The sequence below is a fragment of the Balearica regulorum genome, chromosome W, assembly GCF_011004875.1.
Source record: "Balearica regulorum gibbericeps isolate bBalReg1 chromosome W, bBalReg1.pri, whole genome shotgun sequence".
Taxonomy (NCBI): Eukaryota; Metazoa; Chordata; class Aves; order Gruiformes; family Gruidae; genus Balearica; species Balearica regulorum.
The window spans coordinates 8,020,630-8,092,718 of NC_046219.1; positions in this window are offsets into that span (position 1 = coordinate 8,020,630).

Sequence of the window (72,089 nt, forward strand, 5' to 3'; positions counted from 1 at the left end):
TAAGCCATTGTGTTCAGCCAGGTCAAGAGAGGATAGGGAATCCTCCATGTCATGCACCCTGCCTGCCTGTTGGGCCTGTCCCAGGGAAGGTAGGGTGTGATTCCAGTAGTCTCTCTCTCTCTCTCACTCCCTGATACTCCTCAACCTACTCACCTCCTCCTGGAGCTCTGTCACTAAGCTGAGGAGTTCCTCTACCTGGGCACGCATCCCACAGGTGTGCTCACTACTGCCATCCTGTACTGGCATAAGAGTAGGGCACACCCTGCAGCCTGTACCTGGGTGGCAGTGTGTTCCCACCAGTGCTGTGTCTGATAAGCTGCATCAGTTGTGGGTGCAGAGCTTAGAGAGGCCGTGGCTTTCTGCTGGGTGGATACCATTGTGCCCTGGTCAAGCTGGCAGAGCTTCAGTGAGCCCTTCTGTGCAAACTGCTGTGCCATGCCCTTTCTGATGTGCCGTGCTCTGGTTGCTGGCACTCCCTAAGGGCTTTTTTTTTTTTTTTTTATATGTGGGGTGGGGGCTTGGCTGCCGTTTCTCCTGGCCACCCAGGTCTCATCAGGCACTGTCTCACAAGCTGTGGGCTCCTGGTGGCTCTCGGCTCCTCCTGAGGATCCCCTGCTTTGGGAAACTCCCCTGTGCACTGTGCTAGAGCGCTCCGCTGCAGATCGTGCTGGCAGTGGAGCTGTTTGCCTTGGTGACTCTTAATCCTCAAATAAATGATAACATGGATTTATTGAAAACATACTACTCTTTCAGTATTTCCTATATAAAATTTAGCCCACACCTGGTTCTGACTTGATGTGTTTATACATATTTAGCTTTACAGCACCCATCTGACTTGTCTTTGCTTCCTTCTAGTAGACTGGTATCCGTTTTCAATTGTTCTAATTAAGATCTACCAAGCCAGCAGTCAAGGTGAATCAGTGGAATGCCCTTACAGGATATTATAATATAAAAATTTGTCATGCTGAAATAAATTATATGTCATTTAGTGACAATTAGTAAAACACCACATACCGGAATTGTCTACTGTGTTCAGTAAATTGCTGTGGATACAAAAGCTTGTGATATCTGGGTAGAGGTTAATTTTGGCTGTTTGTGCTTTGCAGTTGCTTGGGTTTTTGGAGGAGGTGTAGTTTAGGTGCTTCTATAGTGGGGGCTGAAGTGAAAATTCTGTCTTTTCCTTGTCTGTCGAAGGGTTCAGCTGCAGCATTGTGGAGCATTGTTCTTACAAAGTGTTTGCATCTGCTGTAATGGTTCTTGTCCTGAACGGGAACCATGGGCTTTTGAGACTGAGATAGTCTCCCACTGGGAGGGAACCAAATAGCAGTTTGCATAGCAGATATATTTAGAAAGATTTAGAATGAATTGGTTTTGCATATTGAGACTTAATGAATGCACTGTATCAGATGTGGTTCTGCACCTGTGCATCAAATTCCATTTGGTGATCACTGCCACAGTATGGCATCTAAGCAGTTAAGGAAAACCTTATCAAGGCTAGCAAGAATACTGTAGAGGAGATTAAAGAACAGTGTAGGGGGAGGCAAAACAAAGGGTTACTGAAGATACAGAGACTGTAAGTCTTGAAGGCAAAAACTTAAAGGTCTATTGGAAAAGCTGTAGTGATTACAGAAAATTGTAGTGTGGTAAGTTCTTGTCAGAAGTAGTTTGAGATAGTTGGACATTACAGTCCAGTTTAAGTTCTATAGCTGCTGTCAGTCATGATGATGTATTTCTTTACTTCTCAGCATGAGAAGTATTTGGTCTGGCTGGGATGGAGTTAACTTTCCCCATAGCAGCCCGCATAGTGCTGTGCTGTGTATTGGTAGCTAGGAAGGCATTGATAACACACCAGTGTTTTGGCTACTGCTGAGCAGTGCTGGCACAGCATCAAGCCTGTCTCTCCAACATCCCCCCCTTCACCCCCAAAGGCCAGTAGATTGGGGGTGGGCAAGATCTTAGGAGGGAACATAGCCAGGACAGCTGATCCAAACTGATCAAAGGGATATTGCATACCATATGACCGCATACTCAGCAATAAATGCTAAGGAGGATGAGAGGGGTCATTAGTTATTAAGGCATTTGTCTTCCAGAGCAACTGCTACATATATTGAGGCCCTACTTCCCAGGAAGTGGCTGGACATCGCCTGCTGATGGGATGTAGAGAATAAATCTTTTGTTTTCTTTCGCTTCCATGTGTGGCCTTTTGCTTTAATAAACTGCCTTTATCTTGACAAATGAGTTCTTTTTCATCTTATTTTCTCCCTCCTGTCCTGCTGAGGAAAGAAGTGATAGAGCAACTTAGTGGGCACCTGGCATCCAGCCAAAGTCAACCCATCACAGTCCTTTTTGGTGCCCACCGTGGGGCAAAAGACAACAGTAGTTTTGTATTAAGCGGACTATAGTTAGAGTAGTTATTAATTGGCAACCTTCTGTGCAGTTCACGGAGTTTGCTGGCTTCCCTGTTTATCTCTTTATTTTGCTGAGATTGGGAACATGTTAATACGAATAATGGCTATGTGCTTTGCCCTGGTGTCCTGGTTCTGGCAAGGACAGAGTTAATTTCACAAGGAGCCAGGACAGGTGAGCCAAGCTGGCCGGGGGCCATTCCATACCATGTGACATCATGCTCACCATAAAAGTGGTCTGGACTGTTGCATGCTACATCCGGAGCTTGCGGCTCGTGTATCTGGCATGGTCATGCGTATGGTCTGCAAGTTGAAGATGTCGATGTAGAGGAAGTTGCTAGGTGCTGGTTGCTGAAGTCATTTCTAGTTCCGTCATCGTGACACTTTGCTCAGTATCATCAAAGTCCATCCTTCATTAATTTGGGTGATTCTTATGGTAATATCATTGATACAGCATATAGCAATTGTAGCAGTGATAATGTACGATGACAGGGTTGTGTAGCAATTAACATCATACAAGTTAATGTACTGGCTTTTCTCACCCAAAATCAAATCCCCTTGAGGTACACATCGGACTTCCCCATTCTTCCCCATCACCCACCAAGTGCAACTAGGTCCTTGAGCAAAAGCAATCCTGCAGATGGGCTTGCCTTTGCTTGAAGCAGGGATAACCTAAACTGTCTTCCCCAACATATTCTTCATGTGCACTATGGGAACTTCATCCCCTTCTACAGTATGTGGAAGTTGTGACTGGGCAGGGCCAGCTTGATTGGTAGATCCCCGAGTGTTAACTAACCAGGTGGCCTTTGCTAAATGCGTGTCCCAATGTTTGAGGGTCCCACCACCCATTGCTCTCAGGGTAGTCTTTAGCAGTCCATTGTATCATTCAATTTTCCCGCAGGCTGGTGCATGGTAGGGGATGTGATACACCCACTCAATGCCATGCTCTTTGGCCCAGGTGTCTATGAGGTGGTTTTGGAAATGAGTCCCATTGTCTGACTCAATTCTCTCTGGGGTGCCATGTCGCCATAGGACTTGCTTTTCAAGGCCCAGGATAGTGTTCTGGGCAGTGGCATGGGGCACAGGATATGATTCGAAGATGACAAGATTCACACTAACTTACTATAAGGTTTTTTAAATCAAAGTCTATGGATAGATTGATATATATATTATATATACATAAAACATAAGACAAACAAATACAGACCAGTGATATATGCCACCCACAGACAAACAGAAATATTAGGGCCCAGTGATATATGCCACCCACACTCGTAAAGGCAAATGTGTGTATTTTATATAAGTAGAAAGGTGGATGAAGGAAGCTAGTGTATAGTTAGGATTTCCATCTTCGAGTTTAGAGTAAAAACTCACAATGCATCAGCATCCCTTAACAGGTGTGTGTTGGGTTTGCGTGGCAAGGTTTTGGTAGCGGGGGGGGGCTACAGGGGTGGCTCCTGTGAGGAGCTTCTAGAAGCTTCCACTGTGTCTGATAGAGCCAATGCCAGCCAGCTCCAAGATGGACCCGCTGCTGGCCAAGGCCAAGTCAATCAGCACCTCTCTGATAACATATTTAAGAAGGGGAAAAAAACAGCTAGAGAGAGACCTTTTGCAGCCGGAGAGAGAAGTGCGAAGATGTAAGAAATTTTGCAGACACCAAGGTCAGTGAAGAAGGAGTGGGAGGAGGTGCTCCAGGCGCCGGAGCAGAGATCCCCCTGCAGCCCGTGGTGAAGACCGTGGTGAGGCAGGCTGTCCCCCTGCAGCCCATGGAGGAAGGATGAGGGGGTGTAGAGATTCCACCTGCAGCCCGTGGAGGACCCCATGCTGGAGCAGGTGGAGGCACCTGAAGGAGGCTGTGGCCTGTGGGAAGCCCAAGATGGAGCAAGCTCCTGGCCGGACCGGTAGACCTGTGGAGAGGGAAGCGCACGCCAGAGCAGGTTTGCTGGCAGGACTTGTGACCCTGTGGGGGACCCATGCTGGAGCAGTCTGTTCCTGAAGGTCTGCACCCCATGGGAGAGACTCACGTTGGAGCAGTTCGTGAAGGACTGTAGCCCGTGGGAAGGACTCCATGTTGGAGCAGGGGAACGTTGAGAGGAGTCCTCCCCCTGAGGACAAAGAAGCGGCAGAAACAACATGCGCTGAACTGACTGCAACCCCCATTCCCTGTCCCCCTGTGCCGCTGAGCGGGGAGGAGGTTGAAGCCGGGAGTGAAGTTGAGCCCGGGAAGATGGGAGGGGTGGGGGGAGGTGTTTTAAGAGTTGATGTTATTTTCTCATTGCTCTACTCTGTTTTGTTTAGTAATAAATTAGATGAATCTCCTTTCTAAGTTCAGTCTGTTTTGCTCATGACGATAATTAGTGAGTGATCTCTCCCTGTCCTTATCTCGACCCAAGCCTTTTGTTATACTTCTCCTCCCCATCATGCTGGGGGAGGGGTGAGCGAGTGGCCGCATGGTACCCTGCTGCCGGCTGGGCCTAAACCATGGCAAGGTGACAGCTGAGACTCGAGAAGGCTGGAAGCTAGATTATAGTTAAAATTCCCCCCTTCGAATTTGGAGTAAATACAACACATTGGCATTCCTCAATGAGCGATAGTTGAGACTTGAGAAGGCTGGCTTCGCCCTGGCATATGATTCTCGCAAAGTTTGTGCCTGAGAGGTGTCTCAGCTTAGGTGGGATACTGGTCACAGCCCACTGTGATCCAGGAGAGCTATAAAGGGTCTCACTTAGAATTGCTATTTATAGGGTCTGATATAATTGACTTTGGTCAGGTACTTTTCCACTCCAGCCTAGCTTGGATGGTGAAATATTCTGGTACTTTCCACCAGTTGCGCAGACTCAGAACTTTTCTGGCATCTACCCATTTTGGGCCACTGTGGTATATGACAGGCATGGACTCCGTAGGGTGCAAGTACAGAATCAACTTTATTACAGAATTTCCTGATTATATAGTATTTCTTGTTAAAAGGGGAGGCTCTTTTATTCCCCAATCATCACCCGATTCGTGTTCCCTGCAAGATCTGCTATTCTGTTTTTCTCTTGCACCTGGCAGGCGCCTGGCTGTCTCTTCTCAGCTCCTTATCTCCTGGATTCGGCCAGTCACATGTTATTTACGAGCTACTGAAGAATGCAAGGCCTGTTCTGTGCATATCTTTTCTTTGAACCACTGTTTTTTTGCTGCTTTAGTGCACAGGTCGAAATCGCACGTTTCCCACGCTGTCTTTATTAGCTAAAGCGTTGTTCTCCACATCTCCCCCTTTTTTGTTTATGACAACCCTGTTGAGCAACAGTGTGTCCATAACACGTGCCTCTATCTTCTGCACTTGTCAGATAGCTGACCATAGAATCTGTAAAAAACACCAAGAACAAGAAAAACAACACAGTGCCTATGCCAGTAAAAACCCACATTCGAAGATTTAAACCACTAAACCAAGTTTTCGGATTTAGCCATGATAGGTCATTTTTTAATGTGTCGAATACACTTTGACTCGTTAGTTCCTGTAATTTTTTAATTTGGTCCCTCAATTGATCATGTAAAGACTGAATATTATGTTGAAGAGATAAATCAAATGTCCTTGTAAATATTGTTTCACAATTCCAATCATGCTGAGTGTCATTCCATAGAAGAGGCGTGACACACAAGGCCTTATATTTATGTTAGTCGAGATAAGACTTATTTTGTAAATCGCTAAAAGTTATACAACTCCTAAAGTTGGGTGAAGACAGGGTAATACAAAAAGATCCATTACATGATAGAATAGTAGCATTGGAGGTTAGAGCAAAAGATAAGGATGGGTTGTGCAGACCACGATTTCTGCTTCAGACAGAAGCGTTACCTTAGCCTTAGTTGCGTTCTCCGTCATCAGTACTTGATATAATTGTCGCTTAAAAAGGGAAAGGCCCATCCAGCAAATATTTGAATGAGCCAGGGAAAAAGATAAATCTGATGTGTTAAAACTATTATTATAATACATCTGCAATTCTATAAACCACCATATCTTAATTGTGAGGTTGATCAATCCCAGATGCAACATCATCTTGGTGTTTCTTATCGTCCTGTTCATCTTCAGTATGCGTTTTCACTTGGGCTGGCTTTACATACCTTGCAGGGATCCAATAGGGACCTGAGGGAAGAGAAACACAAGCATATCCCCGTCCCCAGGTAAGCAAGGGGACCGGTCCTTCCCATTGACCAGATTCCAAATTTTTATAAAACACCTGAGGCTTCACGGTAGTGGATTCCTCAGTTCTAAAATGTCTATCTACTGCGGAACTATATTGCTTAGATCCAGATAGATTAAGAAAATTTAAAACATAAGTAGCTTTGTCTAGTATTTCCTGTGGTGTTGTCCCTACTGGATTCCCCCTTTTTTGTTTATCAATAATAGATTTCAAAGAACGGTGTGCATGTTCTATTACTGCTTGACCAGTAGGGGAACGCGGAATTCCAGTAATATGTTCAACTCCCCAATCCTGTAAGAGTAACAGAAAACGTCGAGAAACATAAGCTGGGCCATTGTCTGTTTTAACTTTCCGTGGGACTCCCATGGTCGCAAAACATCTTAAAAAATGCTTCACAATGTCTCTGGCACGTTCTCCGGAATGGGCAGTGGCTACCAGAAAACCAGAGAAGGTGTCAATAGAAACATGAACATACTTAAGGCGTCCAAAAGAAGAAATATGTGTGACGTCTGATTGCCACAAATCATTAGCATTTAAACCTCTGGGATTAGTCCCTGGCAAAACTGGCAAAGGGGACAGGCGCTGACAATCCGAGCATGCTCGAATTATATCTTGAGCTTGTGCGGTAGTTAAAGAGAAGTGCTTTCGTAATGAGTGTGCGTTTTGGTGGAAAAATTCATGAGCTAATTTCGCCTGATCAAAACGTCGAGGAAAAACTGCAGCCATTGTAAATTGGTCTGCTATAGTATTACCTTCGGCAAGGGGTCCTGGTAAGTTAGTGTGAGAGCGAATATGGACAATGAAATAAGAATGCTGTCTGATTTTTAAAAGTTGGGCTAGCTTTAACAATAAATCAAACAACTGTTTGTTGTCTACCTCTCGTATAAAAGCGGATTCTAAGCGCTGAACAATACCTGTAACATATGCAGAATCTGCAACGATATTAAGAGATTCCTTAGAAAATAACTCAAAGGCACGGACCGCTGCAGCTAACTCTACAATCTGCATCGATCCAGATAAGTGAGAAACATCTGAGGCCCACTCCTCGCAGTTTGCGTGACGCCATACAACTGCAGCCTTACCTGTTTTGCCAGAACCATTGATAAACACAGTACGAGCATTTTGTAGAGGAACAGAACTCAACAAAGACTGTGGTTGAAGAGGTAAACAGTGCAGAGAACCTAATGAATGATGGTGTGGCAAAGAATACAAAACAACATTAGTATAATCAGCCAATGCAGCCTGAAAAGTCAAACTATTACACAATACAACATGAAATTCTTCTTTGGTTAATGGTAGATGAAGGAAGGTAGGATCTTGTCCTGTCAATTGTTGACATTTCAAACGACCCTGCAAAAGAAGTCTAGCAATCATTTCTAGGCAGTGGTCAACGTTTTCGCAAAAGAATGTGGCAAAAATAACCACTCCAAAATGCGTAAAGCATGCTCTTCCTTCCGCACCTTCTCGTCCCACTGACCTAGGAGAGCATACGGTTGAAAGGAATGATAAATGATAAACAATCGAACTGGCAATTGCAGAGAAATTCGATGAGCAAACATAAAATTAATTTTATCTATCACTGTCTGCAGCGCCGACTGGGCTGCTTCTGTCAATTGTCTAGGAGAAGTTAGTTCAGGATTCCCCTTCAATGACAAAAACAATGGCGACAGTTCGCGTGTCGTTATTCCCAACAGTGGTCGAAGCCAGTTAATTGTCCCCAACAACTTCTGTAAGTCATTTAGAGTACTCACTGTAGTAGCAAGTCGTACAGACTGTGGATATCCATGCGAATCAAGAAGTTTCCAGCCGAGATACTTCCATGGAGGGAGTGATTGTACCTTTTCTGTTGCAATTTGGAGACCGTATCACCAAAGCTCAGCTACTAAACTGTCGAAAACTCGGGAAAGAGATGATTCAGTTTCCACAGCCAACAAAATATCGTCCATGTAATGATATAACATGATTGCATCATATGTTTTGCGACTATTTGACAAGGCCTCACTAACAACAATTTGACATATAGTCAGGCTATTTTTCATTCCTTGCGGTAAAACCACCCAATGAAACCGTTGCATGGGTCTATCATTATTAATCACAGGAACCGAAAAGGCAAAATGAACACAATCTTCAGGATGTAAATGAATGGTAAAAAAGCAATCTTTTAAGTCAATAACCTTCAAATGCCAATTGTCTGGAATCATAGTGGGATTAGGAGTTCCTGGTTGCAAGGCCCCCATAGGTGCCATCACTGCATTAATAGCTCGGAGGTCCTGCAACAATCTCCATTTGCCAGATTTTTTAGGAATAACAAATATAGGAGTATTCCAAGGGCTCGTGGAGGGAACAATATGGCCTAATTGTAGCTGCTTTTGCACCAATTCATGAGCGCTTTCTAGCCGCTCACCTTTCAAAGGCCACTGATCTACCCATACTGGCTTATCTGATAACCAAGTCAGTTTGAGTCGCGGCTGAACATCAGTGGCCCATGTTAAAAATGTGTCGTTATTGTCATGTTCCATTGTTGCAAGAGATCACGACCCCATAAAGTACATGGCACAGTTAAAACATATGGTTTTAAAACTGCTTGTTTGTTGTCAGGACCTTCCACAATCAAGGAATGCATACTCTGCCAAGGTATTTGTGTCCCTCCAATTCCAGTAACAGCAGCAAACGCCTGTACTAATGGCCATTCCTGTGGCCAGTCCGATCATTGAATAATAGAAACGTCCACTCCAGTGTCCACTAGGCCAGTGAACACCCGACCGTTTATTCTACAAGTCAACATCGGTTGTCCCATGGTAATCTTCTGTGTCCAAAAAATGCGAGGCAGACCTGTACTACCAAACCCAGAGGACCCCCTTTCGCCAACATGGGCGGAACTTTCAGTTTGAATTTGTGTGTTGGGCAGCAAAAGCAATTGTGCAATTCGCTCTCCAATAGGTATAGTACAAGGTGGCATAGGGGTCCAAACCATAATTCTTATTTCCCCAGTATAATCGGAATCTATGACCCCAGGCAAAACAAATAAACCTGCTCTGGAAGTGGAGGAACGACCGAGCAATAAGGCACATAAACCCTTAGGCAAAGGACCATACACTCCTGTCAGCACTAGATGTACTGACTGATCTCGAATTACTGTGGATTGACTGGTAGCCAGGTCCAATCTGGCGCTGCCTGCTGTGGCTGGTCTGAGAGACTCGACTGTAGTGAGTTGCCAGCGTTCATCTCGCTTATTTGTGCCGGCCATGTCAAGGACTGTGCCGGCGGGGGCTGGGGCCTGTTGTGTAGTCTCGGGGCACCGGACCTCGCGCCCCTCCTCCCGTTTCCCAAGGTATTCTCAGGGAGCGGATTGCCTTGTTTGTCAAACTTAGAACGACGTTGATTACCCCAATGGTATCCCTTTTGACAACGAGGGCATAATCGAGCAAGTTGTTTTCCCTGCCCTCCTTGTCCTCGTCCTCCTCTTCTCGCTTTCAGACAATCTTTCTTCACATGCCCTTCCTGACCACAGGAGAAACATTTAGTAGCAGCTCGTGCAACTGCCAACTGTTGAGCTAAGGCAGCAGCTAGCATATCTGCCTTATGTTGCTCAGAGCCCACGTTTTGGCATGCTCTAATAAGATCATTCAAAGTTTTTGTGTGATTACGAATAGGATCAATGGCTCGCCTGCAGTCTGTGTTTGCATTCTCAATAGTGAGCTGAAACAATAACAGTTCTGCTGCTTCAGAAGAGTCTATCTGTCTCTGTATAGCAGTTTGCAAACAATCCAAAAATTGTATGTACGGCTCCTGAGGTCCCTGACGAATGGAAGCAAATGATGACTCTCGCTTGCCGAAATCCAGCACCCATCGGAGTGCCCTCAAGGCTAACCCTGTGGCTTGGGCAAGAACATTCCGCGATAGTCCAGCCTGTGCTATCCTGGTAGCATAATGCCCTTCTCCCATTAATTCGTCAAGACCAATAGCAGTTCCTGCCGTTAAATTGTCCATCACCTGAACTTGCACCAGGTCACGGTATTCCGAAAACCACACAGAGTACTGTGCTGCAGACAACACAAGACGTAGGATGGATTTCCAATCTAAGGGTGTCAGTACGTAAGATTCTCCTATAACCTGTAACAAGTTCATTGTGAATGATGCCTGCAAACCATACTCCTTTATCGATTTGCGGACCTCCTTTATTACATCATATGGTAAATGAGCGTATTCGGGGGGTCTATTCGGTTGATACAACACAGGCATGGCTTGAAGAAGCGATATGTCCCCTCTTTTTAGTGCCTCTCTCCGGCACTCGTCAAGTAGTCCACCCAAGATTTTAGACTGAACAGTTCCTTGTAATTGGTAACTCGGGGGGGGGGGACGCAGAAGGGGGTGGGCGCGCGCTGAGTGTGTGTGGGGGGGTGGGCATCAGGGATATCCGTGAGAGAGTCTTTTGTCTCTGTTGTTGCAAAATCTCTTCTGCTGTGGGGGCAGAAGCAGCCATCGCTTTTACAGGAGTAAGCAGAGGATATAAATCCGGCTCTCGTTCGGGGTCAACGGGACCTGGATCAAAAGGATCCCCAGGGTCTGCTCTGCCCTCCGACAGCGGAGGTTCAGTCACCACCTCAGCATAGTCTGACTCCAACTCAGGATCTATTAATTCAAACAAACGAGATTCTTTTCTTGTATTTGTCTCAGCGGGTGGTAATACGGAGTCATTCACTTTCTGCAATACCTGTTCAGCAGGTAGCAGAGTCCTGAGAGCAGTATAAACCACACGCCAAGTAATCAATATATCATCGGGGAGCTCCAACTGCAAAAGCTGCTTAGCTTGCAGCTCCTCACCAACCTTCTGCCATTGAGTGAGATCATATGAGCCTTTAACAGGGAACCACGGACAATAGTCCTGAATCCATACAAGCAACCTCACCAAATGCAGCAGAGCGACCTTAAAACCTTGTTCTCGTAAAATACGTTGTAAAATCTCTGTATGCAACTTCTGTTCTCGAGTCGCTGACTGTCCCATAATGAAAAAAAGACAGTCTAAAAAACTTCCCCGTGGCTGCTCACCTGAGTCATCCAGCAACTGGTGATGAATATGAGTGCTCGATGCAGTGCAGTTTCCTCCGTCCAGCTACGCAGGGGTACACCACCGGTAATTATCGGCACTGCTTTTCCTTCTTCTCTTTTTCAAGTCCTTCTTCTATTTTTCAAGACCCGATTCGGGCGCCATTTGTGGTGTATGATAGGCATGGACTCCGTAGGGTGCAAGTGCAGAATCAACTTTATTACAGAATTTCCTGATTATATAGTATTTCTTGTTAAAAGGGGAGGCTCTTTTATTCCCCAATCATCACCCGATTCGTGTTCCCTGCAAGATCTGCTATTCTGTTTTTCTCTTGCACCTGGCAGGTGCCTGGCTGTCTGTTCTCAGCTCCTTATCTCCTGGATTCGGCCAGTCACATGTTATTTACAAGCTACTGAAGAATGCAAGGCCTGTTCTGTGCATATCTTTTCTTTGAACCGCTGTTTTTTTGCTGCTTTAGTGCACAGGTCGAAATTGCACGTTTCCCACGCCATCTTTATTAGCTAAAGTGTTGTTCTCCACAGGCCATGACCCAGGTACAGGTGTACCAGGTTGTTAGGAGATGATCAATTATCACTATTGTTCCCAAGTAATGGAGCAACAAGAATGCTATGGTTCGAGCACAGATGTACCAGGTCGTTACAAAGGAAGCAAGAATCAGATGCATTAAGGGGGCACCTTGACTCTCTGGTCTGCTGCTCAGATACGTGGCCCAGAGAAGAGGTGAGGAGAGATTGCGTCAAGTACTGAGCAGCTCAAGAGAAGGAGGGGTTGCACCACCACATCTTGCCACTATGGGGCAGCCCAGATGGGTTTACATTTACAGTGCAAGTTGCTCTGCTTCCATTGCTGTAACCACCCCCACAGGGTATTTTCCACCATCCATGAGTCAGTATAGAGGTAGAGCATCAGCCACTTCTCTCGTTCAAAAAAGCTGGATGGCTTTCACTTCCACTGAAAACTAGCTTCATTCATGTTCTCCTTCGGCAGTCTTATAGGACTCCATACAGCAGCCTTCCACCTATGATGTTTTCCCACAATGTGATGGGACCCAGCAGTGAACAGGGCATATTGCTTCTCATTTTCAGGTAGTTTACTATACAGTGGGGGCTTTTTCAGCATGCGTCACCTCCTTGTCTGGCGATACCCCAAAATCTTTTCCTTCTAGCCAGTCCATGATCACTTCCAGAATTCCTGGATGATTGGGGTTTCCTATTTGAGCCCGCTGTGTGATCAGTACAACCCACTTACTCCACGTAGCATCAGTTACATGATGTGTAGAGGGGATCCTCTCTCTGAACGTCCAGCCCAGTGCCAGCAGTCAGGGTGCCAGGAGGAGCTGTGCTTCAGTACCAATCACTTCCAAAGCAGCTCGAATCCCTTCATATGCTGCCAATATCTCTCTTTCAGTTGGAGTGTAGCGGGCCTTGAATCCTCTGTATCCCTGACTCCAAAACCCCAGGGGTTGACCTCGGGTCTCCCCTGGTGCTTTCTGCCAGAGATTCCAGGTAGGGCCATTCTTCCTGGCTGCGGTGTAGAGCACATTCTTTACATATAGTCCTGCTCAGACTGGTCCAATGCTACTGCATGACCTATTTCCTGTTTAATTTGTTCAAAGGCTTGTCATTGCTCAGGGACCCATTTGAAATCATTCTTCCGGGTCACCTGATAGAGAGGGCTTACAATTGGACTGTAATGCATCCTCCAAAAGCCCAGAACACCTAAGAAAGCTTGTGTTTCCTTTTTGTTAGTTGGTGAAGACAGATGTTATATTATTGATCACATCCACTAGGATATGACAGCATCCATCTTGCCATTTTGTTCCTAAAACCTGGATCTCCTGTGCATGTCCCTTGACCTTACTTTGGTTTATGGCAAAACTGGCTTTCTGAAGGATTTGGACTATTATCTTCCCTTTCTCAGAGATTTCTTCTGATGAGTTGTCCCATACGATGATGTCATCAATGTATTGCAGGTGCTCTGGAGCTTCACCCTGTTCTAGTATAGTCTGGATCAGTCCATGGCAAATGATGGCACTGTGTTTCCACCCCTGGGGCAGTCAATTCCAGGTGTACTGGACACCCCTTCAAGTGAAAGCAAACTGTGGCCTGCACTCTGCCTCTGAAGGGATGGAGAAAAACGCATATTGAACTTCTAGCATGTCTGGGATGGCAGCACTCAGCTGCGGCGTGAGTACATTCAGGCCTCAATACTCTACTGTCAGTCTCCCCTCTCCATTAGACTTTCGCACTGGCCCTATGGGACTGTTAAATCATAGAATCATAGAATCTTTAAGGTTGGAAAAGACCTCTAAGATCATCAAGTCCAACCATCAAAAGGGTGAGCGAGTCTTGCTGATCACTCCTTGGCTCTCCAGTTGGCAAATCAGCTTATGTATGGGAATCAGGGAGTCTCAGTTGGTGCGATATTGCTGCCGGTGCACGGTTGTGGTAGCGATTGGCACCTGTTTTTTATTCTACCCTGAGCAACCCCACAGCAGAAGGGTCCTCCGAGAGACTGGGCAAAGTAGACAGCTTTTTTCCTCTGTCTCCAAGGCAGATATTCCAAAAGCCTATCTGTACCCTTTTGGGTCCTTGACATACCTTCTCCTGAGGTAGTCTATGCCAAGGATGCATGGAGCCTCTGGGCCAGTCACAATGGAGTGCTATTTCCACTCATTCCCAGTTAGACTCACTTCCACTTGCAGTACAGTCAGCTGTTGAGATTCCCCTGTTATTCCAGAAATACAGATGGGTTCTGCCCCTTCATGGCTCGATGTCATTAGGGTACACTGCACCGATGTCCACTAGAGCTTTATAATCTTGTGGATCTGACATGCCAGGCCATCAGATCCACACAGTCCAATAAACCTGGTTGTCCCTTTCCTCTGCTTGGCTGGAGGCAGGGCCCCTCTAATCCAGGTCATCATATTCACTACTCACTTGCAAAAATGACTTAGAAGTCCTTTCAAGAGGATCTTAAGTAGGATCAGGCCTTCCACTGGTCTGGTGGACTGCCTGCTGGAAACAGGAGTGGTATTTTTCCTGGAAGAATCCCCTTTTGTGATTGTTTTGCCTTGAACTCATGTACCTGTGCCTCTAGAGTCAAGGTAGGTTTTCCATCCCACTTCCTCATGTCCTCTCCGTGGTCACACAGGTAAAACCACAGGGTACCCTCTATATGCTCTCTATTGAGCAGAGGAAGACTTACTCCTAATAACCAAGATACTGGTCTGTACAGGTGGGGAGAAGGACATATTGTCTTCCAGTTGCTTGGTGTTCTGGAACAACTGACATCATCTACCTGGACTTGTGCAAGGCATTTGACACTGTCCCGCAAGACATCCTGATCTCTAAATTGGAGAGACATGGATTCAATGGATGGACCACTCGGTGGATAAGGAATTGGCTGGATGGTTGCACTCAAAGAGTTGCAGTCAACAGCTCAATGTCCAAGTGGAGACCAGTGACGAGTGGTGTTCCTCAGGGAAGTTTGCTGATGACACCAAGCTGTGCGGTGTGTGTCGCCTGAAAGGGTACAAGTCTGATATGTGGCTGAGGGAGGCCCTCCCGTTGAGTCACGAGGTTCAGAAAGGACCTCCTTGCTTTCTAAACTCCTTCTCAGAGAGGAGCCTAGGTGCGGCTAGGTCCAGTCTTAGTCCCAGACTTGGTCAACGGTTTATGTCTAAAGGGTTATGTGTGTAGCCACTTATCAGAGTCAACGTTTGCCTGTCAGAGCCCCACTAAGGACTTTCACTGAAACAGTTTCGCAAAGTTGAAAAGAAAAATAGGTAATTTATTGAGGTGACAGATATAAAAAGTTCGGAATTGCCATTGATAAATGCACTAACTGCAACAATTTTGAGCTCAAGTTAATAGTTCAACACTTTTGTTAATGATAGTTTTCCCGGGGTAACATCCGACATAATCGGAGGCGCGAGTCTTACCAAAGAGGCGTCCCTGCTTGGGGAGGAGAGAGGTCCAGGCCCGTCGACCCGTCCGGATAGTTGGAGTTCTCGTCCTCAGAAAAGAGGATTCTAAATGCCAGATTTATACTTTTGGCGAGGTGGGACTAAGTCAGGTATTGTGTGTCGATTGGCCCTTAACAAGGCTTGTTGTGCAGTTGATCGGGGCTGGTGAGGGGAAGTGGCAGAGAACAAAGGCATTCAGTACAGAGGAGCGGTGGTCTGTTTAGTTTTACCAAAGTAACATCAAGCTGTGAAGGCTCCCCCTCACCCCAGGCGTCACTTAGTTGATTAAGGAGCAGACCCGTCAGGCGCTGCATCTTGTTAAGATGAACAAATTGCTCATCTCCTGCCCCTGTTCAGGTCCAGTGCTTATCAGTGCAAGATAAGCAAGTTGCTCAATCCCTGCTCTCGCCCAAGCTGGACTCCCCCAGGGCCCCTTCTGCTGGGTCATAATGGCCCTGTATTCGGCACCAGCAAGCCTGGACAAGTCCGGCATCCCACATTATCCACCCCGTGACTTTAGTCACAACTCGCCAAGAGGAACATCATATAATTTGGATTTAGGCGGGTTGAGGGATCCATCTCTCTCTCCCGTGTTTTCATTCTCATAATTTTCAATAGGGGATGGTATTAAAGGGACATATTCAGGATCACAGACTTGAAGCATCCTGACTTGTGCAGTTACAGCTCTAGTTATTATAGTTTTCACACATGACAATCCAATTCCAACAATAACAATCATTATGATAAACATTAATGCATACTGGATTAGATTCTGAATCCATCCACTCACTTTTAATCCAAACCAACTGAAAACTTTTGAAATCCACCCAGTCCACTGCCAGTCTCCTGGTTTCATTTTCTCACGGAGTTCGCGGGTCTGGTCTGCAATTTTTCTCATCTCATCCATCGCTTTGTGCAAGGTAACAGACACATTTGGGATTGACACACAACAAGTTTCATTGGGATAGGTGTTATTTAGCCACCCACAAACGCCGTTCTCCTTCAGTAGTAGTATATCCAAGGCCAATCGATTTTGTAAGGTCATCTGTGAGGTTGCTTGTAGCTGGGTGTTGCTAGCCTCGATGGCAGTTCGTGTCCAATTAGCAAGAGTCTCTACTTGCCACGTTAGATTTTCTATATAAAGTCGATTGTTAACTATTACTGTCCAGTGACCCCAGAATGCTTTCATGGCTAAATTTATCCTCATTCCCGGTGTATAATAACTTGGCCATGACATGGGGGGCAATACGTTTCTCTTTGTTCTGTACCCTCTTACTTTCGTCAATGATTGAGTGTAATTAAAAGCTATTGTGGGACATAAACTTGGAAGTCCTAAAGTGCATTCCAACCCATCCCAATAGGGTTGAATGTAATCCGATATCAGTCCATCAGAACATACCCATATGGTCTCAGGTGGTGCAGGTAACATTAGAGTGGTACACGTACTGTTTTCTACTACGCTACGCGTGGAGTGTCCATTCCTATAATGCCTCGTAGGGATTCTACATTTACCAGAATTGTACACTGACCAGACGGTGATGTTTCCAGGCGTCACCTCCTTTTTACAGTCTGGTGCTGGCCCAGGGATTGGAGCACTATAATTATGGCACAGACATATACTTCTTAAAGCATGATAGAGGTCTGAGGCAAACCATACCCATAGATAATCATCAATATTGGAGCAATTTATTTTGTTGGTACAGTTCCATAACCTGTCTGGTCCCAATGGCGTGGTATATTGGGGTCTCCTCACCCATTGTTCAAAACATTTTTTGTGATCATTGGTGGTCCATATGCAAGATAAATTATTACATTGTGGGCCACAGTCAGATCCATACTTAGAGGGAAACTCAATACACCATTCGGCTTCTACTGGGACTTTATATTGGAATGTAATAGGCAAACCCCAGAACGGCCGAGGAGGCTGATTAAGCCAAGGTACCTCAGTGCAACTGATATTTGCAGGTACATTGTTGTTATCAGCTGCTCTGCGCGGGTTTATCCAAGGATTCTGTGGCCAATATTGCATAGTGCAATTGGTATCCCATATATTGCTAAGGTTAAGGCCCAAGGGGTATGTATAGTTTAAAGAAGTAGTATTTTCTACATTCATCCATGTTAAGTCTTGTGTTAAAGTGTCATTTCTGTTCCACAGATCAGACAGTGCTCCACTTAGGTCAAGAGGAATCACCATAAAAGGGAGTCCCTCAGCAGGGGTTGTTGGCATCATTAAGCAAGTAGTGCCCTGAGTCCACTCCATCATCCTAAAAAATCTTTGCATTAGCCTAAAAGCAGTGTTGACCTGTAGCATTTCTAAGGTTCTTTTACTTCTTCGATCATAGTCTCTATGGATCACACACACAATTACTATACCTAACACCTACATATATATTAAACTTATCCTAAAACTACTCACACATAATAGGCTCATAATCAAAACTTTGGTTGCCACTTAACAGTAAATAGTACAAACAGAACAGCAGTAATGATGAACACAGTTAAGCCTGGAATATATTCCAAACCAACATTTTACTAAACACACAAATTATTTCAACTATGGCCCCAAACAATATCACAGTTTTGTTAACCATGGCCATATTAAAACTTTGGTTTCCAGATAAGTATGAGAATTAGAAATAGAAATACGCAACAAATAAAAATCAGTAGCCCTTGGGGGCACTCTAGATTGGTGTAGGGGAGTCCGTGATCCCAGGTGCAATTTCCTGTCATTCAGAGTACCTGTGAACACAAAAGAAGTGCTCGGTCTTGATTTGACCGGCAGATATTAGGTTAGAAGGTGGGTACTATCCACCTAGTGCTGATTCGACGGAGTTTTCCAGAACTGTCTTTCGCTTCCCAAGCATAAAGATTCTTTGGAGTTGTTAGTACCATTGCCACTGGCCCAATGTGAGGCATTTTAACCAGCACAGGCTGGCCTGCATAAAAGCCAGTAGGCTATTTCCCCAGGTTTTACATCTGCCTTTGGCACTAAAGTTGTGGCAGAAGCACAAAAAGCTTTCATCTTTGGGCAACCGTCTCTGCTCCATCTATTGTTTAATTGATAGATGGCACTGGACAGTCGTAGATGCCATCCAGATTCATGAGTTTTAGCAAATCGCTTGACCAAGCCATTTGTTCGCTCCACAATACCATTGGCTTGGGGGTAGTAAGGAGTATGGAATACCCACCGGATGCCTTCTTCCTTTGCCCAGTCTTGTACTACTGTAGCTGAAAAATGTGACCCGTTATCACTTTGAATCTCTTCAGAAAGGGGAAGTGTACTAAACCATTCCTTCAGACTATGGACTGTGTTTTCACCAGTGGCAGCTGCGACAGCTGTAGCCATGGTAACTCCTGCAATGACTTCCACTCCCACCAGTATGTATTTTTTACCCCCTGAGGGTCGTAGTGGGCCAATGTAGTCAATCTGCCAGGTGTGCCACAGTGTTTTCTTGTCCCGGATATGCAGGGGAGGTGCTTTACTTGGATGATCTTTGTTAAGTCGCAGACGACATTGTGAACAGGCAGTTACTACTTGCTCACACAGCTTTACTGATATGGGCCATCCTCGGGCTATACCTTCTCGATACAAATCGGCTCGCCCAGTGTGGCCTCGTTTTATGTGCAACCATTCAAGCAAGCGTTCCCATTCACGCTCATTACTCACGACATCAATTTTCTGTAGTCGTGTGAGGCTATCGACTTGTTGATTGAACTGGGCAGCAATAGAAGCTGATCGATCATGTCCTTTCACCCATCCGATATGCAGCAGCCTTTGTTCTCCTATTTCTAGCAATTGTTTCCAGCTGTCAGTTTGCCAGACTGGGACTCTGTTTACCTGCCAGTCATTGACTGCCCAGTGGCCTACCCACTCTGTGGCTCCTTTAAAAACAGCATATGAGTCGGTACAGATATGGCTGGCACCATGTCGGGCGGCTAGTAGGACTGCCCTAAGCTCCCCTACTTGTGCACTTCCTTTACCTGTTTCGCTTAACTTTTCCCCCGTGGCCACTTCCAGTGCCACGGCCTTATAATTCCACTCATTGTTTTGCCTGTAAGATGATGCATCAGTGAACCATACCCCTTTAAGGTCACTGCCTTCCTTCAGAGGAGGTACCTCCTGAATTGGAGATGGTTTGCTTGGTGGAGTTTGGAATAACAATGTGCTGACTATATCTTTCTGCAATTTAGATACTTTAATGCTGCCTTCCGTAATAGGCATGATGTCATTGATACTTTCCAGGTAGGCGTACCATTTACGGACTGTAGGCTTCTGGGCAATGCCTGCAGGTGGTGCCGTACCCTTCCGAACTATATCCAGGAGACGGAAAGGTCCCCGAATGATCACACTCTGTTCTTTTCTTATCTGTTCCACTTTTTTCACTGCTCGCACTAAGGCTAGCAAGCCTTTTTCAAGGTCTGAATATCTCATTTCGGTGTCATTGAAAGAATGGGAGCTAAACTCTAGCGGTCTCTCTGGCCCTTCTGGTCCCTTTTGCCATAGGTTACAATGGGAACCATGTTCACTGAATCCCCACTCTACGTGGATAGGGTCAGTCGGGTGTAAGGGGCCTAGCTGTTGAAATAGCCGCAGTTCTCTTATTAACAATTCTAACGCAGTCTCGTGCTGTTTAGTCCATTCCCATGATTTACCTTTCCTGAGCAGATTGTATAAGGGATGGGCGATAATAGAAAAACCAGGGATATGTTTGCGCCAATAGCCTAAGGTTCCCAGAACTTGCTGTAACTCCTTGATGCTAGATGGATTCCGCCCATGCTCTATTTTTTCCAGAGTGTCGGGGGGAACAGAGGCGGCTCCTTTAATCCACCAAACTCCCAGGAACTTGACCTCCTGGGCAGGTCCCTGACACTTGGATGGGGGAATGTCTAGTCCCAAAGTCATCAATTTTTCTTGTATACCTTCCATGGTATGCCCGACTTCCTCTGAGTTTTCTCCTCCTATCAGTATGTCATCAATATATTGATATATCGTGATACCCTGTGGGCTGGGAATTTCTGATAAAACCTTCGCCAAAGCATTGTGAGCAATGGTGGGGGAGTGTTTATAACCCTGAGGCAGCCTGCTGAAGGTGTACTGTACCCCTTTCCAAGTAAAAGCGAATTGGGCTTTATCGTGTTCCTGGAGTGGGATCATAAAGAACATATCTTTGACATCTAAAGTTGCCATCCATGGGTGCGATGCTCCCTGAATTTGGGTTACTAATTCTGCAGTGTTTGGTAGGGCTGCTGTTAAAGGTGCAGTATTGGCATTCAATCGCCTATAATCAATTGTAAGCCGCCACTGCCCATTCGGCTTTTTTACTGGCCAGACAGGAGAATTATAGGGGCAGTGTGTGTGAGTGATAATACCTCTTTTTTCTAAATCTGTTACCACCCCGTCAATGCCCGAATGTGCGGCTGCTGGCAGGGGGTACTGCTTTACATTAGTAATCCTTGATGGGGGTAGAGGTATAGACATCTCTAATAAGTTTATAGCTTTAGTTTCATCCTCTTCAAGCCATGCTATTTCTCCATCACCTCGTCCGGCGAAACTCCAGGGTGCCCCATCGGGGAGTTTCCACACTCTGCCATACAACACATCAAATCCCAATATGTTGGTGTTTGCAGCACCGACCAGTACTTGAGTGCGGGTCAATTTTCTCTCACCTGGGAGCCACAAGGCAATTTTTGCTGTGGGGCATTCCTTTACGATCCCATCAATCCCTGTAAATTTTACCTTACGGCGACCGGGTTTCACATTTAGGCATTCCGCGGTCTCCTTGGTGATTACTGACATTTGAGCACCCGTATCAATGAGGAAATACGTAAAAATTCTCCTTGGTCCTACTGGAATAGCAATGACAGGTTCGTGGTGTTTATCAAAGAGCCATTGTATAGTTAGCACTTGCCGGGCAGGGTGGCTCACTGTCCTCCCCGGGGATGCAAGTTTTTTGTTGGAGTATCTACTAAATCAATCAGCTCCTGCTGTGGGGCTGAGGGCAAGGATCTAACAGGAATCGATTTATTTCCAGCTGTCTGACTTCCCCCCACTGAATCAATTCTTTGGCTTAGTGATTGTACCAGAGCTCGGAGATCAGCAGTGGATGTGCCATATAGTAACTGTCATGGCACTCCCATCGCCAAGGCTCTGCGCCACAGATCATTACGTTCCTTATCAAACTCTAGTTTGAACTCTGATTTAGGCTTAGTGGTGTGGACCTGACGAACTCGTCGAGGGGGTGGTTCTGGCGGTTTCCCAGTGGTCGGTCCAATCCAACCCATGCGGCGCCCATAATTCACTATCTCTTGTACAAACTCGCTCCAGGTGGGAATTGACTGATCCCTGTGTCTCCCAACTCGGGGTGCACGGTAAGGTACAGCATTAGCCTCCCCGGTCGCTCTGATCCTATCCTGGATACTGGCTACATATGTCTTTAGGCTGTCCGGGAGGCCACGGATGAGGGGAGTGAACCTTGCTGGATCAACAGGGGCTAGCATTGGGGATTTCCTTAACACATCCCTCTCGTACATTGCTTGTATGCAGGCTGCCTTTTGTACCGACACAGCCAAGTCAGAGAATCCTGATGTTTTGATAACAAGGGGATCTCCTCTTTCTTGCGGGTCTATGCTGCCAGCCCAATAGGCAGCCCGTGTCGTTAATGAATAATTATGATTGCCCGGTGTAGTGGTTAAAAACACTCCAGGGCCCCAATAGCCTCCTGCTTCTTCCTCGCTTAGTAAAATTCGGTCCCCCCCCCGTAAGGGAGACTCGCCACACGTATTCCGTCTCCGACTCCTCCGGGTTCCTGGAATACTTTTCCTGCAACTTTGCTAATTCAGCAGGAGACCAGGGAATGGTGCGTACAGTAGTACGAACATCATCATCCCCCTCATTTGTAGTTTCAGTTTTAATCAGTGGTCGTATAGGCACAGGTTCTGGGGTAAGATCAAAATCTCCCACCAGTTCATCATTATCGTTATCATACCAGATGTCTCCATCCCATGTCTCGGGATCTGCACAGTGTATTAATTTGCGGATCTGTTTAGCCGAGACCGAGGATGGCATTTGATTCAGTAAAAGATTTAACTTTTCCTGCAGTTGTTTTTCCCGCCTTTCCGCTGAGGCTAATAGCATTTTAAGTTCCCTATTTTCTGTTTTTAAGCTTTGGTTTTCAATCACGAGGGCATCTACTCGTGTTCCCAATTTCTCACCTTTTTCCTTTTCAAAGGTTAATGAAGTTTTCAATACTTCATTTTCTGATTTCAGAGAGGCATATTCTACATCTGCAATTCGTTCGGGGGAGGGGACTCTTTAATTTCCCTTTGTGCACAGGATAAACAAGCCCCCAACACTGCACAAACAATTCCTTTGCCTTTACCTTTTTTAATCTTTTGCTCACTTCTACACTGTTCTATCCTCTCTATCACTTTGTCCTCATCTTTCCAAAATTTTTGGGCCCATTCTATTCCCACTTGGGATGGTGCACACTTATATTTTTGCAGCAGTTTATCCATGGCAATCCTGTCCGTGACGCCAATTTTACTGTCGCGTGAAAGGGTACAAGTCTGATATGTGGCTGAGGGAGGCCCTCCCGTTGAGTCACGAGGTTCAGAAAGGACCCCCTTGCTTTCTAAATTCCTTCTCAGAGAGGAGCCTAGGTGCGGCTAGGTCCAGTCTTAGTCCCAGACTTGGTCAACGGTTTATGTCTAAAGGGTTATGTGTGTAGCCACTTATCAGAGTCAACGTTTGCCTGTCAGAGCCCCACTAAGGACTTTCACTGAACCAGTTTCGCAAAGTTGAAAAGAAAAATAGGTAATTTATTGAGGCGACAGATATAAAAGTGCGGAATTGCCGTTGATAAATGCACTAACTGCAACAATTTTGAGCTCAAGTTAATAGTTCAGCGCTTTTGTTAATGATAGTTTTCCCGGGGTAACATCCGACATAATCGGAGGCGCAAGTCTTACCAAAGAGGCGTCCCTGCTTGGGGAGGAGAGAGGTCCAGGCCCATTGACCCGTCCGGATAGTTGGAGTTCTCGTCCTCAGAAAAGAGGATTCTAAATGCCAGATTTATATTTTTGGCGAGGTGGGACTAAGTCAGGTATTGTGTGTCGATTGGCCCTTAACAAGGCTTGTTGTGCAGTTGATGGGGGCTGGTGAGGGGAAGTGGCAGAGAACAAAGGCATTCAGTACAGAGGAGCGGTGGTCTGTTTAGTTTTACCAAAGTAACGTCAAGCTGTGAAGGCTCCCCCTCACCCCAGGCGTCACTTAGTTGATTAAGGAGCAGACCCGTCAGGCGCTGCATCTTGTTAAGATGAACAAATTGCTCATCTCCTGCCCCTGTTCGGGTCCAGTGCTTATCAGTGCAAGATAAGCAAGTCGCTCAATCCCTGCTCTCGCCCAAGCTGGACTCCCCCAGGGCCCCTTCTGCTGGGTCATAATGGCCCTGTATTCGGCACCAGCAAGCCTGGACAAGTCCAGCATCCCACACTGACCAGGCTGCTTGCCCTGGATACGCCTGTACATCAATACCAGCCAGGTGACTTTGTGTACATAAGAACATGGAATTCTGAACCACTCCAGGAAAAGTGGAAGGGACCTTTCCAGGTACTGTTGACAACTTATACTGCAATTAAGGTAGAAGGAGTGGAGCCGTGGATTCACTACACCTGGGTGAAGAAGGCACCATCGGATCAGTGGACATCCACGCATAAGGGACTTTTAAAACTTAGACTTCGCAGAAAAATTTAATGCAGTGTAATTGGGAGAATAATTGTGTTAAACTGATACTTTTGGGGTTTCTTTTGGGTATCCTTTCAGGAGGAATTGTAATAGTTTTTGCAATATGTTGTCGATCATTTTTTTCCTTTTTTCCTTCCTCTCTTCAGAGAAATCGTGAGCCCGAAACAATACTTTTAGAAACAGTAGGATAGGACGTCAATTATTAGATGAGAATAACGGTGTTAGTGAGTGTTTTCTTTTCGGTGGGAATGGCACTAGAGAATAATTTGATTTTACAACTAATTCAAGGGTTTGCAAAGGTGCAGAATTTAACATCTGTAAGAGCTTGCCTGCCAATCCCAAGATCTGCTAGACACCCAATTCCTTGGGGAATATTAACCATGAATCTGACTGCAGCATGGAAAAATATGTGGAAAGGAAAAGTTAACAAATTGCCCTGGGTGGGATCGGAAGGAAATTATACTCTGAATTTTGAAAGAAATAATGAAACAATTTCTAAATGTAACATTACTAAACCTGCAACCTCATGGGCAAAGGCAATAATCTATTGACCATCTGGAGATGCCTGTACCAATATACCTTGGGGATGCCAAATTATGAAAACATGGAAGCAACCCCAAAGAGGAACCTGGGATCATATTCAAAAGATAGAATGGTGCATAGATTTTACTGGAATGCCTGGATCTCTAAAGGATCCTCCTCGAGTGAGGACAATTTATGGCAATGTTGAGCAAATGAGACAAAGAGAACAGGATGTTCACCCAAAGTGGAATTGTTCGAAGGTCTATAACTGTGACACAACCGATGCTGAGATCCAACGACTTTACCCAATTGCAAAAGCTTTAAGGTGGGCATGTGCATGCAGAAATTATAGTAATGATTTAAATGATACCTGGTCCCACTTGAAGGATGATAGGAAAACGTGGCCTGGAATAGATTGTGTTAGGGGACAAATAGAGAGTTTGGGGTTGACAGTGTGGGTAAGCAGCGATGGAAAATGGAATACTCACATGCCGATAAAGAATCGAAATAAACAGTGGACTTTGGGACTGTTAACACTATGTCCCCTTTGGAGGAAGTCACCATTACGACCCTCATGGTGGACTCGAGTGAAAAGAGAGGATGACTCTTGGCAATCCCCTAGTACCGGGACTAAAGTTGGGTGGGTATTGGAGTCTATTTTTTTACCTGGAATATCAGCATTGCAAAACAAATTGATCTTGCATAATGTCTCGATACAAGTAGAAATATTAGCAAATGCCACACAAACAGGCTTAGCTGAGTTCAATACCCAATTACAAGCCACTAGCAAAATGGCATTACAGAACAGATTGGCTCTGGATCTTTTATTACTCAAAGAACATGGAGTATGTGGATATCTAGGGCTCACTAATGATACATGTTGTGTGCATGTACCAAATGTGACAGAAGATCTTAACCAACAACTGGCCAGAATAAAACGAGTGGCACAAAACAGTAGAGAATTACGAATTGGATTAGAAAATTCATGGTTAAACAAGATTCTACATGGACTGGGATTTTCTTTAACTGGATGGTTGGCAAGCCTTTTTCAAAGTCTTATTATAATTGTGATTGTGTTAGTGATCTTCTGCATTCCAATTGGCTGTGTTAAACATATGATTTTAAAGCAAATATAGAAGAAAATATTAATTGCCTAAATGGAAGTATTGAAAAGTGATTATTTCAAAACTTCCAAAGGGGGGAAATGTAACCATAGGATAGGGGGCCGTGAAACAGAAACTATAGAATCAGTTTGAGATAATTAGTTTGTAACCAAGGTAATAGATAACGAAGCCTACTGACCATGGCAATGTACAATGCTGCAATGTTCCATATATAGTGCCTACCCAACCGGACAATAGGTTCGGGAATATTAATCTTATGAAGTAAGTTGCTATGGATAGGTGCACCTACAACAAGGATACTGCGCATGCCTGCATGAAGGGGGTCATCCAGCGGACACGGGTGCAAGACCACTGACGACCACCAGAGACCCCTGAGGACCACAGACTCAAATCACTGAGCATGCGTGACGGGGAGGAGAATATGGAAATGGATTCCAAGAAATGATTATCATAGGACTGCCTTTTCTTAGAAAATAATGAATATGTATGTTTTGATCCTACATAACCTGTGTGTTGGTGATCACCTGGCATGCACGTTGGGTGGAGCTATCCCCCGTGCATCCAGCGCTGCAATAAACGATGCCTGCCTTTTAACACTACATTGGTGTTATGAGGTTTATTCCCCGATTTCAGTGACAAGTTGATCACACATTGTTTCTGCTGCTTCTTCATCCTCAGGGGGAGGACTCCTCTCATCGTTCCCCTGCTCCAGCATGGAGTCCCTCCCACAGGGGACAGTCCTTCACGAACTGCTCCAACATGGGTCTCTCCCACGGGCTACAGTCCTTCATGAACTGCTCCAGCGTGGGTCTCTTCCATGGGGTGTAGCCCTTCAAGACCAGACTGCTCCAGCGTGGGTCCCCCATGGGGGTCACAAGTCCTTCCAGCAAACCTGCTCTGGCGTGGGATCCTCTCTCCATGGATCCACAGGTCCTGCCAGGAGCTTGCTCCAGCATGGGCTTCCCACGGGGTCACAGCCTCCTTCAGGTGCCTCCACCTGCTCTGGCGTGGGGTCCTCCACGGGATGCAGGTGGAATCTCTACCTCATCCTTCCTCCATGAGCTGCAGGGGGACAGTCTGCCTCACCATGGTCTTCACCACGGGCTGCAGGGGGATCTCTGCTCCAGTGCCTGGAGCACCTCCTACCCCTCCTTCTGCACTGACCTTGGTGTCTGCAGAGTTTCTTACATCTTCTCACTCCTCTCTCCGGCTGCAAAAGCGCACTCTAACTTGTTTTTTCCCTTCTTAAATATGTTATCACAGAAGCGCTGATTGGCTTGGCCTTGGCCAGTGGCAGGTCCATCTTGGAGCTGGCTGGCATTGGCTCTATCAGACACAGGGGAAGTTTCTAGCATCTTCTCACAGAAGCCACTCCTTCAGCCTCCCTGCTACCAAAACCTTGCCACGCAAACCCAATACACTATACCTAAATGAAACTTTTCTGTATTTACTGAACACATACATCAGAATAAACTTTCAAAGTAAATAAAAGTACAGTTGTCAGCTTTAGAGACTAAGTGAAGATAATTTAGTTTCCCTCTTTTGGAAGCACATCATTTCTTTACAGAAAACTAAATATTTTGTGGAGAATAAAAAGAAAATACTGTCTTCCCTTGGCATCTGATTTTCACAGTGTTTCTGTTCCTAGAAGCATTAGTTTGCTCGGACACTTAGTAGAAAATAAACAAAACACAAATGTTTACTTAATCTTTGATTTTGTAGGAAAGAAACATGATGTTTAGAAATTCTAACAAAAGTTATTTACTATAGGAAAAAAGAGTTTTGACTTGGCTCCTACCATATCCCTCAGAGCATGACCCAGAAGAGCAAAGAATAAATATTTGGAAACCATACTGCAGTAAAAAAGTAGAACTTTGGTTAATTGATAAGTAGAAAAGCTGCAGATAACAAAAGATGATGTATGATTTGAGGAAAAAGGCAAGTTAAGAGGGAAAAGTTGATATGGGGAAAGACACTGAACAGATGAAGAATGTGAGAAACTGGAAGAGAGGAGAGTCATGGACAATGACAAAGGCTGAATGGGGAAGCTGCTGTCAAGTTCACACACTTCGTGCTACCATTCTGGCTCTCCAAACAGAGCAATCACATTTTTTGTTTTAACTCCTTTAGCAGGGTGATATACCATACACTTCAGAAACAGTCTGATTTTTAAAAGTGCTCTACATCAGCTCCTATTGTCTGCAGTGGTATGTATATCAAGTCTGAAAATCAGGCCACCACAGATATCCAAGGCTTCAGCAGGACACACCTGCTAAACTCTTTCTTGTTTTATAACTGTCAGCAATTTATCCTGCCACATGACAGGGCAGGACGCATTCTACTAAACTGCTAGTAAAACTACTAAGCAGTACTTTGGAACCAAACACAATATAGGATTTCTCCAATAATAATTGCTAATGCTGACACAGTCATCAGAACATTACATCATAAACCACATAACCTGAGGAGCTAATTCAATGACTATTAGTTCTTTAAACTTTTTGCTGAAACATAGAATCATAGAATTGTTTTGGTTGGAAAAGACCTTTTAGATCATCAAGTCCAACCGTTAACCTAGCACTGCCAAGTCCACCACTAAACCATGTCCCTAAGCACCACATCTATGCATCTTTTAAATACCTCCAGGGATGGTGACTCAACCACTTCCCTGGGCAGCCTGCTCCAAGGATTGATAACCCTTTTGGTGAAGAAATTTCTACTACTATCCAATCTAAACTTCCCCTGGAGCAATTTGAGGCAGTTTCCTCTTGTCCTATCGCTTATTACTTGGGAGAAGAGACCAACATCCACCTCACTACATCTTCCTTTCAGGTAGTTGTAGAGAGCGATATGGTCTCCCCTCAGCCTCCTCTTCTCCAGGCTAAACAACCCCAGTTCCCTCAGCTGCTCCTCATAAGACTTGCTCTCTAGACCCTTCACTGGCTTCATTGCCCTTCTTTGGACACACTCCATGTCTTTCTTATAGTTAGGGGTCCAAAACTGAACACAGTACTGTGGCCTCACCAGAGCTGAGTACAAAGGGGCAATCACTTCCCTAGTCCTGCTGGCCACACTATTTCTGATACAAGCCAGGATGCTGTTGGCCTTCTTGGCCACCTGGGCACACTGCTGGCTCATATTCAGCTGACTATTAATCAACACCCCCAGGTCCTTTTCCTCCAGGCAGCTTTCCAGCCACTCTTCCCCAAGCCTGTAGCGTTGCCTGGAGTTGTTGTGACCCAAGTGCAGGACCTAGCACTTAGCCTTGTTGAATCTTGGCCTCAGCCCATCAATCCAGCCTGTCCAGATCCCTTTGTAGACCCTTCCTACTCTCAAGCAGATAAACACTCCCACCCAACTTGGTGTCATCTGCAAACTTACTGCGGGTGCACTCAATCCCCTCGTGCAGATCATTGATAAAGATATTACAGAGAACCAGCCCCAATACTGAGCCCTTGGGAACACCACTTGTAACCAGCTGCCAACTGGATTTAACTCCAGTTAAACATGCTTGCATCCAGACTTAAACATGCTTGCATGCAGATTTAACATTCTTTCATCCAGGATGCAACAGTCACAAAGTAATAAAAATCCTACTGTTTTTATCAACTTCCAAAAAAATGTACATTATAATTTCCTGTATTGTTTTGAGGACACTGGAAACAAGATACAAGATTTCAAATATTTTCAATTAAATTCAAAATAATAAACATTCTACCTTCCCTTCTAATCTGAAAATTTCAAAGAAAGTTCACATCCTCTGAAATGGTGCCAAACAAAAACTTCTGTTGATAACTTATTGCAATACTTCAGAAACCTAGATAGAGTATTCCCTGCCACTTGTTCAATAGTAAGATATGCATTGTGCCAATTTCTTAATAACATAAACAAGTGTTAAGTTTACACGTATCAGAAAAGTTTATATTTCATAGAATCATAGAATGGTTTGGGTTGGAAGGGACCTTAAAGATCATCTAGTTCCAACCCCCCTGCCATGAGTAGGGACACCCTCCACTAGACCACATTGCCCAAAGCCTCATCCAACCTGGCCTTAAACACTTCCAGGGAGGGGGCCTCCACAACCTCTCTGGGCAACCTGTTCCAGTGCCTCACCACCCTCACAGTAAAGAATGTCTTTCTAACATCTAATCTAAATCGACCCTCCTTCAGCTTAAACCCATTACCCCTTGTCCTGTCACTACATTCCCTGATAAACAGTCCCTCCCCAGCTTTCCTGTAGGCCCCCTTCAGGTACTGGAAGGCTGCAATTAGATCTCCCCGGAGCTTTCTTTTCTCCAGGCTGAACAACCCCAACTCTCTCAGCCTGTCCTCATAGGAGAGGTGCTCCAGCCCTCTGATCATCTTCGTGGCCCTCCTCTGGACTCGCTCCAACAGCTCCATGTCTCTCCTGTACTGGGGCCCCCAGAGCTGGATGCAGTACTCCAGGTGGGGTCTCACCAGAGCAGAGTAGAGGGGCAGGATCACCTCCCTCGACCTGCTGGTCACGCCTCTTTTGATGCAGCCCAGGACACGGTTGGCTTTCTGGGCTGCAAGCGCACACTGCCAGCTCATGTTGAGCTTCTCATCAATCAATACCCCCAAAGTCCTTCTCCTCAGGGCTGCTTTCAATCCATTCTCCGCCCAGGCTGTAGTCGTGCTTGGGATTGCCCTGACCCACGTGCAGGACCTTGCACTTGGCCTTCTTGAACTTCATGCAGTTCGCACAGGCCCACCTCTCCAGCCTGTCAAGGTCCCTCTGGATGGCATCTCTTCCCTCCAGCGTGTCGACCACACCACACAGCTTGGTGTCGTCGGCAAACTTGCTGAGGGTGCACTCGATCCCACTGTCCATGTTGCTGACAAAGATGTTGAACAGTGCCGGTCCCAGTACCGACCCCTGAGGAACACCACTCGTCACCGTTCTCCACTTGGACATTGAGCTGTTGACCACAACTCTTTGAGTGCGACCATCCAGCCAATTCCTTATCCACCCAGTGGTCCATCCATCGAATCCTTGTCTCTCCAATTTAGAGACAAGGATGTCGTGCGGGACAGTGTCAAATGCCTTGCACAAGTCCAGGTAGATGACGTCAGTTGCTCTTCCCTTATCCACTGATGCTGTAACTCCGTCATAGAAGGCCACCAAGTTTGTCAGGCATGATTTTCCCTTAGTGAAGCTGTGTTGGCTGTCACCAATCACCTCCTTATTTTCCATGTGCCTGAGCATAGTCTCCAGGAGGGTCTGCTCCGTGATCTTGCCAGGCACGGAGGTGAGACTGACCGGCCTGTAGTTCCCTGGGTCTTCCTTTTTACCCTTCATAAAAATGGGGGCTATGTTTCCCCTCTTCCAGTCAGCGGGAACTTCACTGGACTGCCAGGACTTCTCAAATATGATGGAGAGTGGCCTGGCCACTTCATCCGCCAGTTCCCTCAGGATTCGTGGATGCATCTCATCAGGTCCCATGGACTTGTGCACCTTCAGGTTCCTTAGATATTCTCGAACCTGATCTTCTCCTACAGTGGGCGGTTCTGCATTCTCCCAGTCCCTGCCTTCTGTGACCTGGGCAGTGTGGCTCAAGCACTTGCCAGTGAAGACTGAGGCAAAGAAGTCGTTGAGTACCTCAGCCTTCTCCATATCCTGGGTAACCAGGTCACCTGTTTCATTCCAGAGGGGACCCACATTTTCCCTCGTTCTCCTTTTATCACTGACATACCTATAGAAGCTTTTCTTGTTGTCCTTGACATCCCTGGCCAGACTAATTTCTATCAGGGATTTGGCTTTCCTAACCTGATCCCTGGCTGCTCGGACAGTTTCTCTGTATTCCTCCCAGGCTACCTGCCCTTGCTTCCACCCTCTGTAGGCTTCCTTTTTTTGTTTGACTTTGCCCAGGAGCTCCTTGTTCATCCACAGGGGCCATCTCATTTCCTGAGATTCCTGTAAAGAAAAACCTCACTCTAAAATGTTGCTATTATTAGCATATTGGACCATATATCAAGAGAGATAAGTTTTATTCTTGAGGATTTAACTGTCACCTTGCAGGAATGTATGCTAACAACATCGTCCTTCTAAGCCTCGTTCATCTCCCATTCTCTCTAAGATCCAAAGTACTTGTGAACAGCAGTTGAATCCCATCCTGTATGATGCTAAAGAGAGAAGGATCTCAAGTCTCAGTTTGCTGGTACTACCAGAACGCAAGTAAATTGGTTACATTTTCCTTAGTTTTAACATATACTCCCATTCTGTTTAACTAAGTCATAACATCAGCACACTGTAAACAAGGTCTGACACTACAAGGCATTCTTTACCCCTGCCAGCACTTCTACCTTTGGCCTTTTTGAAGATCTTTTCTTCTTCCTCTTTTTTTTTTTTTTTGTTGTTGTAGTGGTTTCTTTGGATGGGGTGAGGTAAGCATGCAGTGAAGGATGGGGACATGAATGAAAAAACACTGAGAAAAGTTTACAACAAATCTCGTGATTTGCATACCTCTTCCATCTCCTTCCAAATACTCTCACACTCATCTGAGAGTTCTTCCTTGGCATCTACAGGACAAACTGAGTCATTGATGATTTCTGGTAATTTTTCAGCCTATTAACAAGCAAATAGAACAGTTACCGTGTAGATCGACAATAAATATTAATGGGTTACTGAATCATACCTGCTACTTTAGGTCAAATATGTAACAAAGCTATCCCTTTGAATCCAATGTTTTCAGTTAACTCCCTATATTTCTAGATGTCACCCAATCATTCAGTAAAATCAGCTAATCATATTACTACAGTAAAATTTGAAGACACCAATAAGTTTTTTTATTGAATCAAAAAAGTCCTAAATTTTCAAAACTGCTTTGATCATCTGCACTTGTGGTTTTTATTTTATGACTTTATTAAAGAAACAATGAGAGAATAAGTACACATCTACAAAGCCATGCTTCTCTTCCATATATCTGCAAAGTTCTTAAGCATAGTTACTTCTACTCTGTCTTCTAATAAATGTCCTAATCTATTTCTCCTTATGATAACTTTCATTTGTTAATTAAAGACTCTGAATTCAAGTGTCCTGGAGGTTAATAGAAAAACAAATAACAAAAGAACCTGAAAGATATGCAGGTGATCAAGTAAAGAGGGCACCAGGACAGCTGAGAGAAAATCATCACAGGTTAAATTAAAAAGTTTGAATAGCTGTTGGGTCAAATAGAAACACATACAAATTCAGAAATGTAATCCTAGTTAAATCCAAAGAGATACATAAATGACAAGAGGACTTAAGAGGGGAAAAAAACAAAAGGGCCATAATGGCACTCAAAGGGACTTTTTTTTTAAGGTAAAACAACCAACAGAAATTTCCTAACTGTACAAGATGCAGGAAGCCTTTAAAAATACTTAAATGGATCACTAAGACAAATACATAGAAATTACAAGGAGACATTAAAAAAGATAAAGATCTAAAGAAGAAAAACACATCTCTGCCTTCTTAATTATGCATAAATTCCTAAGTCAACCTTTTGTTCATTTTCAGAACAAAAATGAGGCATCAGAGAAAAATATGTTGAACAAACGAATAATTTAAAAGGGGTGAAATATTCAACTAGTCCTTCCGAAGTTCAAGTATGCCATAGTAGAGTGGCTAAGAAAAAAAATCAGAATTTCTCACTGAACACTGCAAATATTCTAGAGAAGTGAAAGGTAGCAATACTTCTACTAAGCCTTCCTGGCAAATTTGTTGGATCAATAATTAAAAACAGAACACTAGAAAGTTTGGATTGTCATGATCTGATAAGGTCTAACAAGCACATTTTTGCAAAGGAAAATCATTATCTTCTTAAGTGTCTTGGAATGTCTCCATAACATAAAAGACAACTAGTTCACATAATTTATTAAGACTTCTGAAATGCCTCCAGCAAAGTCCTCCACAGAAAGCTAATAAAGAAACTAAGCAGTCTTGAGATGCAATGTACTTTTTTTTCCTCAGACCAAAACCTGGCAAGAAGACAAACATAAAAGTCTGATGTATTTGGTCTGGCTGAGATGGAGTTAATTTTCCCCATAGCAGCCCTCATAGTGCTGTGCTTTGTCCTGATAGCTAGCAAGGTCTTGATAACACGCCAGTGTTTTGGCTACTACTGAGCAATACTCACACAGCATTGACCTGGTTTCAGCAGGGATAGAGTTAATTTTCTTACTGACAGCTGGTGTAGTGCTGTGTTTTGGATTTAGGATGAGAATAATGTTGATAACACACTGATGTTTTTAGTTGTTGCCAAACAGTCAAGGACTTTTCAGCTTCTCATACTGGCCTGCCAATGAGAAGGTGGGGGGCATCCAAGAGGCTGGGAGGGGAAAAAGCCAGGGCAGCTGACCCAAACTGACCAAAGGGATATTCCATACCATATGACATCATATTCCATATATAACTGGGGTTTGGCCAGGAAGCGGGATGGCTTTTCTGTCCTATGAAACCGTCTTTATCTCAACCCATGAGTATTACTTGTTTTTTTCCTCTTCGATTCTCTCCCCCATCCCACTGGTTGCCAGGGTGTGTGTGTGTGTGAGTGAACAGCTGTGTGGTTGTTTTAGCTGCCAGCCGGGTTAAACCATGACAGTCCATTTGGTGCCCAATGTGGAGCTTGAAGGGTTGAGATAATGACAGATCTGACCAGAGAGTGTTAAAACAAATTAGTTGTAAGCATTCATTATATTAGTTTAATAGTTGCTGAACACAATGTTGTATTATTTGTTTGCATGGTTGTGTCATGTAAGTCCTTACTTGTATTATGTATTCCCTATTATCTTCTCTGGGAGCTGGATGAGAATGTTCCTTTTGCTGCACTGTGTACTACTCACTTATGATAAGATAACATTATTGGCCATGATAATGATTTGGTCTGTGTATTCAGCATTGCTGTCACTTCGTACCTTGGGCGCTATGTCCCAGGACTTAATTGGAATCACATTCTCTACCTTTTTTCCTCAGAGAACCAATCTAAGGGGTAGACAGGGGGGAATACCTTCACCTTTCCTTTCTCCTTCAGGCTAGTTTCAACAGCTCTTGAGAATTTTGAAAACCCTTGGGATGTTCAGACCAGCATGCTTCTATTGCTATGTCTCCTGGATGTGTTTCAGGTCTTGTTTAGGGTTAAACAACTATTTAAGAATACCACCCAGCAATCTGCCCCGAGGCTGAATAGTTATGAGTGGCAGGGTGTATGGGGTAGGATGGGCATGTGCCGAGAGCGGTGGGCACCTTCAGTGTTTTGGAAATTCACCCCTGAACAAGTGCAGAATCCTGAATGGCTAGTAGAATATTTGGAAAAAAGTATGGTGTCACCCTGTCCATTCCAGAGAAACACAAATCACTGCAATGTGCTGGGGCCTGGCCCATGTCTACCAAGCTCTGTTCAACACCATTCAGTGCCATCAAAGGGAAGAGAAGGTCTCTGGATCAGATGACAAAACGACAGGTACTGCAGCTACTCCAACACCCGCAACAGGGACCGCGGCTGAACCAAAAAAACAACTCATGCCAATATCAGTTGCCTCTATACAGAAGAAGAAATATACAAAATAAGCAATTCGCTTAGTAAGGGATGACGATTAACCAGGACCATCACGACAACAGGAGGAAAAGTCAGAACCAGAGACAATGACTCAATCCCTATCCCTGACTGAGCTGTGAGATATGCGAAAGGATTTCAGGTGAGCACATCATTACCTGGCTGCTCCGATGCTGGGATAACTGGGCCAGTAGCCTGGAATTAGAGGGTACAGAGGCTAAGCAGCTGGGATCCCTGCCTAGGGAAGGGGGCATTGACAAGGCAATTGGGAAAAAGACATAAACCCTCAGCTTCTGGAGGCAACTTCTTTCAAGTGTGACAGAAAGGTACCCTTTCAGTGAATATGTTCTATGCCATCCAGGCAAGTGGAGGACTATGGAGAGAGGTATCCAGTACCTGAGGGAATTAGCCATGTGGGAGATGGTTTATGATGACCCGGACAACACACAGTTGCCCATTGATCCTGATGAAGTCCAAAGCGCACAACCCATGTGGTGAAGATTTTACAGAGCATACAGACTCGCTCCAACAGCTCAATGTCTCTCCTGAACTGGGGCCCCCAGAACTGGATGCAGTACTCCAGGTGGGGTCTCACAAGAGCAGAGTAGAGGGGCAGGATCACCTCCCTCGACCTGCTGGTCACGCCTCTTTTGATGCAGCCCAGGACATGGTTGGCTTTCTGGGCTGCTAGTACACACTGCCGGCTCATGTTGAGCTTCTCATCAATCAATACCCCCAAAGTCCTTCTCCTCAGGGCTGCTTTCAATCCATTCTCTGCCCAGCCTGTAGATGTGCTTGGGATTGCGCCGACCCACGTGCAGGACCTTGCACTTGGCCTTGTTGAACTTCATGCGGTTCGCACGGGCCCACCTCTCCAGCCTGTCAAGGTCCCTCTGGATGGCATCCCTTCCCTCCAGTGTGTCGACCACACTGTGGGGTGCCAGACTTATCCAGGCTTGTTGGTGCCGAATACAGGGCCATTATGACCCAGCAGAAGGGGCCCTGGGGGAGTCCAGCTTGGGCGAGAGCAGGGATTGAGCGACTTGCTTATCTTGCACTGATAAGCACTGGACCCGAACAGGGGCAGGAGATGAGCAATTTGTTCATCTTAACAAGATGCAGCGCCTGACGGGTCTGCTCCTTAATCAACTAAGTGACGCCTGGGGTGAGGGGGAGCCTTCACAGCTTGACGTTACTTTGGTAAAACTAAACAGACCACCGCTCCTCTGTACTGAATGCCTTTGTTCTCTGCCACTTCCCCTCACCAGCCCCGATCAACTGCACAACAAGCCTTGTTAAGGGCCAATCGACACACAATACCTGACTTAGTCCCACCTCGCCAAAAATATAAATCTGGCATTTAGAATCCTCTTTTCTGAGGACGAGAACTCCAACTATCCGGACGGGTCGACGGGCCTGGACCTCTCTCCTCCCCAAGCAGGGACGCCTCTTTGGTAAGACTTGCGCCTCCGATTATGTCGGATGTTACCCCGGGAAAACTATCATTAACAAAAGCGCTGAACTATTAACTTGAGCTCAAAATTGTTGCAGTTAGTGCATTTATCAACGGCAATTCCGAACTTTTATATCTGTCGCTCCAATAAATTACCTATTTTTCTTTTCAACTTTGTGAAACTGGTTCAGTGAAAGTCCTTAGTGGGGCTCTGACAGGCAAACGTTGACTCTGATAAGTGGCTACACACGTAACCCTTTAGACATAAACCGTTGACCAAGTCTGGGACTAAGACTGGACCTAGCCGCACCTAGGCTCCTCTCTGAGAAGGAGTTTAGAAAGCAAGGGGGTCCTTTCTGAACCTCGTGACTCAACGGGAGGGCCTCCCTCAGCCACATATCAGACTTGTACCCTTTCACGCGACAGTAAAATTGGCGTCACGGACAGGATTGCCATGGATAAACTGCTGCAAAAATATAAGTGTGCACCATCCCAAGTGGGAATAGAATGGGCCCAAAAATTTTGGAAAGATGAGGACAAAGTGATAGAGAGGATAGAACAGTGTAGAAGTGAGCAAAAGATTAAAAAAGGTAAAGGCAAAGGAATTGTTTGTGCAGTGTTGGGGGCTTGTTTATCCTGTGCACAAAGGGAAATTAAAGAGTCCCCTCCCCCGAACGAATTGCAGATGTAGAATATGCCTCTCTGAAATCAGAAAATGAAGTATTGAAAACTTCATTAACCTTTGAAAAGGAAAAAGGTGAGAAATTGGGAACACGAGTAGATGCCCTCGTGATTGAAAACCAAAGCTTAAAAACAGAAAATAGGGAACTTAAAATGCTATTAGCCTCAGCGGAAAGGCGGGAAAAACAACTGCAGGAAAAGTTAAATCTTTTACTGAATCAAATGCCATCCTCGGTCTCGGCTAAACAGATCCGCAAATTAATACACTGTGCAGATCCCGAGACATGGGATGGAGACATCTGGTATGATAACGATAATGATGAACTGGTGGGAGATTTTGATCTTACCCCAGAACCTGTGCCTATACGACCACTGATTAAAACTGAAACTACAAATGAGGGGGATGATGATGTTCGTACTACTGTACGCACCATTCCCTGGTCTCCTGCTGAATTAGCAAAGTTGCAGGAAAAGTATTCCAGGAACCCGGAGGAGTCGGAGACGGAATACGTGTGGCGAGTCTCCCTTACGGGGGGGGACCGAATTTTACTAAGCGAGGAAGAAGCAGGAGGCTATTGGGGCCCTGGAGTGTTTTTAACCACTACACCGGGCAATCATAATTATTCATTAACGACACGGGCTGCCTATTGGGCTGGCAGCATAGACCCGCAAGAAAGAGGAGATCCCCTTGTTATCAAAACATCAGGATTCTCAGGTACAAAAGGCAGCCTGCATACAAGCAATGTATGAGAGGGATGTGTTAAGGAAATCCCCAATGCTAGCCCCTGTTGATCCAGCAAGGTTAACTCCCCTCATCCGTGGCCTCCCGGACAGCCTAAAGACATATGTAGCCAGTATCCAGGATAGGATCAGAGCGACCGGGGAGGCTAATGCTGTACCTTACCGTGCACCCCGAGTTGGGAGACACAGGGATCAGTCAATTCCCACCTGGAGCGAGTTTGTACAAGAGATAGTGAATTATGGGCGCCGCATGGGTTGGATTGGACCGACCACTGGGAAACCGCCAGAACCACCCCCTCGACGAGTTCGTCAGGTCCACACCACTAAGCCTAAATCAGAGTTCAAACTAGAGTTTGATAAGGAACGTAATGATCTGTGGCGCAGAGCCTTGGCGATGGGAGTGCCATGACAGTTACTATATGGCACATCCACTGCTGATCTCCGAGCTCTGGTACAATCACTAAGCCAAAGAATTGATTCAGTGGGGGGAAGTCAGACGGCTGGAAATAAATCGATTCCTGTTAGATCCTTGCCCTCAGCCCCACAGCAGGAGCTGATTGATTTAGTAGATACTCCAACAAAAAACTTGCATCCCCGGGGAGGACAGTGAGCCACCCTGCCCGGCAAGTGCTAACTATACAATGGCTCTTTGATAAACACCACGAACCTGTCATTGCTATTCCAGTAGGACCAAGGAGAATTTTTACGTATTTCCTCATTGATACGGGTGCTCAAATGTCAGTAATCACCAAGGAGACCGCGGAATGCCTAAATGTGAAACCCGGTCGCCGTAAGGTAAAATTTACAGGGATTGATGGGATCGTAAAGGAATGCCCCACAGCAAAAATTGCCTTGTGGCTCCCAGGTGAGAGAAAATTGACCCGCACTCAAGTACTGGTCGGTGCTGCAAACACCAACATATTGGGATTTGATGTGTTGTATGGCAGAGTGTGGAAACTCCCCGATGGGGCACCCTGGAGTTTCGCCGGACGAGGTGATGGAGAAATAGCATGGCTTGAAGAGGATGAAACTAAAGCTATAAACTTATTAGAGATGTCTATACCTCTACCCCCATCAAGGATTACTAATGTAAAGCAGTACCCCCTGCCAGCAGCCGCACATTCGGGCATTGACGGGGTGGTAACAGATTTAGAAAAAAGAGGTATTATCACTCACACACACTGCCCCTATAATTCTCCTGTCTGGCCAGTAAAAAAGCCGAATGGGCAGTGGCGGCTTACAATTGATTATAGGCGATTGAATGCCAATACTGCACCTTTAACAGCAGCCCTACCAAACACTGCAGAATTAGTAACCCAAATTCAGGGAGCATCGCACCCATGGATGGCAACTTTAGATGTCAAAGATATGTTCTTTATGATCCCACTCCAGGAACACGATAAAGCCCAATTCGCTTTTACTTGGAAAGGGGTACAGTACACCTTCAGCAGGCTGCCTCAGGGTTATAAACACTCCCCCACCATTGCTCACAATGCTTTGGCGAAGGTTTTATCAGAAATTCCCAGCCCACAGGGTATCACGATATATCAATATATTGATGACATACTGATAGGAGGAGAAAACTCAGAGGAAGTCGGGCATACCATGGAAGGTATACAAGAAAAATTGATGACTTTGGGACTAGACATTCCCCCATCCAAGTGTCAGGGACCTGCCCAGGAGGTCAAGTTCCTGGGAGTTTGGTGGATTAAAGGAGCCGCCTCTATTCCCCCCGACACTCTGGAAAAAATAGAGCATGGGCGGAATCCATCTAGCATCAAGGAGTTACAGCAAGTTCTGGGAACCTTAGGCTATTGGCGCAAACATATCCCTGGTTTTTCTATTATCGCCCATCCCTTATACAATCTGCTCAGGAAAGGTAAATCATGGGAATGGACTAAACAGCACGAGACTGCGTTAGAATTGTTAATAAGAGAACTGCGGCTATTTCAACAGCTAGGCCCCTTACACCCGACTGACCCTATCCACGTAGAGTGGGGATTCAGTGAACATGGTTCCCATTGTAACCTATGGCAAAAGGGACCAGAAGGGCCAGAGAGACCGCTAGAGTTTAGCTCCCATTCTTTCAATGACACCGAAATGAGATATTCAGACCTTGAAAAAGGCTTGCTAGCCTTAGTGCGAGCAGTGAAAAAAGTGGAACAGATAAGAAAAGAACAGAGTGTGATCATTCGGGGACCTTTCCGTCTCCTGGATATAGTTCGGAAGGGTACGGCACCACCTGCAGGCATTGCCCAGAAGCCTACAGTCCGTAAATGGTACGCCTACCTGGAAAGTATCAATGACATCATGCCTATTACGGAAGGCAGCATTAAAGTATCTAAATTGCAGAAAGATATAGTCAGCACATTGTTATTCCAAACTCCACCAAGCAAACCATCTCCAATTCAGGAGGTACCTCCTCTGAAGGAAGGCAGTGACCTTAAAGGGGTATGGTTCACTGATGCATCATCTTACAGGCAAAACAATGAGTGGAATTATAAGGCCGTGGCACTGGAAGTGGCCACGGGGGAAAAGTTAAGCGAAACAGGTAAAGGAAGTGCACAAGTAGGGGAGCTTAGGGCAGTCCTACTAGCCGCCCGACATGGTGCCAGCCATATCTGTACCGACTCATATGCTGTTTTTAAAGGAGCCACAGAGTGGGTAGGCCACTGGGCAGTCAATGACTGGCAGGTAAACAGAGTCCCAGTCTGGCAAACTGACAGCTGGAAACAATTGCTAGAAATAGGAGAACAAAGGCTGCTGCATATGGGATGGGTGAAAGGGCATGATCGATCAGCTTCTATTGCTGCCCAGTTCAATCAACAAGTCGATAGCCTCACACGACTACAGAAAATTGATGTCGTGAGTAATGAGCGTGAATGGGAACGCTTGCTTGAATGGTTGCACATAAAACGAGGCCACACTGGGCGAGCCGATTTGTATCGAGAAGGTATAGCCCGAGGATGGCCCATATCAGTAAAGCTGTGTGAGCAAGTAGTAACTGCCTGTTCACAATGTCGTCTGCGACTTAACAAAGATCATCCAAGTAAAGCACCTCGCCTGCATATCCGGGACAAGAAAACACTGTGGCACACCTGGCAGATCGACTACATTGGCCCACTATGACCCTCAGGGGGTAAAAAATACATACTGGTGGGAGTGGAAGTCATTGCAGGAGTTACCATGGCTACAGCTGTCGCAGCTGCCACTGGTGAAAACACAGTCCATAGTCTGAAGGAATGGTTTAGTACACTTCCCCTTTCTGAAGAGATTCAAAGTGATAACGGGTCACATTTTTCAGCTACAGTAGTACAAGACTGGGCAAAGGAAGAAGGCATCCGGTGGGTATTCCATACTCCTTACTACCCCCAAGCCAATGGTATTGTGGAGCGAACAAATGGCTTGGTCAAGCGATTTGCTAAAACTCATGAATCTGGATGGCATCTACGACTGTCCAGTGCCATCTATCAATTAAACAATAGATGGAGCGGAGACAATTGCCCGAAGATGAAAGCTTTTTGTGCTTCTGCCACAACTTTAGTGCCAAAGGCAGATGTAAAACCTGGGGAAATAGCCTACTGGCTTTTATGCAGGCCAGCCTGTGCTGGTTAAAATGCCTCACATTGGGCCAGTGGCAATGGTACTAACAACTCCAAAGAATCTTTATGCTTGGGAAGCGAAAGACAGTTCTGGAAAACTCCGTCGAATCAGCACTAGGTGGATAGTACCCACCTTCTAACCTAATATCTGCCGGTTAAATCAAGACCGAGCACTTCTTTTGTGTTCACAGGTACTCTGAATGACAGGAAATTGCACCTGGGATCACGGACTCCCCTACACCAATCTAGAGTGCCCCCAAGGGCTACTGATTTTTATTTGTTGCGTATTTCTATTTCTAATTCTCATACTTATCTGGAAACCAAAGTTTTAATATGGCCATGGTTAACAAAACTGTGATATTGTTTGGGGCCATAGTTGAAATAATTTGTGTGTTTAGTAAAATGTTGGTTTGGAATATATTCCAGGCTTAACTGTGTTCATCATTACTGCTGTTCTGTTTGTACTATTTACTGTTAAGTGGCAACCAAAGTTTTGATTATGAGCCTATTATGTGTGAGTAGTTTTAGGATAAGTTTAATATATATGTAGGTGTTAGGTATAGTAATTGTGTGTGTGATCCATAGAGACTATGATCGAAGAAGTAAAAGAACCTTAGAAATGCTACAGGTCAACACTGCTTTTAGGCTAATGCAAAGATTTTTTAGGATGATGGAGTGGACTCAGGGCACTACTTGCTTAATGATGCCAACAACCCCTGCGGAGGGACTCCCTTTTATGGTGATTCCTCTTGACCTAAGTGGAGCACTGTCTGATCTGTGGAACAGAAATGACACTTTAACACAAGACTTAACATGGATGAATGTAGAAAATACTACTTCTTTAAACTATACATACCCCTTGGGCCTTAACCTTAGCAATATATGGGATACCAATTGCACTATGCAATATTGGCCACAGAATCCTTGGATAAACCCGCGCAGAGCAGCTGATAACAACAATGTACCTGCAAATATCAGTTGCACTGAGGTACCTTGGCTTAATCAGCCTCCTCGGCCGTTCTGGGGTTTGCCTATTACATTCCAATATAATGTCCCAGTAGAAGCTGAATGGTGTATTGAGTTTCCCTCTAAGTATGGATCTGACTGTGGCCCACAATGTAATAATTTATCTTGCATATGGACCACCAATGATCACAAAAAATGTTTTGAACAATGGGTGAGGAGACCCCAATATACCACGCCATTGGGACCAGACAGGTTATGGAACTGTACCAACAAAATAAATTGCTCCAATATTGATGATTATCTATGGGTATGGTTTGCCTCAGACCTCTATCATGCTTTAAGAAGTATATGTCTGTGCCATAATTATAGTGCTCCAATCCCTGGGCCAGCACCAGACTGTAAAAAGGAGGTGACGCCTGGAAACATCACCGTCTGGTCAGTGTACAATTCTGGTAAATGTAGAATCCCTACGAGGCATTATAGGAATGGACACTCCACGCGTAGCGTAGTAGAAAACAGTACGTGTACCACTCTAATGTTACCTGCACCACCTGAGACCATATGGGTATGTTCTGATGGACTGATATCGGATTACATTCAACCCTATTGGGATGGGTTGGAATGCACTTTAGGACTTCCAAGTTTATGTCCCACAATAGCTTTTAATTACACTCAATCATTGACGAAAGTAAGAGGGTACAGAACAAAGAGAAACGTATTGCCCCCCATGTCATGGCCAAGTTATTATACACCGGGAATGAGGATAAATTTAGCCATGAAAGCATTCTGGGGTCACTGGACAGTAATAGTTAACAATCGACTTTATATAGAAAATCTAACGTGGCAAGTAGAGACTCTTGCTAATTGGACACGAACTGCCATCGAGGCTAGCAACACCCAGCTACAAGCAACCTCACAGATGACCTTACAAAATCGATTGGCCTTGGATATACTACTACTGAAGGAGAACGGCGTTTGTGGGTGGCTAAATAACACCTATCCCAATGAAACTTGTTGTGTGTCAATCCCAAATGTGTCTGTTACCTTGCACGAAGCGATGGATGAGATGAGAAAAATTGCAGACCAGACCCGCGAACTCCGTGAGAAAATGAAACCAGGAGACTGGCAGTGGACTGGGTGGATTTCAAAAGTTTTCAGTTGGTTTGGATTAAAAGTGAGTGGATGGATTCAGAATCTAATCCAGTATGCATTAATGTTTATCATAATGATTGTTATTGTTGGAATTGGATTGTCATGTGTGAAAACTATAATAACTAGAGCTGTAACTGCACAAGTCAGGATGCTTCAAGTCTGTGATCCTGAATATGTCCCTTTAATACCATCCCCTATTGAAAATTATGAGAATGAAAACACGGGAGAGAGAGATGGATCCCTCAACCCGCCTAAATCCAAATTATATGATGTTCCTCTTGGCGAGTTGTGACTAAAGTCACGGGGTGGATAATGTGGGATGCCGGACTTGTCCAGGCTTGCTGGTGCCGAATACAGGGCCATTATGACCCAGCAGAAGGGGCCCTGGGGGAGTCCAGCTTGGGTGAGAGCAGGGATTGAGCGACTTGCTTATCTTGCACTGATAAGCACTGGACCCGAACAGGGGCAGGAGATGAGCAATTTGTTCATCTTAACAAGATGCAGCGCCTGACGGGTCTGCTCCTTAATCAACTAAGTGACGCCTGGGGTGAGGGGGAGCCTTCACAGCTTGACGTTACTTTGGTAAAACTAAACAGACCACCGCTCCTCTGTACTGAATGCCTTTGTTCTCTGCCACTTCCCCTCACCAGCCCCCATCAACTGCACAACAAGCCTTGTTAAGGGCCAATCGACACACAATACCTGACTTAGTCCCACCTCGCCAAAAGTATAAATCTGGCATTTAGAATCCTCTTTTCTGAGGACGAGAACTCCAACTATCCGGACGGGTCAATGGGCCTGGACCTCTCTCCTCCCCAAGCAGGGACGCCTCTTTGGTAAGACTTGCGCCTCCGATTATGTCGGATGTTACCCCGGGAAAACTATCATTAACAAAAGCGCTGAACTATTAACTTGAGCTCAAAATTGTTGCAGTTAGTGCATTTATCAACGGCAATTCCGAACTTTTATATCTGTCGCCTCAATAAATTACCTATTTTTCTTTTCAACTTTGCGAAACTGGTTCAGTGAAAGTCCTTAGTGGGGCTCTGACAGGCAAACGTTGACTCTGATAAGTGGCTACACACATAACCCTTTAGACATAAACCGTTGACCAAGTCTGGGACTAAGACTGGACCTAGCCGCACCTAGGCTCCTCTCTGAGAAGGAGTTTAGAAAGCAAGGGGGTCCTTTCTGAACCTCGTGACTCAACGGGAGGGACTCCCTCAGCCACATATCAGACTTGTACCCTTTCATGCGACAGTCAGCACAACATATCTTCTGAGCGGTTTGAGGGTCTTTCCTAAAGAATTCAAATACGTTTTCAAATCTGTTTCTCCTGTTACCCTCATATCCCCTGGGATTAGGGGAGTTTGGTAAGGTTTGCCATACAGTATTTCATATGGACTTACACCATCTTTAGACCTTGGATGGATTCTTGTTCTTAAAAGAGCTAATGGCAAGGCCTGTGGCCATTTCAAAGATACTTCTTGGCAAATTTTACTCATTTGCCTTTTCGAGGTCTGGTTCATTCTCTCAATTTTCCCGCTTGGTTGCGGTCTCCAGGTAGTGTGTAAGTCCCAATTTATCCCTAGGATTTTACTTACTTGTTGGACTATTTCTGCTACAAAATGTGGTCCTCTATCAGAAGACATGCCTAATGGTACCCCAAACCTTGGTATTATTTCTTTTAACAATATTTTAACCACTTCTCTTGCCTTGTTGGTGTGACAAGGAAAAGCTTCTGGCCATCCAGAAAACGTATCAATCAATACCAACAAGTATCTATACCCATTTTGTCTAGGTAACTCAGAGAAATCGACTTGCCAATAATCTCCTGGGGAATTACCCTGCTTTGTTACTCCTAAAGGTGCTTTCCTCTGGTTTAAAGGATTATTTTTAAAACAAATTGGACACTTAGCTATTATTGATTTAATTATTCCTGTCATTCCTACACACACTACAGATGTTCTCAAACTTGTAACCATAGCATCCACACCCCAATGTGTCTGCTCATGTTTTTCTTTTGCAAGTTCTATCATAACTTGTGGGGTCACTATTACCTGATTTTCTCATGTTACCCACCATCCTTCTGCATTTTGGGATGCCTTTAAGTGCTCTGCCAATTGTTCATCCAGTTTACTGTATCTTGCTGTTAAATTTGGGATTTTCATCTGTTTTACTGGTACCAGTGCAAGGATACCTTGTTCTGCAGCCTCCTTTGCAGCTTTATCCGCCAACCGATTACCTATATTGACAGCCGTCTGACCAAATTGATGAGCCTTGCAATGCATTACGGCCACTTCCTTCGGTTTCTGCACATCATGTAGGAGTTGAAGAACTTCCTCCTTATGTCTTATAGGTGATCCTTGGGCTGATAACAGTCCTCTTTCTTTCCAGATGGCTCCATGAGCGTGGATCACACCAAATGCATATTTGGAATCCGTCCATATGTTTACCCTTTTCCCTTCTGCCATCCGTAAAGCCTGCTTTAGCACCACCAGTTATGCTTTCTGCGCTGATGTATTTGCAGGTAGTGTCCCTGACTCCAATACCTTGTCGGTGGTGACAACAGCATACCCGGCCATTCGCCTTCCTTCTTGCACAAAACTGCTTCCATCCGCAAACAGCTCCAGATCAGGATCCTTCAAAGGTTCGTCCTTCAGGTCCGGTCTGCTGGAATAAACTTGTTCAATGGTTAGCAGGCAATCACGTTCCAATTTCTCGGTAGGATTTTCTGTTGACAGGAACATTGCTGCATTTACAATTGCTGTGGTTTTTAATTCCACATCATCTTGTTCCAATAGGACAACCTGGTATTTCAACATTCTGCTAGGGGATAGCCAGTGACCCCCCTTTTGTTCTAAGACAGTTATTACCATATGCGGTACATATACCACTATCTTTTGACCCATAGTCAATTTTCGGGCTTCCTGAATCAGCAGCACCGTTGCTGCCATGGCACGCAAACATCCCGGCCATCCTTTACTCACGGTGTCAAGTTGTTTGGAGAAGTACCCCACCAGTCGCTTCCAGGATCCCAGCCTTTGTGCCAGCACTCCAAGGGCCAGAGGTTGCCTTTCGTGCACAAACAGCTCAAAAGGTTTGGTTAGATCAGGTAAACCCAATGCAGGGGCCATCATCAATGCCTTTTTGAGTTCTTTAAATGATTTGTGGCATTCAGGTGTCCAAGTCAAGTATTGGTCTTCAGATTCCTTCAGGGCTTCATATAGGGGTTTCACATACAGTCCATAGTTTAGAATCCAGAGTCGACACCACCCAATCATTCCCAGAAAGGCTCTCAGTTCCTTTGGACTGTTAGGTTCGGGGATCTGACAAATGTGTTCTTTTCTTTCGTTTCCCAATTGTCTCTGTCCTTGAGATATCTCAAATCCCAAATAAATCACTGCTTCTTTCCCTATCTGAGCCTTGTTTCTGGAGACTCTGTATCCTCCCTGGCCCAGGAAATTCAATAAACTGATGGTCATTTCAAAACATGTTTCTTTGTTTTCTGCTGCTATCAGGATGTCATCCACATACTGTAATAATATACCTTCTCCTTGATTCTGTTTCTTCCACATTTCTAACTCTTTTGCCAATTGATTTCCAAATATTGTAGGGCTATTTTTAAATCCTTGTGGAAGCACAGTCCATGTTAGTTGCGTTTTTCGTCTGGTAGCAGGACTTTCCCATTCAAAAGCAAATATGCTTCGACTTTTTGTATCCAGAGGTATGCAAAAGAAGGCATCCTTTAAATCCAGTACAGTAAACCATTTATGTTCCTCTTTCAAAGATGTCAGTAAAGTGTATGGATTAGCCACTACTGGGTGTATACCTTGAACTATTTGATTTACGGCCCTCAGATCCTGAACCAATCGGTATTCCTTACCTCCTGATTTCCTTACTGGTAATATAGGGGTATTGTATTCTGATTCACATTCTGCTAACAGCCCATATTCTAAAAATTTTTTGATTAATTCCTCTAATCCCTTTCAAGCCTCCCACTTAATAGGATACTGTTTTTGTCTTACTGGCTTGGCTCCAGGTTTTAAAGTCACCTTTACCGGTTCTGCCAGTTTGGACCGTCCTGGAACTTCACTTGCCCATACCAAAGGAATAACTGCATTGTCCACGACTTCTGGAATCTGTTCCTCCTTGGAGGAATCCTGTAACATAAACACTCTCGCCTCTGTGGCCTTTGATTCTGGTATCTGATTTCTCCATTTTTAAAAATTATTTGTGCATCTAATTTGCTTAATAAATCTCGTCCCAATAAAGGCAATGGACATTCGGGCATGTATAAAAATTGATGTGTTACCCACTGTTTTCCCAATTTAAATTTTAATGGTTTCAGGAAAGGCCGGTTCTCCTTCTGCCCCGTCGCACCAACAACCTCTGCTGATTTATGGCTGAGTTTTGCTTTACATGTATTCAATACCGAATATGTAGCCCCCGTATCTACTAAAAACTCCATTTCTTCATTCCCTAGCCTTAATGTAACCAGGGGCTCAGCTAGGGTTGATTCCCCCGGTCCCCTTCATGACTCGTTATCCAAAGTCATCAATTTAACGGCCTGGAGTGTTGGATCTAATCCCCCAGCTTTGGGGCAGTCTCTTCTCCAATGCCCACGTTCCTTGCAAACGGCACATTGATCTCCTGCCAATCTGGAGACCACCCTTCTCCTTCCAAGCCCCCGATCAGCAACACTTGTCCCCTTCCCATGCCTCCTTTATTATTCTCAGTCAAAATGGCCAGAATTTTCCCATCCCTTCGCATTTGTCTGACCTCTTTTTCTTTTTCTCTGTTATTATACACAGTCCAGGCTATTTCAAACATTTTACCTAAGTCTCTGGACTCAGCCCCTTCCAATTTCTGAAGCTTTTTTCTAATGTCTGGGGCTGATTGTCCCATAAATATAGAGGCCAGTTGTATAGCTTCCTCCATTTTTTCTGGGTCCAAAGTAGTGTATTTTCTAGCAGTCACCTTCAGTTTTTCCATAAAGGCTGAAGGGGACTCATTTAATTCTTGTCTCACTTCATAAAGTTTAGACCAATTAATTGCCTTTGGCATTGCATGCCTAACACCAAACAAAATCCACTTCTGATATCTAGTCAGCATCCCTCTGGGCCCCAGCTGATTAGGGTCCCACTCAGGGTTTGTGGATGGAAAATTCTGGTCCACTGTCCCTTGTATAATTCCCATTAGCATGGGCTCCTTCCACTTGTTTTCTGGCTGTGTTTAATACCATTTTCTTTTCAGTGTCTTCCAACAAAGTATCCAATATTACTTGCAAATCCTCCCAATCGTGGTTTTGGGTTCTGATTATTGTTTCTACTACTTTGGCAACCCTTTCGGGATCATCCCGATAAGTGCCTGCAGTTTCTTTCCATGCTCTTAAATCGGTTATGGAGAAGGGGACTTTCACCATTACCGGACCCTCGTTGCCAACTGCCTGTTGAAGAGGGGCCCGGAGGGGAGTTAATCCATCTCCTCTCCCTTTTCCCCTTGTCCTCCCAGCAATCGGGCTGAATCCTTCCACCTCCCCTTCCACAGGAGGGGCAGAAGCATTATTACCCTCCAGATTTTGATCCCCTTGATCATTTCCTAGCCTTCTACGAGGTGCAACCAATAATTCAGCATCATCATCTTCAAATTCACATTTAAAACACTGTTTACCAATATCACAAGCTGAGCAACCTTTTTTCAAATTTTTATCAGGTTCCTGCCCCTTTAATGCCATTACCACAGAACTAGCTGAAACCAATTCACATTGCCTTTGCCATTCCGGATGATTTCGCAGTGTGAAAAACAAATCTACATATGCCATTTCATTCCATTTACCTTCCCTTTTACAAAATAGCATCAATTGCAAAATTGTGTTATACTGCAATGTCCCATTTTCTGGCCACTTTTCCCATTCTCTAAAGTGTACAGTGGCCACCAGTGATTACAATATTCAATCAATTGTTTCTGAGTCAAAGGATCAATTCTTCCAAGATCTTTCCAATGTTCCAAAATACATCCCCGTGGTGTTTTTCGCGGGATTGGTTTCTTACTCGGAAAAGTACCCATCTCCCAGGGACTTAGTGGTTGTGATTGTGCACTATCATTGTGCACCCCAACCCGTGTTAGAGCTCCCTCAGGGATTTCCCCTGCCACTGGAAATCCCAGGGATTTCTGCTGCCACCAGAAATCCCAATCTTGGAGGCTTCCCCTCCCCGGTGAGCCCTGCTCCACAGACTTTCAGCTAGCAGAGACTTTTACCTGAGATGTCTCCCTAGCCCAACTCTGTGCAGCTTTCACCGCGCCTTACGAGCAGGCTTCCCGTGCTCTTGGTGCGGGCCTGTCCCAGTGCGGGCCTGTCCCAGTGCGGGCCTGTCCCGTCGCGGTGGTGAGAGCCACGAGGCTCCTTGAATAAGGCCTTCAACTCATGCAAATATTCAGATCAAATAAGAATGCCTTTACCTCTCCCAGGGGTCTTGCTCAAAGCTCTTCGGTCCGGGGATCAGAGGTTCTCCCCGAGAATTCCCCGGTGCCGGCTGGAGGTCCTGCGATCCCACGGATCCGTCGAGGTTCAAAAGCAGTGTCCCATCTGGGTCGCCAAAAACTGTCACCGAAACCCGGGAATAAACCTCGTAACACCAATGTAGTGTTAAAAGGCAGGCATTCTTTATTGCAGCGCTGGATGCACGGGGGATAGCTCCACCCAACGTGCATGCCAGGTGATCACCAACACACAGGTTATGTAGGATCAAAACATACATATTCATCGTTTTTCTCAGAAAGAGCAGTCCTATGATAATCATTTCTTAGAATTCATTTCCATATTCTCCTCCCCATCACGCATGCTCAGTGATTTGAGTCGGTGGTCCTCAAGGGTCTCTGGTGGTCGTCAGTGGTCTCGCACCCGTGTCCGCTGGGTGACCCTCTTCTTGTGGGCATGCGCAGTACCCTTGCTGTGGATGCACCTGTCCATAACGACTTCATAAGATTAATATCTCCAAGCCTATTGTTCAGTTTGGTAGGGACTGTACATGGAACATAGCAGCATTGTACATTGCCATGGTCAATTAGCTTCATTACCTATTACCTTGGTTACAAACTAATTATCTCAAACTGATTCTATAGTTTCTGTTTGACGGCCCCCTATCCCGCGGTTACAATATTTTTATTATGCGAACTTGGCTGAAGATTCTTAGCACACTTTTCTCTTCAATTTTTTTTTAGTTGATGAAAATATGCTTATGCTTATAAATATCTAAAGGGTGGATGTCAAGAGGATGGGGCCAGACTGTTTTCAGTGGTGCCCAGTGACAGGACAAGGGGCAATGGGCACGAACTGGAACACAGGAAGTTCCATCTGAATATGAGGAAAAGCGTCTTTACTTTGAGGGTGACCGAGCACTGAGACAGGCTGCCCAGAGAGGTTGTGGAGTCTCCTTCTCTGGAGATATTCAAAACCCCCCGGACATGATTCAGTGCAACCTGCTCTAGGTGATCCTGCTTTAGCAGGGTGGTTGGACTAGATGATATCCAGAGGTCCCTTCCAACCCCTACCATTCTGTGATTCTCTGAAAAGCCAAATGCAATCTGTAGTGCCTTTTATGGAATTGTCCTGGTTTCAGCTGAGAGGATTGATTTTTTTCATAGTAGCTAGTATGGGGCTATGTTTTGGATTTGTGCTAGAAATAATGTTCATCATACAGAAATGTTTTTGTTATATAGTGTGGTGGGTTGACCCTTGCTGAGGGCCAGGTGCCCACCAGAGCCGCTCTATCACTCCCCTCTTTCATTAGACAGGGGAGAAAAAGTACAGTGAAAAAAAAGACTTGTGGGTCGAGATAAGGACAGGGAGAGATCATTCTCTAATTATCATCACGAGCAAAACAGACCGAACTTAGAGAGGGAATTCATCTTATTTATTACTAAGCAAAACAGAGTAGAGGAATGAGAAATAAAACCAAATCTTAAAAACACCTCCCCCCACCCCTCCCATCTTCCTGGGCTCAACTTCACTCCCGGCTTCAACCTCCACCCCCCTCAGCGGCACAGGGGGACAGGGAATGGGGGTTACGGTCAGTTCATCACGCGGTGTCTCTGCCGCCTCTTCATCCTCAGGGGGAGGACTCATCGTTCCCCCGCTCCAGCATGGGGTCCCTCTCACGGGAGACAGTCCTTCACGACCTTCTCCAACGTGAGTCTCCTCCACGGGGTGCAGACCTTCAGGAGCAAACTGCTCCAGCGTGGGTCCCCCACAGGGTCACAAGTCCTGTCAGCAAACCTGCTCTGGCGTGGACTCCTCTCTCCACGGGTCCACAGGTCCTGCCAGGAGCTTGCTCCAGTGTGGGCTTCCCACGGGGTCACAGCCTCCTTCAGGTGCCTCCACCTGCTCCGGCGTGGGGTCCTCCACGGGCTGCAGGTGGAATCGCTACACCCCCTCATCCTTCCTCCATGGGCTGCAGGGGGACAGCCTGCTTCACCATGGTCTTCACCACGGGCTGCAGGGGGATCTCTGCTCCGGCGCCTGGAGCACCTCCTCCCCCTCCTTCTGCACTGACCTTGGTGTCTGCAGAGTTTCTTACATCTTCTCACTCCTCTCTCTGGCTGCAAAAGCTCTCCCTAACTGTTTTTTTTTTCCCTTCTTAAATATGTTATCAGAGAGGTGCTGATTGGCTTGGCCTTGGCCAGGGGCGGGTCCGTCTTGGAGCCAGCTGGCATTGGCTTTGTCAGACACAGGGGAAGCTTCTAGCAGCTTCTCACAGAAGCCACCCCTGTAGCCCCCCCACTACCAAAACCTTGCCACGCAAAACCAACACATATAGACATGTTTTTGTTATTGCTGAGCAGTGCTTACACAGTCAAGGCCTTTTGTGCTTCTTGCACTACCCCACCAGTGGGATGGCTGGGGGTGCACAAGGAGTTGGGAGGGGACACAGACAGGACAGCTGACCCAAATTGGCCAAAGGGATATTCCATACTATATGACATCATGCTCAGTTTATAAGGAGCTTGGAGAAAGAGGAAGAGGGGGGCAGCGATGTTCGGAGTGGTGGCGTTTGTCTTCCCAAGTAACCGTTACGTGTGATGGAGCCCTGCTTTCCTGGAGATGGCTGAACACCTGCCTGCCCATGGGAAGTGGTGAATGAATTCCTTGCTTTGCTTGTGCGCACAGCTTTTGCTTTACCTATTAAACTGTCTTTATCTCAACCCATGAGTTTTCTCACTTTCACTCTTCCAGTTCTCTCCCCCATCCTGATGATCCTTAAATACCTTTTGTATTTAAATGTATGCTTAATTTCTTATCAAATTACTTGTAATATGATATCTGTATGTAAGATATAATGTATTTGAAGAAAAATTATAGGTGCAGTCTCCAATTTCAGGAAGTGAAATAGTAATAATGAATATATTGTTTCTCTAGAACATAGTAAGATATTAAAATAAAAACTGTAGATTTTAAAAAATGTACTTTAGTTTGGATTTTTCTTCATACACTTTCCTGAACTGATGTTTTGTCTAATTGCTTCTATATTTTCAGTGATTACAGTGAGCTAGAAGAGTAGTTCTAAAGGATTTTTGTTGAGTCCATAGATGTGGTTTTGATAGATATATTTGAATTTTTTTGGAAGACAGTATTTTGTTTAGTCATCACATATATCAGTCACAGTTCATTTAACCTTAAATGTGTATCAGTCATGCATCTAAGGATGTGTGAGGATGTGAAGTATTGTCATTGCTCATCTTCAGTTGTGGTAATTGTCTGATATTGCAGAGGAAATTAGGGGAAAAATTCCAACTCTACTTCTGATTTCCCCCTTTTGAAAAAAAAAGAATGAAAATGTTTCTTGATCCCTGCAAGTGGATTTTTGAATCCTTTAAATAAATAAGTGGTCTTTTGCGATAGGTGTTTTGTGTAAACTTAATAATAGAATTTCTATCCCATTCTGTCTCATTTTACTGCAGTGTAACTCAGCACACTTCAAGAGATGCTTCTTTTCATGTTATACAGATTTCCTTGTTAATGATGCAAGTGAAAGCTTTAACAGCGGAGTATAATCAATGGTAAAAAAGAAATCCTGAAAGTAACTAACTGCTTACATGTAAGGTATACATGTTTATATACGGTATATATAGTTTATATACATATATAAACTTCTGCAAAGTCCCTTTCATCTAGGCATCTTAAACTGTGTATATATTGAATGTCTGCTAATTTGTATTATTATATTGTAACTACTTAAAATTAAATATTTCCCACAATAGCATGTATGTTTCTGTGCTGGTTTTGGCTGGGATAGAGTTAATTTTCTTCATAGTAGCTAGTATGGGGCTATGTTTTGGATTTGTGCTGGAAACAGTGTTGATACTATAAAGATGTTTTTGTTGCTGTTGAACAGTGCTTACACAGAGTCAAGGCCTTTTGTGCTTCTTGCATCACCCCGCCAGCAGGATGGCTGGGGGTGCACAAGAAGTTGGGAGAGGACACAGCCGGGACAGCTGACCCCAACTGACCAAAGGGATATTCCATACCATATGATGTCATGCTTAGCATATAAGGGGGAGGATGTTCAGAGTGATGGTGTTTGTCTTCCCAAGTAACCATTACACATGATGGAGCCCTGCTTTCCTGGAAATGGCTGAACACCTGCCTGCTGATGGGAAGCGGTGAAGGAATTCTTTGGTTTGTTTTGTTTACATGGGTGGCTTTTGCTTTACTTATTAAACTGTCTTTATCTCAACCTATGAGTTTTCTTACTTTTACTCTTCTGACTCTCTCCCCTATCCCGCTGAGGGGAGTGAGCAAGCGGTTGCATGGTGCTTGGCTGCTGGCTGGGGTTAAACCATGACAGTTTCATTTCTATATCCTTTTAACACTTTAATTCTAAGTGAAATTAGAATTGTAAGTGAATTCTACTATAACTTACTATTAGGATTCTGCACAAATAAATGCATAATTTGTACCACTATTCATCAGTCAGAAAAGAAGTGTTAGCACATCTCCTAACATGTTTTGCTTCTAAGTTTATTATCCTGTTATTCTTCTTCAGTTTTTTTTTCTGTGCTTGTTTCTTCTCCTTCTTTTATTTGCACTTCCTTTTTAGGACAGAACTACTTTGGCAAAGAATTTTGTCTTCATTTTGTCTTTTAAGAAGCTTTGCAAATATTGCTGATATTTGCAAATAATTTACTCAGACATATTTTGAACCATACTTCCTTTGATTTTTTAAAATTATTATTAATACTTCACAGAAGTGTTTTGTATTATGATGTACTAGCTGAAACTTTGAAATAAATTTTTAGTGGTAAGCCCACTACACTCATAAAATATATAAGTTGGATTTAATAGAGGTCAAGATTTCAGGTCAAGAAAAAGTGTTAAGAGACATCAGTGTATTTTAACAGCACAGGAATCCAGATCACTTCTTAATCCTGATAAGCACAAACCACTGACATAAGTGGTAACTTTTATTGTTGTTAGGCATTATCAATCAAAAGGTATAAATTCCTCAGTTCTTCAAAATGCCTTCTGTACATAAGCATTAGTGCTAACTGATTTCATTCTTGTTGCAAGGCTGATGTAGCTAGACAATGTGAAAATAAAACTATTCAGAATCTAAGTGTGAGTAAAGTAATCTGGTCTTTCAGATGTCCCATTTGGAGACTCCTAAAACAATTTACACTGCACTATCATTAGTATTCCGGTAGCATTCACTGTTATGTCTCCTGTCAAGGACCCATTGGCACCTTTTAACCTGGTAAAACTTATTAGTTATTCTTTACATGGATACATTGACTCATTTCATAAAATCATAGAATGGTTTGGGTTAGAAGGGACCTTAAAGATCATCTAGATCCATCCTCCCTTCTGCGGGCAGGGACTCCCTCCGCTAGACCAGGTTGCCCAAAGCCTCATCCAACCTGGCCTTGAACACTTCCAGGGATGGGCATCCACAACCTCTCTGGGCAACCTGTTCCAGTGCCTCACCACCCTCACAGTAAAGAATGTCTTTCTAACATCTAATCTAAATCGACCCTCCTTCAGCTTAAAGCCATTACCCCTTGTCCTGTCACTACACTCCCTGATAAACAGTCCCTCCCCAGCTTTCCTGTAGGCCCCCTTCAGGTACTGGAAAGCCACAATAAGGTCTCCCCGGAGCCTTCTCCTCTCCAGGCTGAACAACCCCAACTCTCTCAGCCTGTCCTCATAGGAGAGGTGCTCCAGCCCTCTGATCAGCTTTGTGGCCCTCCTCTGGACATTCTCCAACAGCTCCATGTCTCTCCTGTACTGGGGCCCCCAGAGCTGGACGCAGTACTCCAGGTGGGGTCTCACGAGAGCGGAGTAGAGGGGCAGGATCACCTCCCTCGACCTGCTGGTCACACCTCTTTTGATGCAGCCCAGGACATGGTTGGCTTTCTGGGCTGCAAGCGCACACTGCCGGCTCATGTTGAGCTTCTCATCAATCAATACCCCCAAAGTCCTTCTCCTCGGGGCTGCTTTCAATGCATTCCTCACCCAGCCTGTAGATGTGCTTGGGATTGCCCCAACCCACGTGCAGGACCTTGCACTTGGCCTTGTTGAACTTCAGGCGGTTCGCATGAAATATTTGAATATTTCTATGACAGAAGAGGCTTGGGTTTTTTAGTGTTTCCAAAATTACAGAAATGTGTTGTAGACAACAAATGGCGATTTCAAATATTTTGTCATTTGGCCAAATTGGAATGCATTTTCAGATGAACATTGAAGTCATTTCTCCAGTTTCTTTCCAAGTTCATGTACTTGCTGCATATTGGGATCAGGTAATAGGAGCTGGAAAAAATATTTCTTCTTTCTTGTAAATAGATATTGTTGCTCTATTAGAATAAATTCATAGTTCATGTGCTTTGTAAGCCTGTCTCTAAGAATGGTCAGCCTCAAATGCTTCATAGAGGTGTGTAGACCAAGAGTATGGCATTGAATGAATTTGGGAAATGTTCTTGGCTGCTGTTCGTGAATAAGCTGCTGACTTAAAGCAAATGAATTGAAAGTACTGAAGGTTTTTATCTGGGTGAAATACCTAGAGATGTTAGGTTTCCTTACTAAAATATGTAATTATTTTAAACTTTAAGCTTTTTGCTTAAAAATTCTTGGGACTGGACCTATTTTTATTGGCTTGCTGAATTGTTTCGCTCAACCATTCTTACTTATTCCCAGGTCATAAGATTTATTTTTAGAAATCTTAATTTTGTACTAGAGAAATGATCTATGTGTATTATAACGCAAATAATATCATTCTGCAGTCAAAGCTTTGCCTTTTTGGCTAATTTTCTGATGGAAGGAAAAAGAAGTTGCTGCTAAGAATTTGAATAGAGTTATAGTGCTTATATGAAAATGAAGAGTCTACTGTTCTTACATCTTCTGTGTCCATTTTGGCTTCTTTCTACCTATTGTTTGCTTTGAAGGAGGAATTACTTAATTTAAAATGTTGTCTGAATGAACTTAAATAAGAATAACAGAAATACTAATTTCATACAATTTACTAATAAAGCATGAATGTCAGACTGTCTTGTTAGTTTTTCTATTTTTAGTAATGGCTAGCTCATCTCTTATAAATGAGGTCCTGCCAGCATTTCATTTTTAAACCTTATTTTCAGAGGTTATAACTTGGCAGTTGTATGTTTCTTTGGGCACAATATTGGCAAACAGGCTTGAATCCACAATGCAAATATTATTTTTACAAAGCTTTTACTTAGTCTCTTGTTCTTTCTTAATTTCTAGTACTATTTATTTCACTCTAGAGCTGTTAAATCAGCTCAATCAAAACTTTTTAACAAGCATTTGGCTCATAAAAATAGAATTCAACTTTTACCTTTGCAAAATTAGGAAGTGGAAGCAACCATATCTTAAACTGTATAAAACAGTTGGGGGCTCTGCATAATTTCTGGGGTTTTTTTGCAAAATATCAGTATTCTGCCAAATTCTTCTTATTTTAATAGGAGTATCTGTATAAAAATGTGCATAGTAGTTGCTTTTACATTCCTAGCATCTGGTAGTATTTTGCTTACTAATTGTACAATTCTGTGACATTTGATTTCTGCAAGTATAGTAATTCATAAATGAAAAAGCTTTAACTGCTTCTTTCAAAGCAATTGCCATAAAAGCGTTGTCCCAGTGTCTTATGATCTACACTGTCCCTTCATTAAATTAGAGTTAGTGATTTCTTTCCTGGGAAGATGTGGCTTTCTATTCTGATACTCACACAATCTGCAATACTACTGAATGGGAATCACTTACTTGGGATGAGGTATTTCACAATGAAGTGTCAGAAATTGATAGTGGAAGTTGAGAATTCCAGATAGTGAGGGCTCCTGATTATCACAGGCAGGGGAGAAAGAGTTGTATGGGTTTCTTCAAATATGCCAATGAATCTGAATAAAAGCACACCAATGAATTTTGTCATGTGTATATAGGATGTATTTGTCATTAAAAAAAATTTGCTCTAATAATAGTACAGACCACTACCTCCCACAGCTCTTAAACGTAAGCTTATGTGGTGGGTTGACCCTGGCTGGGGGCCAGGTGCCCACCAGAGCCGCTCTATCACTCCCCTCCTTCATTAGACAGGGGAGAAAAGGTATAACGAAAAGCTTATGGGTCGAGATAAGGACAGGGAGAGATCACTCACTAATTATCATCACGAGCAAAACAGATGGAACTTAGAGAGGGAATTCATCTAATTTATTACTAACCAAAACAGAGTAGAGGAATGAGAAATAAAACCAAATCTTAAAACACCTCCCCCCACCCCTCCCATCTTCCTGGGCTCAACTTCACTCCCGGCTTCAACCTCCGACCCCCCTCAGTGGCACAGGGGGACGGGGAATGGGGGTTACAGTCAGTTCATCACACGTTGTCTCTGCTGCTGCTTCATCCTCAGGGGGAGGACTCCTCTCATCATTCCCCTGCTCCAGTGTGGGGTCCCTCTCATGGGAGACAGTCCTTCACGAACTGCTCCAGTGTGAGTCTCTACCATGGGGTGCAGACCTTCGGGAGCAGACTGCTCCAGTGCTGGGTCCCCCACGGGGTCACAAGTCCTGTCAGCAAACCTGCCCTGGCGTGGGCTCCTCTCTCCACGGGTCCACAGGTCCTGCCAGGAGCTTGCTCCAGTGCGGGCTTCCCACGGGGTCACAGCCTCCTTCAGGTGCCTCCACCTGCTCTGGCGTGGGGTCCTCCACGGGATGCAGGTGGAATCTCTACCTCATCCTTCCTCCATGAGCTGCAGGGGGACAGCCTGCTTCACCATGGTCTTCACCACGGGCTGCAGGGGGATCTCTGCTCTGGCGCCTGGAGCACCTCCTCCCCCTCCTTCTGCACTGACCTTGGTGTCTGCAGAGTTTCTTACATCTTCTCACTCCTTTCTCCAGCTGCAAAAGCTCTCCCTATCTGTTTTTTCCCTTTTTAAATATGTTATCACAGAGGCGCTGATTGGCTTGGCCTTGTCCAGCGGCGGGTCTGTCTTGGAGCTGGCTGGCATTGGCTCTATCAGACACAGGGGAAGCTTCTAGCAGCTTCTCACAGAAGCCACCCCTGTAGCCCACCCACTACCAAAACCTTGCCACGCAAACCCAACACATTCCACCCCTCACCTCTGTGAATCACATATTTAAGAATTATCATTAAAATATACATTCAACACAAAAAACTTCACAAACACTAATCACATCAACAAGGAAAAAGAAAAAGAATTCCTCACTCCAAAATCAAAATAACATCATCACAACACCAAACAAAAGTGGACAATTCACACACAGAATCCACCTCTCGTCCCTTCACCACTATTTCTCTCTCTGCCTACGTTCAGTCCATGTTTTGCCTGTTACCTCTTCCAATTACTATCCTTATCTCAATTTTCTCAAGCCCTACGTTGGGTGCCAAAAAGAACTGTGGTGGTTTACTCTCGGATGGACACCAAGTGTCCACCAAGCCCCTCTATCACTCCCCTCCTCAGCAAAGCAGGGAGGGGAGAAAAGTAAGATGGAAAAAACAACCCCAAACTCATGGGTCAAGATAAAGACAGTTTAATGTAGCTAAAGCACGGAAGCAAAGCAAAAAGCAAAAGATTATTTTCTACTCCCCATCAGTAGGCGATGTCCGGCCACTTCCTGGGAAGTAGGGCTTCAGTATGCGTACTCCTTACTCCAGAAGACAAACATTTAAAAAAAAAAACAAACAACAAATGCCCCTGCCCTGTTCCTCCCCCTATCTCTCAGTTTCTTATTGCTGAGCAGACGTCATATGGTATGGAATATCCCTTTGGTCAGTTTGGGTCAGCTGTCCTAGCTGTGTCCCCTCCCAAGATCTTGCCCACCCCCAGCCTGCTGCTGAGGGGGGGAGAAATGTTTGAGAGACAGCCTTGATGTGTGCTGGCTCTGCTCAGTAGTAGCCAAAACACTGGTGTGTTATCAACACCTTGCTAGCTACCAAGACACAGCACAGCACCATGAGGGCTGCTGTGGGGAGAATTAACTCCATCTCAGCCAGACCCAATACGATTTGGGAGCACTCAAATTTTATGTCAAGATTGAGACAGTAATTCTCTAAGTAAAAGAGATTTTACTGTGACATGTAATTTAATGCATTTTGACCTCAGTAGTTTTGCTAATTTTCATCTCTGAACAAACACTACTTTTAAAACTGCTAATCTCAAAATTTGTGGAGATTTAAAGCTAAAAAATTACTTTATCAAAAAGTACTTTTATAATATTATGAAATCAACTGTATTATATTTAGGAGACATTTAACACTTTTAGGAGACGGTTAAGGTTTTTCCTTTCTGTTAAAGGAAAACCTTTTATTGAAGTAATTATTTTTGTTAAAATTAGCGATTTGAAGCCCAAGCTTGGACAAAAAAATCCCCATCATATTAAGATTTAAATCTCTTAGACTACCTTTCATTTCTCCTGTTAGAGAGATTCAAATTCTTCACTTCTGAAAAAGTCATACATTCATCCAGATGCTGCAAGTTGACATGGAACTGAGAATTGATCAAAGTCCATTGAAGGCTATTAAATACAACAGTTCACTTTTTGGCAATACGAAGACAGTCTCTCTTCTTCTCTCGTCTTGGCTGTGGAGAAACTGTCCCAGAACATCAAGCAACTGGAAGACAATATGTCCTACTCCCCACCTGTACAGACCAGTATCTCAGCTGTTAGGAGTAAGCGTTCCTCTGCTCAAGAGTGAGGATATAGAAGGTACACACCACAAGGCACACTGTGGTTTTACCTGCATGACCATGGAGACGACATGAGGAAGTGGGATGGAAAGCCCACCTCAACCCTACAGGCATGAGTACATGAGCTGCAAGGAAAACCAATAACACATGGGGGATCTTGAAGGAAAAATGATACTCAACTTTCCAGAGGGCAGTCCCCCAGACTGAGTGGAAGGCCTAATCATACTTATGATCCTCTTGAAGGGACTTCTAAGTCCTTTTTGCAAGAAGTGAGTAATGAATGTGATGAGCAGGATTAGAGGAGCCCTGCCTCCAGCCAGGTGGAGGAGAGGGACAACCAGGTTTATTGGACAGTGTGGATTCAATGGCCAGGAATGTCAGATCCACAGGAGTATAAGGGTCTAGTGGACACTGGTGCACAGTGTACCGTAATTCCATCAAGCTATGAAGGGGCAGAACCTATCTGTATTTCTGGAGTGACAGGAGGATCCCAACAGTTGTCTGTAATAGAGACTGAAGTGAGTCTAACTGGGAACGAGTGGCAAAAGCACCACATTTTGACTGACCCAGAGGATCCATGCATCCTTGGCATAGACTACCTCTGGAGAGGGTATTTCAAGGACCCAAAAAGATACTGTTGGGGTTTTGGCATAGCTGCCTTGGAGACGGAGGAAATTAAACAGCTTTCTACTTTGCCCAGTCTTTCAGAGGACTCTTCTGTCCAAAACGATGCACTGGCAGCAATATCACACCAACCGAGACTCCTTGATTCCCATCCATAGGCTGATTCATCAACTGGAGAGCCAAGGAGTGATCAGCAGAACTCACTCACCCTTTAACAGTGCGAAATTCTAATGGAAAGCGGAGACTGACAGTAGACTATCGTGGTGTGAATGAAGTCACGCTGCTGATGAGTGCTGCCGTGCCAGACATGCTGGAACTCCAATAGAAATTGGAGTCAAAGGCAGCCAAGTGGTAGGCCACAACTGATGTCGCAAATGCATTTTTCTCGATCCCTTTGGCAGCGGAGTGCAGGCCACAGTTTGCCTTCACTTGGAGGGGCGTCCAGTACACCTGGAATCGACTGCCCCAGGGGTGGCAACACAGCCCCACCATTGGCCATGGACTGATCCAGACTGCACTGGAAAAGGGTGAAGCTCTGGAACACCTGCAATACATTGATGACATCATCATATGGGGCAACACAGCAGAAGAAGTTGTTGAGAAAGAAAAGAAAATAGTCCGAAACCTTCTGAAAGCTGATTTTGCCATAAAACAAAGTAAGGTCAAGGGACTTGCACAGGAGATCCAGTTTTTAGGAACAAAATGGCAAGATGGACGTCATTGGATCCCAATGGATGTGATCAACAAAATAGCAGCTATGTTTCCACAAACTAGCAGAAAGGAATCAGAAGTTTTCTTAGGTGCTGTGGGTTTTTGGAGGATGCATATCCCAGATTACAGTCCAATTGTAAGCCCTCTCTATCAGGTGACCTGGAAGAAGAATGATGTCAAATGGAGTCCTGAGAAGCCTTTGAACAAGTTAAACAAGAAATAGATCATGCAATAGCTCTTGGGCCAGTTCGAGCAGGACCAGAGATTAAAAATGTGCTCTACACTGCAGCCGGGGAGAATGGCCCTACCTGGATTCTCTGGCAGAAAGCACCAGGGGAGACTCTAGGTTGACCCCTGGGGTTTTGGAGTCGGGGATACAGAGGATCTGAGACCTGCTATCCTCCAACTGAAAAGGAGGTATTGGCAGCATAGGAAGGGGTTCGATCTGCTTCAGAAGTGATTGGTACTGAAGCACAGCTCCTCTTGGCACACTGACTGCCGGTGCTGGGCTGGATGTTTAAAGGCAGGGCCCCCTCTACACATCATGTAATTGATGCTACGTGGAGTAAGTGGGTAGCACTGATCACACAGCAGGCTCAAATAGGAAACCCCAATTGCTCGGGAATTCTGGAAGTGATAATGGACTGGCCAGAAGGCAAAGATTTGGGAATGTTGCTGAAGAGGGTCCATTGTATAATAAACTATTTGAAAATGAGAAGCAATATGCCCTGTTTGCTGCTGAGTCCTGTCGCCGTGTGGGAAAGCATCGGAGGTGGAAGGTTTCTTTATGGAGTCCTGCAGGACGAGCCACAGAAGCTGCTGAAGGAGAAGGTGAAAGCCATCCAGCTAGCTTTATACAATGCTGAAAGAGAGAAGTGGACGGTGCTCTACCTCTATTCATGCATGGTGGCCAATGCCCTGTGGGGGTGGTTACAGCAATGGATGCAGAGCAACTGGCAGCACAGAGGGAAACCCATCTGGGCTGCCCCATTGTGGCAAGATATTGCTGCACAGCTAGAGAAGCTGGTTGTAAAAGTACGTCATGTAGATGCCCAGGTACCCAAGAATCGGGCCACTGAGGAACATCAAAGCAACCAGCAGGTGGATCAGGCTGCTCAGATTGAAGAGGCTCAGGTGGATTTGGACAGCAACATAAGGGTGAATTATTTATAGCTCGTTGGGCCCATCACACCTCAGGCCATCAAGGAAGGGATGCAATATAAACATGGGCTCCTGATCGAGGGGTGGACTTGACTATGGACGCTATTGCAAAGGTTACCCATGAATGTGAAACGTGCTGCAATCAAGCAAGCCAAGCAGGTAAAGCCTGTCTGGTATGGAGGACGATGGCTGAAATATAAATATGGGGAGGCCTGTAAGATTGACTACATCACACTCCCACAAACCCACCAAGGCAAGTGCTATGTACTTACCATGGTGGAAGCAACCACCGGATGGCTGGAAACATATTCTGTGCCCCATGCCACCTTTGGGAACGCTCTCCTGGGTCTTGAAAAGCAAGTCCTGTGGTGACATGGCACCCCAGAAAGAATTGAGTCAGACAATGGGACTCATTTCGGGAACAACCTCATAGACACCTGGGCCAAAGAGCATGGTATTGAGTGGGTGTATCGCATCCCCTATCATGCACCAGCCCCTGGGAAAATCAAACGATACAATGGGCTGCTAAAGACTATACTGACAGCAACATGTGGCGAGATACACACTTAGCAAAGGTGACCTGGTTAGTCAATCTTAGGGGTTCTACCAGTCAAGCTGGCTCTCTCCAATCAAAACCTCCACGCACTGCAGAAGGGGATAAAGTCCCTGTACTCTGCATGAAGAGTATGTTGGGGAAGACAGTCTGGGTTAGCCCTGCTTCAGGCAAAGGCAAACCCTTCTGTGGGACTGCTTTTGCTCAAGGACTTGGGTGCACTTGGTGTGTAATGGGGAAGTTCAGTGTGTACGTCAAGGGGATTTGATTTTGACTGAGAATAGCCAATGAATTAAACTGTGTGATGTTAATTGCTAAATAACCCCGACATTATATGTCATCATTACTACAATTGCTATATGCTGTATCAATGGTATTACAGTAAGAATCACCCAAACTAAGGAAGGATGAGTGCCATGATGATCACTAGTAGTGATCACTAGAAGTGACTTCAGCAGCTGGTGCCCAGCAACTTCCTTGGAATCAACATCGTTAACCCGTAGACTGCAAGCATGGATCATGCCAGATACATGAGCCACGAGCTCCAGATCCAGCAGCACACACCATCTCTCCTGCCCTGAATGACTGTTATGACAGATGTAGCCCAAATCATAGAATCACACAATGATAAAATCGTAGGGGTTGGAAGAGACCTCTAGAGATCATCTAGTCCAACCCCCCTGCTAAAGCAGGATCACCTAGAGCAGGTTGCACAGGATTACGTCCAGGCAGGTTTTGTATATCTCCAGAGAAGGAGACTCCACAACCTCTCTGGGCAGCCTGTTCCAGTACTCGGTCACCCTCAAAGTGAAGAAGTTTTTCCTCATGTTCAGATGGAACTTCCTGTGTTCCAGTTTGTGCCCATTGCCCCTTGTCCTGTCACTGGGCACCACTGAAAAGAGTCTGCCTCCATCCTCTTGACATCCACCCTTTAGATATTTATAAGCATTGATGAGATCCCCTCTCAGTCTTCTCTTCTCCAGGCTAAACAGACCCAGCTCTCTCAGCCTTTCCTCATATGAGAGATGCTCCAGTCCCCTCATCATCTATGTAGCCCTCCGCTGGACTCTCTCCAGTAGTTCTTTGTCTTTCTTGAACTGGGGAGCCCAGAAATGGACACAGTACTGTAGATGTTGTGGCCTCACCAGGGCAGAGTAGAGGGGGAAGATAACCTCCCTTGACCTGCTGGCCACATTCTTCTGAATGCACCCCAGGATACCATTGGCCTTCTTGGCCACAAGGGCACATTGCTGGCTCATGGAGAGCTTGTTGTCCACCAGGACTCCCAGGTCCTTCTCCACAGTGCTGCTTCCCAGCAGGTCAACCCCTAACCTGTACTGGTGCCTGGGGTTATTCCTCCCTAGGTGCAGGACCCTATCCTTGCCCTTGTTGAATTTCATTTGGTTCCTCATTGCCCAATTCTCTAGCTTGTCCAGGTCTCGCTGAATGGCAGCACAGCCTTCTGGTGTGTCAGTCACTCCTCCCAGTTTAGTATCATCAGCAAACTTGCTGAGGGTCCACTCTGTCCCCTCGTCCAGGTCATTGATGAATATGTTGAACAAGACTGGACCCAGTACTGACCCTTGGGGCACACTACTAGATACAGGCCTCCAACTAGATTCTGCGCCACTTATCACAAAACTTTGAGCTCTGTCATTCAGCCAGTTGACAATCCACCTCCCTGGCCACTCATCCAACCCACACTTCCTAAGGTTGCTTATGAGGATGTTATGAGAGACGGTGTCAAAAGCCTTGCTGAAGCCAAGGTAGACAACATCCACTGCTCTCCCCTCATCCACCCAGCCAGCCATGCCATCGTAGAAGGCTATCAGATTGGTCAGGCATGATTTCTGCTTGGTGAATCCATGTTGACCACTCCCAATAACCTTCTCTTTCTCCACATGCTTAGACATGACCCCCAGAATGAGCTGCTCCATCATCTTTCCAGGTGAGGCTGACTGGCCTGTAGTTTTCTGGGTCCTCTTTCTTGCCCTTTTTGAAGACTGGAGTGACATTGGCTTTCCTCCAGTCCTCAGGCACCTCTCCTGTTCTCCATGACCTTTCAAAGATGATGGAGAGTGGCATGGCAATAACATTTGCCAGCTCCCTGAGCACTCGTGGGTGCATCCTATCAGGGCCCATGGATTTGTGGATTTCAAGTTTGCCTAGGTGTTCTCTAACCCAGTCCTCCTCGAGCAAGGGAAGGTCTTCCTTTCTCCAGACTTTCTCTCCTACCCTCCAGGGTCTAGGTTTCCTGAGGGCCATCCTTAGCAGTAAAGACTGAAGCAAAGGCGGCATTCAGTAACTGCACCTTCTCTGTATCTTCTGTCACCAGGACATGAACCTCATTCACCAGCAAGCCCACATTTTCCCTAGTCTTCCTTTTGCTGCTGATGTACTTGAAAAAGCCCTTCTTGTTGTCCTTTACATGCCTTGCCAGATTTCATAGAATCATAGAATGGTTTAGGTTGGAGGGGACCTCAAAGATCATCTAGTTCCAACCCCTTGGCCATGGGCAGGGACACCCTCCAACAAAAGCCCCAAACAGCATCCAACCTGGCCTTGAACACTTCCACCCCAGAGAGGGGGCTGCCACAACCTCTCTGGGCAACCTGTTCCAGTGCCTCACCACCCTCACAGTAAAGAATTTCTTCCTAACATCTAATCTAAATCGACCCTCCTTCAGCTTAAACCCATTACCCCTTGTCCTGTCACTACACTCCCTGATAAACAGTCCCTCCCCAGCTTTCCTGTAGGCCCCCTTCAGGTACTGGAAGGCCACAATTAGATCTCCCCGGAGCCTTCTTTTCTCCAGGCTGAACAATCCCAACTCTCTCAGCCTGTCCTCATAGGAGAGGTGCTCCAGCCCTCTGATCAGCATCGTGGCCCTCCTCTGAACTTGCTCCAACAGCTTGATGCCTTTCTTGTACTGGGGCCCCCAGAGCTGGATGCAGTACTCCAGGTGGGGGGGTCTCACAAGAGTGGACTAGAGGGGCAGGATCACCTCCCTCGACCTGTTGGTCACACTTCTTTTGATGCAGCCCAGGACACGGTTGGCTTTCTGGGCTGCAAGCGCACGCTGCTGGCTCATGTTGAGCTTCTCATCAATGACACCCCCAAGTCCTTCTCCTCGGGGCTGCTTTCAATCCATTCCTCGCCCAGCCTGTAGTCGTGCTTGGGATTGCCCCGACCCACATGCAGGACCTTGCACTTGGCCTTGTTGAACTTCATGCGGTTCGCACGGGCCCACCTCTCCAGCCTGTCAAGGTCCCTGTGTTGGGTTTGCATGGCAAGGTTTTGGTAGTGGCGGGGGCTACAGGGGACTTCTTCTGTGAGAAGCTGCTAGAAGCTTCCCCTGTGTCTGATAGAGCCAATGCCAGCCAGCTCTAAGATGGACCCGCCTCTGGCCAAGGCCAAGCCACTCAGCACCTCTGTGATAACATATTTAAGAAAGGGAAAAACAGTTAGAGAGAGCTTTTGCAGCCAGAGAGAGGAGTGAGAAGATGTAAGAAACTCTGCAGACACCCAGGTCAGTACAGAAGGAGGGGGAGGAGGTGCTCCGGGCGCCAGAGCAGAGATCCCCCTGCAGCCCGTGGTGAAGACCATGGTGAAGCAGGCTGTCCCCCTGCAGCCCATGGAGGAAGGATGAGGGGGTGTAGAGATTCCACCTGCAGCCTGTGGAGGACCCCACGCTGGAGCAGGTGGAGACACCTGAAGGAGGCTGTGACCCCGTGGGAAGCCCGCACTGGAGCAAGCTCCTGGCAGGACCTGTGGACCCGTGGAGAGAGGAGCCCACGTGGGAGCAGGTTTGCTGACAGGACTTGTGACCCTGTGGGGGACCCACGCTGGAGCAGTCTGCTCCTGAAGGTCTGCACCCCGTGGGAGAGACCCACGCTGGAGCAGTTCGTGGAGGACTGTCTCCCGTGAGAGGGACCCCACACTGGAGCAGGGGAATGGTGAGAGGAGTCCTCCCCCTGAGGATGAAGAAGCAGCAGAAACAACGTGTGATGAACTGACCGTAACCCCCACTCCCCGTCCCCATGTGCTGCTGATGGGGGGGTGGAGGTTGAAGCCGGGAGTGAAGTTGAGCCCGGGAAGGTGGGAGGGGTGGGGGGAGGTGTTTTAAGGTTTGATTTTATTTCTCACTCCTCTACTCTGTTTTGCTTAGTAATAAATTAGATGAATTCCCTCTCTAAATTTGGTCTTTTTTGCTCGTGATGATAATTAGTGAGTGATCTCTCCCTGTCCTTATCTCGATCTATAATTTTTTTTCGTTGTTCTTTTTCTCCCCTGTCTAATGAAGGAGGGGAGTGATGGAGCGGCTCTGGTGGGCACCTGGCCCTCATCCAGGGTCAACCCACCACAGTCCCTCTGGAAGGCGTCCCTTCCCTCCAGCGTGTTGACCACACCACACAGCTTGGTGTCGTCGGCAAACTTGCTGAGGGTGCACTCGATCCCGCTATCCATCTTGCCGACAAAGATGTTGAACAGTGCCAGTCCCAGTACCAACCCCTGAGGAACACTACTTGTGACAGGTCTCCACTTGGACATCAAGCTGTTGACTACAACTCTTTGAGTGCGACCATCCAGCTGATTCCTTATCCACCGAGCGGTCCATCCATTGAATCCATGTCACTCTTCCCTTGTCCACCAATGATGTAACCCCATCATAGAAGGCCACCAAATTTATTAGGCATGATTTGCCTTTAGTGAAGCCATGTTGGCTGTCACCAATCACCTCCTTATCTTCCATGTGCCTGAGCATAGTCTCCAGGAGGGTCTGCTCCATGATCTTGCCAGGCACGGAGGTGAGACTGACCGGCCTGTAGTTCCCTGGGTCTTCCTTTTTTTCCTTCTTAAAAAAATGGGGGTTATGTTTCCTTTTTTCCAGTCATTGGGAACTTCGCCAGACTGCCATGACTTCTTAAAGATGATGGAGAATGGCTTAGCCACTTCATCTGTCATTTCCCTCAAGACCCATGGATGCATCTCATCAGGTCCCATGGACTTGTGCACCTTCAGGTTCCTTAGATATTCCTGAACCTGATCTTCTCCTACAGTGGGCAGTTCTTCATTCTCCCACTCCCTGCCTTTGCCTTCTGTGACCTGGGCAGTGTGGCTGGAGCCCTTGCTGGTGAAGACTGAGGCAAAAAAACATTGAGTACCTCAGCTTTCTCCATATCCTGGCTAACCAGGATTTAAATCCAAGTGGGCCTTAGTCTTCCTGGTTGCACCCCTACATTCTCTGACTACATTCCTATATTCCTCCCAAGTAGCCAGTCCCTTTTTCCACATTCTGTAAACTTCCTTCTTCCCTTTGAGTTGTTCCAGGAGCTCCTTGCTCATCTATGTGGGTCTCCTTCCTCCTTTGCTTGATTTCCTCCTCTTCGGGATGCACTGATCTTGAGCTCAGAGGAAGTGGTGCTTGAATATTGACCAGCTCTCTTGGGCCCCCTACCTTCTAGAGCCCTAACCCATGGGATTGTCCCAAGCAGGTCTTTGAAGAGGCCACAGTTAGCTCTCCTGAACTCCAGGGTTGTAATCCTACTTACTGCCCTGCTCCTTCCACACAGGATCCTGAACTCCACCATCTCATGGTCACTGCAGCCAAGGCTGCCCCCATCCTTCACATCCCCAACCAGTCCTTCTTTGTTTGGTAGTACAAGGTCCAGCAGCACCCCTCTCCTCGTGGCCTCCTCCACCACCTGTGTCAAAAAGTTGTCATCAATGCTCTGCAGGAACCTCCTGGACTGTGCGTGCCTGGCTGCGTTGCCTTTCCAGCAAATATCAGGGTGGTTCAAGTCCCCTATGAGGACCAGGGCCTGTGATCATGAGGCTACCTCCAGCTGTCTGTAGAAGGCCTCATCGACTTCCTCTTCCTGATCAGGTGGCCTGTAGTAAACACCCACAACAGTGTCACCCATATTAGCCTGCCCCTTCATTCTTACCCATAAGCTCTCGACTTGTTCTTCATCCACCCCTAGGCAGAGCTCAATACATTCCAGTTGCTCTCTCACATAAAGAGCAACTCCACCACCTCGCCTTGCTGGCCTGTCTCTCCTAAAAAAAGTACGTAGCCATCCATGACAGCATTCCAGTCACGTGAGCTATCCCACCATGTCTCTGTAATTGCAATGAGATCATGGCCCTGCGACCGCACACAGACCTCTAGTTCTTCCTGTTTATTCCCCATGCTGTGTGCATTGGTGTACAGGCATTTCAGAGACGTAATCGAGCATGCAGGTTTCCCTGGAGGGGTGCGAGAAGGTCCACCATAGCCACACATACCCTTGAGGTAGTTGGCTTTCTGGTTCTCATCTTGCGAGGCAGCTAAGCAACATTTGTCCCCGCTCTGGTTGCCCTGGCTTATTCCCCAGTTGGATGCGATGGCACGAGCATTGCCACTTTGGACCCCACCCCTCCGAGTCCTTCAGTTCAAAGCTTGCTTCACCAAGTTGGCCAGCCCGCTGCCAAAGATACCCTTGCCTCTTCTAGACAGCTGGATCCCATCCTTCCCTAACAGGTTATAGTCATGAAAGAATGTCCTGTTGTCATAAAAGCCAAAACCCTTGCAACAGCACCAGCCACGTAGCTAGGAGTTGATATGCATTATACGTCTATTTCTGGCTTCCCCCTTTCCTCCAATTTGTAAAATGGAGGAAAAGCTAACTTGGGCACCAATGTTTTCCACTTGCACTCCCAGGGCTTTATAGTCTCCCTTGATTCTGCCCAGGTTCCGGCTTGCAGTGTCATTCATGCTCACATGAAAGAGTAACAGTGGATAGTAGTCTGTGCTCTTGACAAGTTGTGGCATCCTCTCGGTAGCATCTTGGACCTTAGCTCCTGGAAGGCAGCATACCTCTCATGACTCCCTGTCAGGTCGGCAGATGGGCGCCTTGGTGCCCCTTAACAGAGAGTCACCCACTACGAGCACTCGTCATTTCTTTTTATAGTATCCACTGTGTGCTGCTGACAAAGTCATGCTCTAAATGAACTCAGCGGACATATTTGAGGGATGGCACATAGACTGAGGGAATGATATCTGTGTATGTGTGTATTGGGTTTGCACGGCAAGGTTTTGGTAGTGGGGGGGGCTACAGGGGTGGCTTCTGTGAGAAGCTGCTAGAAGCTTCCCCTGTGTCTGATTGATAGAGCCAATGCCAGTCAGCTCCAAGACGGACCCGACGCTGGCCAAGGCCAAGCCAATCAGCGCCTCTGTGATAACATATTTAAGAAAGGGGAAAAAACAGTTAGAGAGAGCTTTTGCAGCCGGAGAGAGGAGTGAGAAGATGTAAGAAACTCCGCAGACACCAAGGTCAGTGCAGAAGGAGGGGGAGGAGGTGCTCCAGGCGCCAGAGCAGAGATTCCCCTGCAGCCCATGGTGAAGACCATGGTGAAGACCATGGTGAAGACCATGGTGAAACAGGTTGTCCCCCTGCAGCCCATGGAGGAAGGATGAGGGGGTGTAGAGATTCCACCTGCATCCCGTGGAGGACCCCATGCGGGAGCAGGTTTGCTGGCAGGACTTGTCACCCCATGGAAGCGACCCACGCTGGAGCAGTTCGTGAAGGACTGTAGGCCATGGGAAGGACTCACGTTGGAGAAGTTTGTGAAGGACTGTCTCCCGTGAGAGGGACCCCACGCTGGAGCAGGGGAACGATGAGAGGAGTCCTC